General features: G+C 38.8%; 1 long non-coding RNA gene across 1 annotated transcript; it reads right to left on the bottom strand.

Annotated features, from left to right (window-relative positions):
- Positions 1 to 3,494: 3,494 nt before the first annotated feature.
- LOC144026089 (uncharacterized) lies at positions 3,495 to 51,078 on the bottom strand. Its single transcript, XR_013285039.1, has 3 exons — positions 50,879 to 51,078; positions 4,172 to 4,314; positions 3,495 to 4,054 (listed from the first exon to the last, which is right to left on the bottom strand). It is a non-coding gene; the product is annotated as an uncharacterized LOC144026089 (long non-coding RNA).
- Between the last annotated feature and the right edge of the window lie 2,210 nt (positions 51,079 to 53,288).

Below are 53,288 nucleotides of genomic sequence, written 5' to 3' on the forward strand. Positions count from 1 at the left end.
ATCGCTTTGCTTTTGCAATTGGACTCACCAAATCATGACAACAGTGTAATTTCGGTTTAATGACATGGCTGCTAAGCGAATGTCTGCCTTACACGCACACACAAAAAACTCATTAACGTTTTTTCTACGTATGTGTGTCGCTCATTACATTTTTTTTTTTTAGCGCACAAAAGCATGTCCTTATCTGCTGGATGATTAGAAGAGCAACGAGGAGAGAAGTTCCAACATGTGTAAGCCACACAAAGCCCTGCCGGAATATTCTCCAGAGACACCAAAGAAAAGGAGGCACCGTGTCAAGACGGATAGATTCTCATGTTGACAAGGTCACACAAGTGGTACAATTTAGACTGGGAATTAAACGTTGCAAAATATATTATTCCAATCTGTGCAGAATTTCTGTACCAAACCTGTGCTTATTGCAGTACTTTCACAGTTTCCGTTTTTTTTTTTTCTCTGTGGGGAGAAATATAGTTTGGTACAAAAATTAACATTTGAAATGGGGGAAAAAAAGGTTATTTTGGTACGAAAACAATTGACATCTTTTTCCTTTTCACAAAAACGGAAAATTTACATAAAATGTGCAACTTTTCTAACAAAACATACATCTTTCCGTATTAAATGTTTAACTTTTTGAACCAATACATCATATTTTTTGTTACAAAGGCTAAAATTTTCATAGTAAACGTCAGAATTAAAGTACAAAAAGTCACATTTTTTTTCCCGTGTCAAACCCTTTGTACCAAAATGCAAATATTTTCCCCCCAAACTTCGAAATCTTCATGATAAAGTCACACTTTTTGATACAAATGTTGACATTTTCATATCACACGTGACAATTCGTGCCAAATGTCACTTTTTCACAAGTACCAAACATTTCGTACTAAATGTCACATTTTCAAAGTTTAAAGTTCTGGCTGACCAAACTTTTCTGTCGTAGTAAACCTCAGATTTTTAAAACTTAACATCACAATTTTTATACCAAATGTAATATAAATTTAATATCGACATTTTGTATTTTGTATTTATTTATTTATTTTTTACCAAGTGTCACCTTATTTTCAAATATCACAATTTTTATGACATATTGTAACCCTTTTGTACTTAACATTTCTTCATGATTTTTGTATCACTTTTCAAACAAGATGTTATCATTTTAGTACCAAATGACAGATTTCAACGCCAAAAGTTTTGAACTTGTCACATGCTTCATACAGTACCCAACAGTTTTTAGACCAAATACCACCTTTTCTGACCAAACATCAAACTCTTCATATAACATCATCTTTTTCATACTAAAAATGAAGTCTTTTGATACCGAACATCAAAGTACTGGTTTTCATTGAAACCATCATACCAAAGTGTTACACATTTCGTACTATTTGGAGTGTTTTATTGTTCCACATTATCCTATTAGACCACTTGACTGCTTTTGCTCATTCTAATTAAAAAAAAATCTAATTAAATTAATGTCTACACAGTTAATAAATGTTTAGTAGTTTAGACTTTGGAGCAAATGATTACAAATGGTGAAATTGTGTCAGTACTTTGAGTTCTTTCATGTTGATGCCATGCAAGGCGTGTGCATCGGCGTTTGTTTTTCTTTCAGTCAACATAGCGGGGGCCGTGACATGAATGATGAATGTTGCGTACCATCTCATATTGATGTCAGAGGCGAGGCGTCGAGTTGAAATGCGCTTCTGCTTCTTGCTCATTAAGCTTATCTGAGCTCTTCTCGGCGGCCTTTAAGATGCCCGCCTTATCTCGGGCACTACGAGTCCTCCTCGCTGCACCGCTGCCGCCTTTTATCACAGCGTTCACTCGCTAAATCCCATTTTGTCCCTTTTGGATTGCACACAATGTAGCCGTTAAGAATAATAATAAAACACACGCGCCGTGTAATGTGATTTCAAAGTTGACATCTTTTATGTGGCAATGATGCTGTTTAATTGCCACTTTTTGTTATTGAGTTGTGACAAAGAGATCTTGAACTACAAACCCTATTGATTATTTTCTACAAATTTTGAACACAATTGATTTGGAATGAATGACTTAAAAGGCTTTTTCATACTCAACATTAACTTAATTCGTAACAAACCTCAAGCTTTATGGAATAAAATGGCTTCTCATATCCATTATCACATTTTTCCACCAAAGCTTTTGTTTCATCATCGTACCAAACACATTTTCATACAATATATAAAGTTTTTGTAACAAATGTGAGACTTATCATTCCAGATGTCAATCATTAGTCATCATGTCTTATACCCAACTTCTGATAATGTTTTCTTATCAAAATTACCCAAAATATTTCTAACCAAATGTCACTTTTTTGCTATTATACGTGACAGTTTTCGTACCAAATTTCACACATTTTGTAGGATTTTTGTTTGGACACAAATAACAGACTTCATGTCACTATTTTTGTACCAATCACAATTTTCCTGAAAAATACATTTCTGTATACAAAAAAAAAAAAAAAAAAAAAGTACCAGATGTCAAACTTTTTGTACCTATCACACATTTTGTAAGAAATTTCAGATTTTTTTAGAACAAAGTCACACTTTTTTTTTTTATACCAAATGTCACCTTTTTCATACCAAATGTCACCATTATTTTTTTTTCCCTAAATCCCAGTGTCCCAGTCATGCATTCCATTCCCAACTTCAATATTTTTGCACCAAACATTTGCTTTGAAAAGTGATGCAGTACACCACAGCTCTAACTACACTCACAGTTAATAAAAATATTGTGAATACCTCTCTCCGTATTTTGTGGCTCCTTTAGCAAAAGATGTGAGATTGTGTAAGTGTACCAAATGCTGAGCGTGTGGACATACTCAACCTGCATTGCAAAGTGGTACATAGAAATCTCAATGCAAAATTGGGGCAGACGCAGTCGGTCCCCAGAGATGGAATACATTAGCCAGGTAGAGACTACAGCTACACTTTGCAATCCATCATGACGATAGCAATCTCAGCGCGTCCCCTCATACTACAAACACACGCCTGCATTTATGCATCAAGTAATGCAGCTACTGGGAAATATGCAATGACAATTAATTAAAGCAGTGCTTCTCAATTATTTTCTGTCATGCCTCCCTAGTAAGAAGAAAACATCTCCCCCCCACCCACGCGACTATAAATAGTATAATTTGTCTATAAAATTATTAGCACACTCTGCCAATAATGAGAGCGCCACTGCCCCCTAATGTAGTGGAGGTGCAATTGCAATTTATTCTCGGACAGTAAAAAAATAAAAAATAAAAAAAATAAAAAAAATAAAAAAGCATGTTCCCCGAGGTCAAACGCGCCCCCCTTGATGGAGCCTCGCGCCCCCCTGGGGGGGCCCGCCGCACTATTTGAGAAGTACTGATTTAAAGGGAGACGTCATATCTCTATTTCATTACTGCTCTACATGAAAATCTATCAGGAGAAGCTGCACATTGGAGGCCAGGGATGGACTTTGCCAGAGATAAAGTCATTCAATAGGAAAAGTCATGCTCCTAAAAATGGAGAGGAGATGGTTTGGGAACAAATGGACTGCTGTAGGTGTGAGCAAGTGACTTAAAACAAGGACTTCAAGTTTCAAGAAAGTCCCCAGTTACTACAGGAGAAAAAAAAAATCAAGCAAGTCAAGTCTCCATTAAATTTGGAGCAAGTTGAGCCAAGTCATGTCTTGGGTTAAGCAAGTCACAAAACATGTTAATACAGTCTTGCTAAGTCACAACAAAGCGTACAAAACGTTTGGTATTGAACAATGATGTCTGGTATAAGAAATTGTGATGTTGGGTATGTAACTCACCAAGAGGCAAGCAGACAAAAATACCTGTAGGCCAATCGCTGCCTTGCTTGCTAACACATTAAAAATCCATCTTGATTTGCGCAGTCTGAGCGTGAAGTCGGCTGGGGTCAGCGAGGTTAACAAGGCGACTGGCTTTCCTCTCCTCCTTCTCGCCTCCCCCCAGCTTGGTTGTTGTTACACCTGGCATGTGTAGCTGTCTCTTTAAATCTCGTCTTCAGTCTCCAGGGTCACCACTGGAAAGCCGGAGTTCACCCTGAAGCAGAGGGATGAGTGAACGACGCCACCTTTTGTTCACGCTCCTATAGCAGGCGCTGGGAGCGTAGCGGGGGGGGAATGTGTAGGATGAAAAGGAGGCAGGTACATAGATCACCTTCATCTCCCCCAGGCTTGAGCACAGTTAAAAAAGATGGACTTGTCCTCCATAGAAGAAACTGCAGTGTGTTTTGTTTGAGGTAACACACAAGCGAGAAGGTTTTGCTTTGTTTTGTTCTCCCCGGGAGATGTTCAGCCTTGCTGCAAAAACATGAAGAGTCTGTTAGCTTCACTGACCACAAAACAACAACAACATACAAAACACAAATAGATCTTTGAATTGGAATTGTGTTGTTTCAAGTTTCACTCTCAAACCCTAACTTAAATATTCATTTGAAACCCTAAAGCCTTATTTGAAATCTGAACTATGGCTTAAAAGTATAACTTCAAATTCTTACCCTGGTTTGGATTTCTGCTTTCAATCTATAACCAAAACCAAAATTACTTGAAATCCTAACATTGAGTTTGAAACCCTAATTGAAAGTGGGGAGGGTTGGTGTGTACAGAACTTTTTTGAACGGCTCTGCTACAAAACAAACAGCCAATATTTGCGCTGGTGAACAAACAACACATACAATTTTCATCAGGGGGTCATCGCTTGAATATTTTTGCGCTTTATGCCCCCTCCATCAACGGCAGATGCCCCTTCTACAAGACAATGTGGATGCATACGGCGGATGCTGTTAACCCTTCGTTTATTTAGCATTTAGCAATTAGCATGTTCTCATGTGCCCATGTAAATATCCAAAAATACTAATAATTGAACTATTAATTTACTAGAGCTAAATAAAGGTAGCCTAATAACCTGTTCTGGACACACAAAAATTTGAAGGAAAAAAAAAAAAGTTATGATGACATCATGTTGACTGCTAGCTTTGAACGATGCAGCGATGGACAGTCAGCAATTATGTCATGCACATTGAGAGATGAGGAAGGGAGGGAGTTGCGACATTTTCACCAGACATTTACCTCTGTTGTGCGACAATCCTCCAAAAAAATTTATTTATCAACACCACTGAAACTCTAAAGTCACTATGAAATCAGTCTTAGTTGAAACACTGATTGAATGCCACCTCCTATTCCCTCTGCGTGACCTGCTTGCTTTTGAATGATTGATGATGCAGCATCAGCAGTAAACCCAAAAACTATGTTATGGGCTTTCGGGAGGGAGGCGGATGTGGTGGTCTTCGTTTTGTCTGAATAGAAAAGTGGTGCCAGTACGGCAGTCAAGTAATACGGTCACTAGGGGTGTTAAAAAAAATCGATTCGGCGATATATCGCGATACTACATCGCGCGATTCTCGAATCGATTCAATAATAGGCAAAATCGATATATATATATATTTTTTTTTTTTTTTTTTTTTTTTTTTTTTTTTTTTTTTTTTTTAGAATTCACACCTTAAGCATGGAAGAATGTTATATGAACGGAACATTAAGCCTTAATATTTTATTTTAATGCTGTTTAAACATGAAACAGATTACAACCTCTATAAGACTGAAATTTCAGATAAATAAATAATACATTTTCATATAAATCTTACACTCTACAAGCTTACTGATTAGTATTTTCTAAATTTGAATGAAAAAAAATCGCAACAATCGACTTAGAAATTCGTATCGGGATTAATCGGTATCGAATCGAATCGTGACCTGTGAATCGTGATACGAATCGAATCGTCAGGTACGAGGCAATTCACACCCCTAACGGTCACTGTCATTTCACAGCTTATCTCCATGAATGTTGTGGTTTGGTCACGCACACATACAGTAATTCTGACTTTTAAAGCATACATTTTTTTTTCATCAAAATACTGCATTGCCATTTCCAAATTTACAGTGATGACGATATGATTTAAAGAAGAATAGTAACCTAAAAGACACTTTGCCGTAACCCACATTAAAAAAGTTGAAACCTATATATATATATATATATATATATATATATATATATATACATATATATATATATATATATATATATATATATATATATATATATATATATATATATATATACATACATATATATATATATATATATATATATATATATACATATATATATATATATATATATATATATATATATATATATATATACATACATATATATATATATATATACATACATATATATATATATATATATACATATATATATATATATATATATATACATATATATCTATACATATATATATATATATATATATATATATATATATATATATATATATATATATAAAAGGAGACAGCAACATTAGCGTACGTGCGTCATGACTGTCATTTCTTGTGCTGGGTCAATGTCAAACATGATTTTGTGGTTGCTACGGTTACAGTCATCACAAGACAGGAGATGGCCTTCCAGATTTACACTCTGTGTCTGTTGCAAAAAGCAACAGAGCAGACAAGCAAGCATCATGCCGCCGTCATTACCACAAACATGCAAGAAAGTCTTCACAACGGCCATGTTAACTCTTTGACTGCCAAAAACGTTTAATAATTATTAGTAAAATCACAATGTATGCTGCCATAAACGTGAAATTACGTCATCTATGTTTTTTTGTTTTTTTGTTTTTTTCTTAAATGGACGGAACAACGTCTAAGTGCAGCGCTGTCTGGTCAATGGGTTGTGGAATCAAAAACACCACCTAACTATGGCCAGCAGATGGCAGCATTGAGTCTCTTTTCAATGGGCTGCTGGTGCATGGAATTACACTGAAATGTGACGGAATCTGATGAATGCTCGTAATTGGCGAAATGGCACTGTGGAGTTTTTTTGTGTGTTTTTTTTCATAACGTGTGGCAGTAAAAGAGTTAAAAGCATCCATTAAAATCCCTGTAAAGTGCCAATTAAAATATCATCAATTTGGCACACCACAGTGTTGTTATCAAGCCTGCCAAATTTGAAAGAACAGGAAAAAAAAATACATTATCATACAATTTTAAGGAGAAATGCTACAATAGGACATATAGGTCCTTCTTCACAATTTCTTTAAAAGTATCGCTGACTACTCAAGAGTAGTAGTATGAAAAATAAGAAAAATAGGCAGTATTGAACACCCCTAATCTAAACCCTAATTTGAAACCCTTCCCCATGTATGAAATCCAAACCCATGCTTTCAACCCTAATTTGAAACCCAAGCTTGGAATATGATAAAACCTAATGTGAAATCTGAACCATTATTTGAAATCCTAACCCAGGTTTAAAAATCCTAATGTGAAATTCTAGAAATGGTTTGACAAACTGACCATGATTTAAACCATAAATTGAAAGGTTAATCCTGACTTGAAACCCTAATGTGAAACCCTAACTGTCTTTAAACCCTACATTGAGACCACAAAACCCTAACTTGAATCCCTCACCCTGGTGCGAAGCTCTAATTGTTCTTTTCCTCACTACCTGATAGAACATGCCCTCTGATCTTGGGAAAACATTGCTATGCTGAGTCTGCTGTGCTTTTCGGTGGTGTCAACCACTTTTTGACTCATAGAACAATCTGTAGGAGTATTGTGCTTTAATGACGCCGGCGTTGGCTTCATTTCCCCTGTCACACGTACCTGAAAGCGAGAGAACCACAGGTGCCCTTTCATGTAATCCATTTCCTTCTATTTGCATACATGCATAATGCATGACATCATGGCGTTCCCCTGGCCCGGCGTCCGGCGAGACACCGGCGCTATTATTAGTATGCTGGACGCCGCCGGCACTGCCGGTCCGTTCATCTCGGCTTAAATTACACAAGACTGAAGGGCCGAGGTGTCCTCTCCGCTCACTCTGCGCCCGCATCCGTCTGTTTTATTCCTGACGGGCTCGCGGCGGGCGGTGGGCTAATCCCAGTTGATTTGGTGGGCAAAGAAAGTGAGATAGAGCACTGGGATTGACTGTCAATCATGGGCGTGCCAACATTTAGGTCACTCAACGTGACATGCAGTCTTTGGTAAACACTGAAAGCATGGCTGTGTTTTTGCTATTAATGTAACAAAAACACTAAGGAAATGCTTATATCAACTTGACATTTTTAGTTAGTTAAACACACATTGATAACGGAGTTTTCAGCCAAAAAAGAACAGTAGTTGTCAGTAAAAGTGGCAACGTAAGATGGCTGCCCTCTGGCTTCAGCCCAATGGGGCTTATGAAATGCATTTTCAGCGCCTGAATGTACATTTCATTATAGCAAAATCGTCAAAATGAACAAGTGCACAACAAAATTCTTGGTAGAATCATCTTCAGGATGCTAAATTAAACTAAATACACCAATAAATTTGAATCCACAATGTTTGGTTTAAGTTTGAGAGCCAATATGACCTTTTATGGCCTTAACATGCCATTCATATACAAGTACACAAGTCTAAGTTTGCGAATGTCACATGGCCAAACCTAGGAAACTGTTGAGCCGGTTATCTGAGTTCTTAAACTTTATAATGCCATTTTCAGTTGACAGGAAGTGGCAACATGGCCGGCCCCAAGATGGATTAAAAACAGGTGCTCAGTTCATATTCCACAAACGCAATATTAATCAGAATGCCATGTTTAGACTAGTGAGGACGCATACAACATATTGTAAGGAATTTCATTTCTTTTTTTTTTTTTTTACTTCGCCTTTAAATTTAGATCTCTGATTTTAAGCCATATTTAGGTTAATCAGGGTTACACTATCAATTTAGGGCTTCGATTCAAAGTATACTTTAAAGCCAAAGTTACAAAATCAGTGTTTCAAGCTAAGGGTTATGGTTTAAGGATTTCAAGACAGGGTTAGGGGTTCAGAGTAGGGTTTCTTGGACAGGGTTAAGTTTTCAACTCTAGGTTAAGGTTTCAAATTAGCCTACAAAATAAAGCTGGGATTTGTTCCAAGGTTAGGCTTTCAAACATAGGTTAGGATTTCAAATTACAGTCAAACGGGGGTAAAGAAGCCAGAGTTAGGGTTTCAAATTGAAGTTTGAAGCTATGGTTATGTCTGAGGGCCAGGCTCCACATTAAACTACACAAAGGTCCTCCTTTTCCCCTTCACTTCAAGCCTCCCTCTGAAAATAACATGACAAGACAAAGCATAGAACACTTTCTTGAAAGAAAAGCAATTACAATATTGTTTAAGAAATTAAATACAGGAAAGGGAAACATGGTTACGGTTAGGTTAACTATTAGAGTATGTAAAGGTAGGGATAGGTGTTAGATATGTTTGGGTTTGGATAATGTTAACATTCAACTCACTAGTCACTGCAGTGAAAAAGAACTGGCATACCGGGGGAAAAAAAACTATGAAAAGCCCCTAACACCCCACCCTTTTCACTGCACATACTTAAAACAACAGTCCTGCATTGCAGGTGTTGTGGACATGAAAGCATGCAACCATCTGACACACCGCCGGCAGCACATCAGAGTGGGGGAGTGTGCGCAGCTATCTTTAAACACACCGTTGTTGCGAATGTGCAGTGTCCACGCGAGGGTACACGTAGGCCGTGGCGGTATAGCTATTATCCGGATGCCCGGCCCGCGCGGGCTTGCGGGTCAGAGTTCTGATCTAATCTGGAGGATTCGTGTGCCGCGCTGCCGTAAACGGCGTGGCCGGTGGGAAGGATGACGGCGGCGGCCGTACAGGCGGCCATTAGCCACGCAGATAATTGTAAACATCGCCCCCACTCTGCACATACAGCTGGCTGAGTGACGTCTGCTATTGCTAAGGAGGACAGCTAATCATTACCTCGAAAGGGAATTGGAGCTTCTGCCGATGGGCAAGCAAGCACAATTGGGCAGAAAAATGGTTCATCATACAGGCCCGCACCACCAATTCAGACACCTAGCGTCCCACTTGTTTGTGTCTGTTATCCGTTAGTCCATATTGAAACAAAATACATAACGTTGCCTTACCCAAGCTTAATGCTAACATATAATACAAAATGCCATAGACAGGCTAAGGATTCTAGCATGTGCCATAATGTACTGTAACTTATCACCCCTTGAGTTAGTTGTGAAACTTCTTATACAGCCCACAAGTGGCCAAGATGCACACACCAGAAGGAGCAGTACAATGTCCACTAAAATTAAGCAAAAACATGTTTTAAGAAAAACACAACAAATCACAATACTGTTTTAGTTTTCTTACTTACACATTAAAGCATTGTTGTTTTACATTTTTAGCAGCTGGAAGGGATTCATGGCATTTCTATTTATTTCAGTGGGGAAATGTGATTTGAGATGCAAGTGCTTTGAGTTATGTGGATGGTCATGGAACAAATTAAACTTGTATCTCGCATAATAAGCTAAATCACCCCTGTGACTTTTGTGTTCATGTTTCCTTCTTGAAAAGAGTTTTTTGTTGTTGTTGTTGTTGTTGTTTTTTAATTTAATGTCAGTAAGTTATAGATCACAAAATTGGTGGACTTTTGTAAATGATTAATTTTGTTCTATTATTGTTCCCCATATCACAAAAACCTGGCATTTAAACGTGTGCAGACTTTTTTATATCCACTATATATTGCTTTCTAATTCCATTAGTACCGGCAATTTATAAACATCCACGGTTTAAGTATGAACCTTTTGCTACACAGAATAGTGTTTTGGATCCGGAACTCAAAATAAAATATGTACATTCTAATGCAAAATGTATTTGAGGTCACTCTATTTTTCCTTCCTCTGGATTTAATATTAATATAATTAAGACAGTGCATGAAAAAAACAACAGTGAACTAGTCTTGCAAAAGTAAATTGTGTTTTATAATTTTGTCTGTCTGTCTGTCCGTCTGCTGCAGCAGTCTGTCTCTCCCGCTCGCTCTTCATTAAACATGACAATTTAATGTCAGTAAACAACTAGACGCGGCTTCGAAATCACAGATTATTAGTCACAGATCATTAGTACAGAACCTTGTGGGCTCAGCCTTATGCTAGCAAGCGCTTTTAGTGAGTGTCGCCTAAATCGACAGAACCCACCACCCCCATTATTTGTGTTTAGGAAATATTTGGCCAGTAGAGATTTAATATTTTCAGTGACATTATAATGGAAGATACTGTGGTTAATGTTCCACCAAACATGATCAGTGAATGCACAAACATTGCTAGTTGTCTGTTTTGAGAACCAAGAGGAGGAAGAGGGGGAGATGGGCTATGAGCTACATTTTGTCTACATTTTAGAAGACATTTTGTTTCACTTTACTCTAGGTTTAGAGTGTGTATACTTTTGCAACCTCTGCTATTTATGCATTTTCACTCACTGATATGAGAGAGGGTTGTTGCCGACTACAGAGGCAGACCGCTGTGCATTGTGGGGGCAGGCCAGCCTGCTAATTGTTGGTCTTTGGCGACTAACTCTAACCGTGGGCTGTCTCAGCGTGGCAGGGAGGGAATTGACTGGAATAAATACGCCACATAAGCAGGCTGCGGTATCAAAGTTTGCAGGCTGTTTCATCACACTGCGCTTGCTTGTTTGGATGGTTTGCAGACAAGAGAAAATACTTTTGTTTTCACATAGATTAAGTGGCGGAAAGTTTAGTGGCAATTTTTGTTTGTTTGCTGTTGTTGTTTTGTGGATTCCTGCTGGCAAATACTATACTTGAAATTGGTGATGTCAAAACCTTCTACTTTGGTGAAGGAGAAGAAAAGTTTAAGGCAGGGGTTTCCAAACTTTTTCCTCTGAGGGCCACATCCAGAAAAATAGAAAGCTGCAAGGGCCACTTTGATTTTTTTATTTATTTATTATTTATTTGTTATTTATTAACACATTCATTGCCAGACCAGCAAAAAATGCATATTTTTCCGTCAATGGCAGTGAATGAGTTAAACATGGTAAAAATCAATGAAGCAATTATAAATTGTTGATATAATGTGCAGTTACTTATTAAAAACTGATAACAGTCACAAGGCAAATAGTGACCCCTGTGTGCCACTGTAATAGATATGCCTCTCCACTGAGCAGCAGCTGATCCCAACTTGACATTCTGAACCACAACAAGAACAATCGGTCGTCAACTGACCACACTTAAGAACCATTAATCTAATGTGATGTTAACTAAGCAACAAGTGGATGAAACTATTTTTATTTCTGAGACTGAATTATTAGCTGAAAATTTGTGTCTTTGCATAGCTAGAAATGTTTAATCCACCCTTTTTTTTTTTTTTTTAAACAGCATTGAAAAATTATTTTTAGTATTTGCCGCGGGCCGCCAAAAAATGTGTGGCGGGCCACAAATGGCCCCCGGGCCGTAGTTTGGACACCGATGGTTTAAGGGTTTTAAAATCGGGTCATGTTAGTGTTTGGATTATATTTAAGAAAAAGATAGTGTTAGTTTAATGGTAAGATAATGATTGGGTTTGGAGATAGAGTGAGTGTAATGTTAGGGTTGGAGTTAAAATAAATGTACTCATACTTGTATTAACAATATCCTTTCTTTAAGCTTTGACCGCAGAGAAGCAAGCTTGTACTGTCTCGATGTTCTATTAAATTCCTTCAAGCTTTTGTGAGTCCAAACACAGAATAGCAGTATCTTATCAGGGGACTCAGCTCTCCTCATCTCAACTCGGCTTCAGCTGGACGGGCAGTTTCTTTATCTCTAGGCAGGAGTGGACCAGAGGACACTTTCTCCTCCCACTCTAATCGCAGCCTCTGTAGCCTCAGGTCATTGTCGGCCATTTGCTGCTTCTGTCCGTTGCATCCTACAAAAGCAACGTTTACTGAAGTCCAACACAATCAGTCCCGGGAAGCTTACTGGCCTTCCATTTTTTTTAGGGTTTTAGAAACACAATGGCGCTTTCACTTATGAGTTTAATTCATTCTGTACTCAAACTCATAACTCAAAACAACTCAAAACTTCTGTTCCCACTGAGAGGAATGCAAAACCATCAATTTGTTCCAGCCCCCAATCAAACACCAGCATTTTTTGTTGTTTAAAATTGAACGTATAGAATTAAACACTTTTTGCATCATGATTAATTAATTGTCTTCCTCCGCCTTAGTCACAAGGGGGCAGTAAAATGTATTCATACAGTTATAAACAAAGGTCGCGACATCTCCGTATGCTGCAGTGATTTTCTCAGAAGATAAAGAATATATGTTGAATTCAATATAGCAATAATCAGATTAATATTCAATCTAAAAATAATCAGAACCATAATAAAACCATAATACAGTTTGTGGTCACATAATTCATAACATCACTGTTTAACTCGGAATTTTGCATTGCACGTTAACATTAAGCCAACACACTTTTGTATAATGCAAAGTAAAGTTTAGGTAATTGGTTAGTAAGAATTGAGGTAGAGTTTAGTCCATAGTCGACAGTCTCGATACTCAAGGAACCACAAACAATACATCAAATGTGCCAAGATATGTGAACTACTCATTTCTGGAAGCTTGTTTGTTGTTTCCAAGTCCTGGTTATATCCGAGTTCTCGTTAAAGTCTTTGGGTGTGCCCTGAACACCCCACCTCTGACACCAACCGGTCAAGGCAATTCTAAGGCTCCGGGCCCATGTTAATAAACAAAGCAATCAGCCAGCGAGGCACTGCAGCAGACCAAGACCGCGGCGGCCCCCCTGCTGCTGGAGGGGAACTGGAGGCGAAGAAGACATAGTAGTGGATTATCAAAGAGCGGCGAGGCCTGTGTATCTAAAGGCAAAACGGCAGCACATCAAACAGCAACAAGACAAGGTGCAGCAGGGGGGCAGGAGGGTGCGAAGGTGCTGGTAGGTGGTAGGTTGACCGTATGAGGGGTCACCGGGGGGAAGAAGGACTCCGAGCAAGGAAGCAAGATGAAGAGAGGAATTGCATTACGGAATTTCTGAGAATGAAGCGGCGGAAGATCTTATTCGATGTGTGAAAAATGTGGAAAGTCTTTGCATTTGCTTTTGGGTGCAGAGGGTATTCAGTTTCAAATTACGGTTTTAAATTGATTGATGTGTGGGTGAAGGTTGCAAGTCTATATTTTAAATTACGGTTTCCAGCAGTGGTCATGATCTCTACTACGTAAAAATGCATGTTTCAAGCAATAAATTATGGTTGCTTGCTAGAATCTGTTCCAAAATGGTTAGCATTTTCAATGAAGGTTTCAAGCCATAATTAAGGTTTCAAATTGGGTTAGAGTTTCAAGTAAAGGATTGAGGTCAGGGTTCGAACCTTACTACCTGGGTTAGAATTTTAATTAGGTTTTCAAGTTAGACTTTCAAATTATGGTTTTAAGATTGTATTAGGGTTTAAAATTAGGTTTTGTAGCCAAAGTTTGGATTCAAATGTTAAGGCTTATAGTTTGGGTTTCAATCAAAGATTTGCGTCTTAAGCAAAAGTATCCATCCATTTTCTTGACCGCTTATTCTTCACAAGGATCACGGGGAGTGCTGGAGCCTATCTCAGCTGGCTTTTGGGCAGTACACCCTGAAATGGTTGCCAGCCAATCGCAGTTAAGCAAAAGTAAGATTTACAAATCAGTGTTTCAAAGCAGGGTTACAGTTTCAAACGAATGCCAGATGCTGAGATGAGAAATTACATTATGGATAAGCGACTCCACTGACAGCTCTTATTTAGTGGAAAGAAAGTTGGTGATGTTTGGGGGGGGATTGCTGGTGTGTGTGGGGTGCACCCAGCGTGCCAAGGAGTGCATGCGTGTTTGTGCATGAGCACAGCAGGACTGCACGTAAGCCAACTTTCTCCCGGGGGGCTGTTGTTTGTTTCCTTGCTGTCACATCCAATATGAGCAAATACTCCAAAGGGATGCAGACAGACACCTCGTTGATGACGCTCAACTTCCGAGGTCACACAGCCTCCGCGGGGGATGTAGAAAGGAAACAAAAACAATGTTTAGATGTTATGCTAAGTAGCTGATTATTCATATTTGGTTTTCTATGTCCACGGCGTTCCGTGCATGGTGATTGATTAAAACGGTGGTGAAATATGGAGGTGAAAAATGGATATCCATCCATTCGCATGTGAGGTGACAGACGCCAACACGGTCCTCCGGTTGCTGTTTTGGGAATCTCTCCGGGAGACGTTGCGCATGCAAATGAGGACGTTGGGCTAATAGCGTTTTATGACCTGCTACGTTTGCAGAATGACAATCAGCTCCGCTGTTGACTGTGAATGAGGAAGGTTTATTAATGAAAGTAACTAAACATGTCGCTGGGCAGCTAAGGAAAGTTTCAAGCCATGCTTAGGGTTTTAAAATATGACGCCAAGGCAGGCTTTGGGGTTTCAAGCTGGCGTTAGGATTAGGGCTAACCCCTCAAGCAAACAAGTTTTAAAGTACCTACTAACCTGACTAAGACAATTCAATAAATCAGCATCCTAAAGTAAGTACTAAAATATCAAAAGTGGACCCTGGACTTATTTTTTGGTGTTTTACATGAAACAAAATGTACAGCATGTAAAACACATGCACAGATGTGAATGTGACTGTGAATGAATGTCTGTATCTACATGTTCCCTGCATCTAACTGACAAACATTCACTACTACAACATTCACTACTTAAACATTCACTACAGAAGTTAGCTGTGATATGCTCCAATGAATCCCTGAACAGGATAAAAGATACAGAATCCTCTTTTCTCCAGTCAACCCTCTCTATAGCTTTATTAACACACTACACAGCAGCTAGCTTCTGTCATTCCATTTCAAATAGAGGACAGAGGTCCTATCTCTGACCAATGTTTCCTACCTATGAAAAATGTCATCTAATTCTATCTAATAACATAAACAGTGAGCTATGATAAAATACAGCAACACTGAGGAATTATGACCGGGAATCCCGTTTTTTTCCCCCCATGTGTATGTCAATCACACAGTTATAGTGATTCATTTGCATCTACTTGTACATTTAATCTGTAGTAGGTGTGTTTTCGTCATACGAGAACTATAACTACTTTCTGCTTTCGTGTCTAAGAATCATGGGAAAGGAATTCCTACTATCCCAATACTGCAGTCGTCGGTGTTGGACTAAACACAAGCTGAGCTTTCGAGTGACAACCTTTGTTACAATGTGTAACTGGCGCAAGGTAAACGGCACAGCCAGCTTTCAGTAGCTGCCAGGACTGAGCAAAAAAAGGTTAGATAATGGTGAGTCCATCGTCTTGTTGAACTGTCAACCAAGATAGCATTTTAGCATTTAGGGATTCAAGGTAGAATTTTAAACCAGGGTTACAATTTAAAGTTATAGGGTTTCAAGCCAGTATTAGGGTTAAGCAACTGGTTATTCATTTGAGTTGTTCCATGTCATTTGCTTTCCAAATGCTGTGTTTGATTAATATGGCGGTGAAACATGGAGGTGAAAAATGGACTTCCATCCATTTGCAGGTGAAGTGGCAGATGCCCACGCAGTCCTCGCGATGCTGTTTCAGGAATCTCTCCGGGAGACGTTTCGGAATACAAATGAGGACGTTGGGCTAATAGCGATTTATGACCCGTTACGTTCACAGAATAACAATCAGTGACGAAGTTAGTTTTATGAAAGCAACACAGTGACGTTTGTCCGAGACAGATGTGTTTACAGGGACATAATGTCGGATTAAGGGTACTAATGCTTAATGCTACTAATGTTGTAGAGGTTCTTAGTTACACCTTCAAAATGTTTGTCACAGGTTTTACAAGACTTTTAAACACATTTTTATCCATTTATCAGTGGAATTTAAGACCATATCACAACATTAAAACAACAACAACAAAAATATATCTTACAAGGGTTTTAAATTAGGCTTTGAAGTCAGGATTAGGGTTTATGTGTTTCCTTGCAACAGCTTTTTGTTTCTTCTCAGGATGGAGTAGCTGAGGTCTCAGTGAGATTACACAACAATACATTATACAAGACAATAAAACAGGATGCTACATTGCATTACAATTTCATAGGCCTACCATAGAATACAATAGGACGCAATCCAGTGTGTTCAAATGCATTCACACCTTGAAATCTTCTTTCTGTTCTACTGTTCAAAGCGACTTCAAGTCAACAGTAAAGTTAAGTGGGGGCTGCCTGCCTTCATTTTCTACTCTCTTTTCAATTTACTCTTTACCCTTTTAGCATCTTTGTTGTTTTGAGAGATCCGTCCGGCTCACCTTGGGAAATGAAAGGATGTCTCACTCTGAGCACTGACAGGACTACACGAGGTAAACGGTGACAAATCTACTTCCTGTCTTTGGGCCCGGCGATGCAGCATGAGAGCAGCTGATTTATTTATTATCTATCCTCCCTCTCGGCTTCGAATCACATCTGAAGATGAATGAGATGTGCTCGTGCTGTCGACTGGACACATCTAAATAGCAGATGAGTCCAGTGCTTGGAGGAGACAGATGTCTCCTCCTTGCTATCGCTTGCACATCTACACACATGTGCTTATATCATTGCCAATGCATGTAAATGTGATAATTCGCCCTTCCACCCCCCAACAAATAAATCATGAACGTCATCACCAGCAGAGCAGTTCAGGTTGTTTGTAGGACATGATGCAACTTGCTTAGCAAGACCTCAATTAAAGCCAAACAAATTTGGATCATCACATCGTATATACTTTTATACTTTGCTGTTGGCAGATAGCAGTTTGTTTTACTCTACTGTCGACAGACATTATAATGGGAATCTGTTCTCTATTGCCTTGCATGGATAAAGGAAGTTTAAATAACGAAATAAATACCGTACTGTATACGGTCATCAAGATTCAAGCATTACTTACTGTCATTATTGATTGCACCCAACTGTCAACACCAAGTAACAACTGATGACCAACCCATAGACAAAGAAACTAACTACTGGTAATCAACTGGCTGACAAACCAACAATCTTATTACCTAATTGACCAAACAACTGACCTACTGAGTAACTAATATATTAACTATCAGAATGACTCATGGATCATATCAGATCGAGTGACGGCTAAGCGACCAACTAAATGAATGACTAACTCAACTGACACGAACTGACAAACTATTGACTGACCGTTGACCACCTAACAGACTAACTGACTGGCTGACCAACAACCTAACTGATAAACAAACAATCAAACTGACCAGCCGTCAGAACAAACTAATTATCAAACTCATTTTTGTTGTGGGGTCACATTGGAGGTCTGATTTCAGAGGGCCATCATGACTGTACTGAAAACCATGTAAATCATGATCACTTCATTTTATGTCAGACAGTATGCACAACAAATCAGAAGTCAAGGATAATAGTTAGTTCAACTATTCTTCACGTGACTGTAAAAAGGGGGCTTGTACAAAAAAAATGCTTACAATGTCTCAATGTTACTTATGAATACATAAAACAATGGAAATTTTGCTTTTGTGGGTCATATAAAATTATGTGGCCCACGAACCTTGCGTTGAGCACCTGTTAAGTACAGTAACTACTGTAAATAACCAACCAACTGGCAAACAAACAAACTGACTGACTGAGAGACTGTTTAACTAATTGACAAACCAATTATCTGACAAACAAGCTAAGCAAATAAACTAATAGACTAACAGGCTGACAAACTAACTGAACAAAAACAATAACTAGGCAAAAACTGACCAACAGTTATTAACTTGCCAACCGTATGACAAACAAACTAACAGACTGACGGGCTGACTGAGCGACTGACCAACTAAGGAACTAACTTGACTGACTGACCAAATAACTGACCGAATAAGAGACCAGCCAACTATCTGGATAGCTTAACTGGCTGGCTGACTGAATTACCAGCACACATGCAGGCACACGTACAACAAACCGGAGTCAATTTCCACTGTCAGCATGTAGTGTCCATCTGCAGGACGGCTCCACTCCCTCCTGTGAAGCCTCCTCCTTGCATACACCTTGTTAGCCAGGAAGGTGGCACGTTGTGCAAACCCCGCGACGACCTGTCAACCACATCTCCACCGCCCCAGAGTTACCGACACATCACCTCGAGCACCTACTGTCGTCTACTCGCTTACCCAATCCAGATGCTGACAAATTCCAGGAGCTGTGTGTGGCATATTTCCTCTGGAGACCTGCAGAGGGCACTGCTGCATTTTTCCCTAAAGAGGCACACACAGGAAGAGTGCATGCCCTCGTTATTTGGTTGCAGGCAGCCAAGCAGACTGCTGAGGAGGACTTAGGTCGAAGGTTTTTGGACACAATGTTGTGATCACACACTTGCCAAAGTCCTTAGGGGAAAAAAAATGAGTCAGCACAGGAGCCTTGGCAGAAAGAAAGTGAGGAGAAGGAAGGAAGGGAGAAAGAAGAAGATCCTCGAATTGAAATACCAAAAACTTGTCGAGGCTGAGCTGAGCTTTTAAACAATACACTCCTCAGCCCATTGTGAAAACAGTAACATAACAGTAGTAGTAGAAATGGTGGTGATAATAATAGTAGTGGTAGGTGGCAGTTTTTCAAACAATTGAATAGGCAATCGAATACAGTACAAAGAAAAGATATTTAATCATACAACTGATGAACGTTATTTTGAACTTCACTATACAGTCCTAGTTTTAGTGGTCATGGTAGTAGTAATGAGTAGTATTCTTCACTGGTATTACTATCTTATATTCACTATTGTATCCATTTGTTTCACATTTATTCAATACTCTTGCTTTTCCAACCTGAAGGTTCACCTTTTATACAGACACAATCCAAATTGGAGTCTCATAGGGTCGCTCACTGAAGTACCCTGAAGGACTATTTGATCTATTCATGGCTATTGCATAAACTGCACATATATAATGGAGCCTTGGCACTGTATAGACAAATTGAATGTGTATAGAAACTTGGTTCTGAGAAAACACAACTTATCTCACTTTTTTATTTTTTTTTATACTTTTTTTCTTGAATAACGGCCACCGAGAGTTATGATGTCAATATGGTACATGAGAGGTGCACATCTTAAACTTGAAGGCACCATACGTACTCTAGTGCACACAATTGAATCTGATCTCAATATACCACATTAGCATTAGCCCTTGCCGTTCTTGCAGGGGACAAACTTGGTAGTATCAACCTTCCCTGACAGCATCCAATAAAAGTCCGCTTCCTCTTTAATTGCCGTCTTTTGCGATTATGTAGATTGTCAACAAAGAGTCTCCCCGAAGAGCCGTCTTCTCCCATCTTCTGACACATTGATGTTGAACATCCCGCGGAGGTCGAGGCGTCACCTTTGTCAGCCACAATCAATGCCTTTCACCGGAGAAGACCGCAATTACCCCAACATTTAACCCTCGGTCGGCACTCTAATGGCCATTTTTTAGACATCTCATGGTTTGGATTGTGACACGCACTTGAGTAGAGCACAATAGACTGGCACCGTGGCACCATAATAGACCTGACTACTTGTCAGTACTCCTCACTCCTTCATTCTCTTTCTATGCCGACTGAGCACAAGTATAATTCACGGTGGTGCTGTCACTCCGCCGCTAGGAAAACATGAATGCCGACTGACGCACACCGCCGCCCTTGAACTCGGCACAAAAACCTGCTAGCGGGGTTGGAGCACGACGTCTCGACTCTTCTCGCTGTGAGAAGCGTGCTAAATACCGAGGCCTGCCTGAGAGAGAACGCAGGGAGAGTTGAGCAGGCCTGAAAACGCTGACATAATGACATTATATATAATGTTCAACGCATCTCTACTGTAGCATATTTACATCATGGTGTACAAAACTTTATTCTACCATATTTACATATTTAATTTATGTACCTCTAATGTACCATATTTAGCTCAAATTAAATGTATATAACTAACACAGCATAGTTACATCATACAACATATTTAATGGTCTAAACACGAAACGTGCCCTATTTAAGTCATATTAAATAGATATGTTACTAATGTACCATATTTACAGTATATATTATCAGCTGCCTCTGGCGTCTCACAGGCCAAAAAGGCCCGTTAGGACACCTTCTTCAGTTTGACTGAATCCCCTCGCTGCTGATGTCCAATAACATGCAGGGAGTTCGCCACTACAGCCACAGCTCTGGTCGTCTGCCTTCGCAATATGGAGGCATGGACATGGTCCACACTGACTGGGGCCTCCTCATAGTGGGACGTGCCCTCCCTAATATTTTTACATCCTTATTCATTAGCATGTATAGGCTAAAATGACGAGTCCACGCAGGCTCTGTTGTTGGCGTGGGTGACTTTTCTCATCTACAAAAAAACACTATTGATGTATTGGATGGATGAAACAGTGAGGAATGAGTTTGCTTGTCAAAAAGAATTCACACTCCTTAAACTTCTTTTGAAAGTTAAGTCATTTGAATGTGTCACAATTGCTAACCTGTTTGTCGCTCTCTCAACTCTTGGATTGTGACATTCAGTGAGGCGAATTTGTTGCAGGCTTATTTAGAAGTGTCTTTTGGCTTGCCCTGAGGGTTTTCACATCATTTGTGTTTTGTTGTTCCAAATGATGGTGAAAGAGGTTTTTTCTTCCTCCAAACATATGTTTGTAGTAGAGCAAAGACAGTTCTTGTTCATGGGTGTGTAGGTGTGCGAGGCTCTGTTACTGTCATTCTACCTGCACTGCCAGTGTAATATAAAATTAATCTATTACTATTGTGTAAGTTCTTTATAGCTTTGAATTATTTTGCCACATTATGACCTTTAAATGTCAGAAAATGAATAAAACCAATCTTTGCGCCCTGATACCGTTCAAGTGAAAATCACGTGACCAGCCGCAGTTTCTGATCACGTGGTCAGATCAGGACATCCCTACTAAACACTCTAAACTCGTGACTCATCGCTTTTTTTTCCTCAGATATGCCACCGTCATATGTAGTTTGCCCTTTTCTGGACTAGGAGCCACCCACCCATATTGATAACCTATACCTAAGCTACAATGGGACAGTCATACTTAAATTTGTGGTACTTATGTCCATTTCAAACAATGACAATATTAGAATGCAAAACAAACGATGGTCCACGTAAATTTTGGTGAAAAGCCATTGTTTCTTAAATGTTATGAGACCGCAGCACTTCCAAACGAAAGATGTATCGTTTGACCGCACATATCCAGTGACCCCGGTGGTTAAGAACTTGAAAGATACGTGAACTGCAACGTAAAGCAGCATTCATCGCCCGACAATCTCAAGTAGCACAGCCCTGGCATGACCCCTATTGAAATCTATCCAACTAACCTCCGTCGTGACTCCATCTTGAGCTTAGCAACCCATTTGTTTTCCTTTTAAAGCTACAGTAGCAAGAAGCACACAAAGGGCAGCACACCTTCTTTTTCGTCCCACGATGCCGTTGCCTGCAGGAAAAATATGTTTTGGAGGGTTTGGCATTTAAAGCCAACAGGAGGCTGCAGGGGGTCCTGTGGGATGATTATTGTTTCAAGAAGTTGGGGGTTGTGGGGGGGAAGGAAGGTGGGGGGCTGACTTGTTGACTGAAGCATTCCCAGAGGAACTGGTGTTAAGAAAACACTTTTGCTGCCAATCCTTTCCACCAGCACAGCATCTTGCTAAGAATCAATAGCGAGCAAAAACAAAAAATAAAATAAAAATATCTTTGGCACCAGATTTCTTCTTCCTGCCGAGGGAAATGTCTCATTCCTGTGCTCTCGTCCCCACAGGTGAAGCCACAAGATGGAGTATGCACGAGCAGATAAGCGACGTTGCACTTTTGACTGTTTTCTGCTAGGGTTCCAAGCTACTGAACCGATAAATCCACATTGTTACAATTCCAGTCTCAATAACTTACAAGTCATTTTAATATAGTTGCCCACCAGATGGTGCAACTTCCCCCCCATCCAAAGTATGCATAATTGCATATAACTTTGTTTTTTCAAGAACGCCCTGCTACTGAAATGCTCTCTCCATTCAATGTCCATAACTTGGCACTAAGTTCCCTGCATTCAAAGCATGCAGCAAAGTGTCTTTTACAAACAAATTTCACACAAAGGCACCTTGCCATTGAAATGATAAAAGCACAATGTATGGATGAAGAACTATGGCATTGTTTTTTTTTAATATATATCAGTGTCATTGTTGTACTTTGTTAATGTAATTGAATATTGTGCCCAGCAGGTACGTTTTCATCTTGGGCACTGTGGGGGGAAAAATGACTCAGTTCATAGTGTTGAGCTGCGGAGGCACACGGCTCTCTTACGGTGTCTTACTGCCTGTTTATGTTTACAGCAGTTTTTTTTTTTTTTTTTTTTTTTTTTTTAAAGCATGGATAGACACAAGTGGACTACTAACGTCCTGGATAAATTGTGGTCGATGCGTGTAAGCTATGACTCACAGCAAACTGCACTAACATTAGTAAGAGAACCCTCTCCTGACCAACACTTGAAAATAAACTTTCTTCTGATCAACTCATCGGAATTGAAACATGTTTGGGGCCCAGAAGTCGGAGTACAAGAAAAAAAGACTTGAACCAACATTTCAAGAGGCACTGCAGTGTTTTGTTGTGGAGCTAACAATGGCTAAAAAGTGGGAAAGCTTTCATCTGTCATCAAAAATAGTGAAATGTAAAATCAACAAGGGAAGTGTATGTTGGAACACAAATGAAAAATGGATTTAAGGAAAGATAATGGACCCCCCCCCCAAAAAAATATACTTAAAAAAATCCATTCAAAGCATGCAGCTCCTACAGTTTTGTTTAGTTTTCTGCAACTCAACCAAATGCAAATACTGAAATGATAACTTCTTTAAAGACCACAAAGTCAGTTTTGGAAAACAAAGTTAACAATAAAGTGGTGAAACATTATTTTGCTCTTTCAAAGTATGTAAGATAATTTACTGACAATTCTACATTGTTATTGTAAGAATGTTCAGGCCCCCCAATACATATTTTTTTCATCCAATCAAACTTTTTTTCTAATTATTTTCAGGTTGGTGCCTGACATAATAACCAAAATGAAATGAAAGCTGTGGATCAATACAAAGCTTGCAGTGGGACCAGTCACCCTGTAAGGATCATAAATCACGTTTTTCCTCATTAGGATATTATTGAAATCTGTTGCTCAAACTAACAAATGCATTTTTAATGTACGAGGTAATTAAAAAGTAAAATTATGTTGGCATAAGATGGAAGAAACAACTTCAACTGTGTACATGACAGAATCCATCCATCCATCAATCTAATACATCAGTCTATCATCCATTTAAGTTCTACACATCAACTGAATTCATCACACATCCATCAGTCGACAGTCTGCAAATGTGTTTGCGTGTGGACGTCACATGACAGTCACGTGACCTCTCATCCAGCTCAGCTCTCCACTGCGCTCATGCACACCCGAGTGCGTGTGCACAGAGAAAAGAAAAGAGTATTTTTGATGGCTGTCAGCTCAGGCGGGCGTGCTGTCATCAAAGATGAAGGGTCATTTTTCTCCATCTCACTCGCCTTTGAGACGGCGCCCCTCCAAAAATAAAATGCACGGGGACGCCCCGCCAATCTTTCTGCCTGCCTCGCTTCCCTCTCATATACATCACTTTTCTGTTGTATTTTTTTTTTTTTTTGACAGTCAGTGCACACTTTATACTTTCTTCATATATGCATGTGAGCCAGCGTGTCATCAAATGACAAAAAGAGTTTCACCCTGACCATCTCCAAAACGTCTTTGATGGAACCTGAATAGGGCAATCGCACTTCAGCTTTGGAGAAAAACATGACATTTGCTACAAGAAGTTTTAACTCTATGAGAATAAAAACAACTTGCACTATTATGTGGAAAAATGTTGCTGTTTTAAAAGAAAAAAAAAAAGTCTTGATTTTATGAGAAATGTTTTCTAGTCTTACTTTATGGGGGGATGATTGCATAATAATTGTAACAAATACTGAAAAAATGTGAAATGACGAGAAGAAAAATGTACGAAAATGTTACAATTACGATGTTTCTGAAAAAAGTTGCACTACAACAACAACAAAAAAGTCACCACCTTTAAATAAGGAAGTCTTAAAGGGATACTTTACTTATTTAGCCATTTTTGGCAGCCAAACATGAATATTTTGCCTATAATAAATTTTATATTTTTATTATTTTTCATGTACAATTAGTAACTTTAAAAACACATTTTGCAACTTTCTGTCGACTGAAAATTACAACACAAGAGCTCAGGTAACCAATCAGCTCAGCTTGTGAATGTCACATGACCAAACTTAGAAAACAAGTGAGCTGTGATTGGTTACCTGAGCCCTTGTGATGTCATTTTCTGTCGACAGCAAGTTGCAAAATGTGTTTTGAAAGGTACTAATTGTACATGAAAAATAATGAAAGTATCAAATTAATTATAGACAAAATATTAACTTTTTATTGCTATAATGGGCTAAATAAGTGAAGTATCCCTTAAATATTAGGAGAATTGTTGTGCAGTGTTTTGCTTAAAAGTATAACTGTAAAAATAAAATACTGTGCAAAAATTACAATGCATTGTGAACAGAGAGAGATGTGTAGACTATAGTACCAAAAAATTGTATTCAAGTAAAAGTACTGCTACTTCAGAATAATGGGGCTCATGTACAAGTAAAAAGTAGTTCTACTGAAGAAAAAGTACTCAAGTAGTGAGTGACAGGAGAGTAGCGTCGTTACTTTCTTCCTCATTTTTATGAGAGCTTTATTGCTTAATGAAAAAATTTCTCAAACAAAAAAGTAAAGAAAAAGTACTGTACTGAATAAAACGTGTAATTTAATCTTTCAAGATTGTAATTTTTCTTAACTACAGCATTCTTTTCCTTTAAGCTTGTCTGGTTAGAGGTCGCCACGCACCAACTGCTCTCTTCATATATTTTCTCTCACCCAGCATCACCCATCAACCTTGTGTTAGGTCTTCCTCTTGCTCTCTTACCTGGCAGCTCCACACTCAGCTTCCTTTTGCCAATATATTCACAATCTCTCTTCTGGATGTGTCCAAACCATGCAAGTCTGCGCTTTCTAACTTGGCTGTCCCTCTGATGACCTCAAATCCTATCCACCCTGGTCACTCCAAAAAGAAAACCTCAAAATCGTCATTCCTGCCGCCTGCAGCTCCTCTGCTTCCTGTTGTCTCTGAAGTGCCACTGTCTGTATTCTGTACTGTCTTAAAAAAAAAAAAAAACAGTTACCCTCTGTCCTACCAGAGAGCCTTCTATCACACAGCACTCTTAAAAAGTGGTCTCTAGACCAGGGGTGGGCAATCTCGGTCCTCGAGTGCCGGAGTACTTCAGATTTTGCAGGTTTCCATGTTCCAACACAAGCCCTTTCCAATCAATGGGATCGTTATCAGTCTAAAGAAGAGCTTGTTGATGAGCGGATCATAGATCAGCTGTGTTGGAGAAGGGCAACATCCAAAACCTGCAGGACTGCGGCCTTCAAGGACCAAGATTGCCATCCCTGCTCAAGACCAAGACCAGTGTTAGAAACGTTACTTTATAAAAGTAATTAGTTATAGTTACTCATTACTTGCTTAAAATAGTAAGTGGGTTAGTAATTGGTATTACTTCATAGTAAAAGTAAACAGGCAAAGTAATTATTTTCACTACATTAAAAAAAATGTTTTATATCAAATATTTTGCACTTTTTTATTTCTACATTATTATTTTGTAGTTTATATCCATCCATCCATCCATCTCCCGAACCGCTGGTTCCTATAGTTATATTATTATATTATTAAATGTTTATGTTTTTATATAAGAAATTCAAATTATGTCCAGGCTATATAGTGTTTTCTTTGTTTTTTGTGAATATTTATGTTACACAAATGTCTCCCTATATCATATGTATTCTACCACTGACAATTACTACAGCAATCTGAATAATAAAGTTTCAAAAAATATATACTTGGTAGTATATGGTGATTTGTGGCAGATAAACTCGTCCATGTCCTGTACTGTTCTAAGATGCTATAAATACAGAACAACCGTTTCTCTGTGTGGCTTAAGTAGTCATAGTTGCTCAAAGACTTTTTCTAGACCTCCAAAGACACAATGCAGCTGCTTGTGACGTCCTTTGGAACCTCCATCAACAACATCGAGGCAAATAATGCATCCGTGGTCCTCTTCCTAACCATGCAACCATACTGTTGCTTACAAATACTCACTTCTGTTCTGAGTCTAGCCTCCATTACTCTTTCCAATAACTTCACTGTGTGGCTCATTGACTTTATTCATCTGTGGTTCCCACAACACTGCACATCACACTTATTCTTAAAAAATAAGCACCAGCAAAATTTTCTTCAATATGTCAGGCATTATCTCACCCTCTAGAATTCCAGTGAACAAAACTCCACAACCACATTTTCGAGATGCTTCTATACTTGTGTTGGTACTACTGCCGACTTCCTTCTCATTTTTCATCCTCTTTAGAGTCTTTATAACTTCCCCCCTGACTAATCACTGCTACCTCCAGCTCTACCAAAATTGCTACCCCGTCTGTCCAGCACCAAACTGGCACCATTTAACACGATGTTACCACTATCCTTTGCTGCCGTAACCGGTTGCACATCTTTGTCAACTATGTCTCTCTGTCTGGCGAACCTGGGATCAAAATCACCCTCTTTACTGTCCAACCTTGCATACATTCATCATATACTCAACAAAAATATAAACGCAACACTTTTGAATTTGCTCCCATTTTTTAGGAGATGAACACAAAGATCTAAAACGTCTTCCACATACATAATATCACCATTTCTCTTAAATATTGTTATAAATATTATATACGTAAATATTGCCGAGATAATCCCTCCCACCTCACAGGTGTGCCATATCAAGATGTTTATTAGACATTATGATTAGTGCACAGGTGTGCCTTAGATCACTCTGAAAGGTGCAGTTTTGTTTTGTTTTCTGGGGACTCAGAACACCAACCAGTACTGACTGTTTTTCTGAGCGCCCAGACTCTGTATTGTTTATCTGGTAAAAGTTTTAGATCTGTGAATTCAACTCATAAAAAATTGGAGCAAAAACAAAAGTGCTGCGTTTATATTTTTGTTGAGTATATGTTCCTTGTTTGGTCTTTGCCTCCTCTACCTTTTCCTAACATCACATCTTGTATTCTTGTTTCCTCTCTGCAGTCTTTTCAGTGTCCCACTTCCTTTCTGAGCTAACTCTCTTTTTTTTCCTCTCCACTTTAATGTATCTTTTTGTTAGCTTTCTTATCTAACCTCTCTCTTCTTCCCTCCACTTTAATTTCTTTTTTGTTAGCTATTTAAAAAAAAAAAAAAAAGTTTATGAGAAAAAGTAAGGTTATAAGAAAAAAAAAATGCTGATTTTTATTGGGGGGGAAAATGTAGCATTAAATTTATACAGTATTGCCATTAGTTCCTATGGGAAAACCTGCCTCCAAATCCAACAAATCTGAAGTGGGCCAATGTGTTTTCCACTGTATCCTAGCACAACCACTACAATAAGAAGACACAAGGGACTCCTTGTCCTGCCCGCTGAACATCATCCGACATCACGGACTCCGCAAACAATATTACAGCGACTTCCTCCACCCCCAGCGGCTGCCATTCATCATCTGTGGCCCGAGGCCTCCCTAAATGTCTCTCTCCTGAGGGTGACGGATTGATGGTGACCTCATCTCACTTTAGCGAGCATCCGCGTCCAAGTCGTCTTTGGGGCCTGGCAGCCCTGCCAGAACCGTCGCAATACGAAGAGGTGTCAGCTCGTCATAAGGCGCTGACAGATGGCGGGTGACGGAGGGGCCGCTGTCCGACAAACTCTGCTGACCCGCTTTGTCTCGACATTGCAAATCCAAAGTCACCACGTTCCTCTGTCTGAGCACTGTACGCGCTCAATAATACAAATAGTGTACAAAAAAAAAACAGCAACAAATATGACTGCTGAACTCCATTTAAGGACATTATTGCATTATTGTGTTTTTTTTAGACTAAAAGTCACACTTTTTTTCATAGTTTGGCTGGTCCTGTGATTCAGATAGGCTAATCAGATGCGACTTGTATAAAATCAGAGATCGTATTCGCACCGAAATCCACGTTCCCTAATCATGTTGGCTAATGGATTCAAAACTTCTGCTTCTACCTGCAGAAAAGTTATTTTTCTTTTTAGTTTAAAATGGCTGACCTTAACTAGAATCCCACATCACATTGTGGCCCAAGGCCACTATTCCATTATCGCACCAAATGCACCAAAAGTATTTGCCAACTGCCAAAACAAACTAGAAGATAAAATGGAAGAAGAAAAACAAGAATAAATCAAAGAAGGATTAGTCATGGCAACTAGTGTGTGACGTACTTCTTTAGTTTGCTGCCGTGTCTCAAAGCTACAAACGACCTTGTTAGTTTTGTCTGTGGTATATATCTGCCATTGCAACGATTTACTATTTCCTGCACCAAAAAGCGCAATAACCGGTCAAGATTCTACCTTTGCCCACAATGTGACGTGGGATTGTTGCTAAGGTAAGCCATTTTAAACTAGAAAGAAAAACGTCAGGAAAAACAGTTGCTGTGCTTTGAAAAAAAAAAAAAAAAAAAAAAGTTGCAAAGTTTAAAAAAAAAAAGTTACGACGTAGCCCATATCAAGGAAAATCAAAGCATCATCAAATTGCGTATACGATCACAATCATCAACTTGGAGATTTTTCTGCCTTTGTGGACGTTGCAACAGCAGCGCAACCGCCGCCACTATCAGACATCACAACAGCATTTGACATTAATTGTGCTCGGAATGAAAATATTTCCTCTTTCCGCGGTACAAGTGTCGTCATCCGCTCAAAAAAAAAAAAAAAAAAAAGGGATTGCATGGCCTATTTTTTTTGCATGTGATAGCATCGAGTTGCCTCGAGCGACTTTTAATGAGGCGCACAACAAAAATAAGCATATTGATGCGGATTGATGTATTAAGTTTTGCTTCCCCGCTAACATTTTCACAAGAGCGGCGACCATGTCGTGTCTGTCGGGCAATTTACACCTCCTGATTGGACGTGTGAGACGACGGCCGACTGGTGGCTGCCACAAAGGTTTCCGTCAAGAGATCCGATCATGTTGTAGGTGTCACATTGTCACGTTGTGTTACCATGACGACGACAGAGTGTCAATGTGGCTGCCGGAGACAAGACCAAGAACAAGAGACGCAGCGGAATGCTTACTTGCATTGGAGCTGTTCAATTAAATGCTGCATTTTCACTGTTCACTAATTACAGGAAGATAAATGTGTCCAACATCTTTTATGAAGGTCAGAATCTGTATGTCTGACTGGGATCCAACTTCTGACACCAAAATGTAGTCATTTTAATCAATAATGGCCGACATTTTATTGATGTTGTAAATCTAATTGACAGAAACGGTATAAATGATCATTTGCATGTGGCTCACTAAGCTCGCTGCCTCCCACTTCACCCCAAAAGACTTTGGAAATCATTTTGAGATATTTTTGGGAGGGACACTTTGTGAGTTGCGATTTTAGCAGTCACATTGATTACCACGATTAGATAAGAGGTGTTAAAACATAGCCACTAGGCTTCTGTCTATCACACAGTAGTATTGAAATCATTTATTTTACATTCCAGAACTTAACCGGTGCAGCGATACACATCATTGACTTCATTTTTTTTGTTTTTTGTTTATTTATTTATTTATTTATTCAGACAGAATTGAGATGTCTTCTGTTGTGTCATGTCCACGCAAAATTACAATCCATCCAGACCACACAAAGAATGAGCAAAGAGTAAAATAAATACTTGTCCAATGAATGAAAAACAACACATTAATTTCAATTAAAAGCATCACAGGACTGCAACACCCAACTGGGATGCAACTTCTGATACCAAAATGTACTGTCCGTCCTTATTATTATTTTTTTCTTCAAGCACCAAATAATCATCATATCCCTTTGAACTATGTGAACAACTCACAATCAAAGCCCTGCGTTGCCCAAATTAACGGGAATCCAACTTCTGACACTAAAATGTAGGATTTATCCATTTTACTTTTGAACAACTTTTTTCAAGCACAAGCTCTTTTTTTCCCATAACTTGACCAGACATTTATTAACTAACTCGAACACTAAAATTGTCACTTTTGGAAATTGTTGGATCTACTCGCATCAAAGTGACTCCTAATTTTCCAATTTCCAATACCAAAATGTATGTTTTGTCTTTTTTTTTTTCTTTTGAAAGTGCCACAACTTTGAGCATTATCACTTTTGAAAATTCATTGAATGACAAATTATTGTTAAACCTGACTGAAATCCTACTTCTGGCACTAAAATAAATGATTTTCCCTTTTAACTTATTCAAAACTTTGATCAGACAACTGTAACACCAACATTATTGTCACTTTTGGAAATTTGCCCAAACAACATCAAAGCACGGTGACAACCAACTGGGATCCAGCTTCTGAAGCCATTATGTAAAATGCCACAACTTGATCAGGCATCAAGCCAAACACCGACCAACACCATCATTTTTGGAACTTCTTTCAACGACTCACATCAAAGCCTTGTGACACCTGACTGGCATCCAACTTCTTGTCTCAAAATGTAGGATGTGTCCATATTTGTCCATTTTGCGTTTATCAGACTCCCCCCCATTACGTATAATTACGTTGTCGCATTTGGACATTATTTTAATGAATCTCTCTGACTGGGATCCAACATCTGACACTAAAATGTAACTATTTTGTTACTGTTTTTAGAGTGCGACAACTTGACCAAACATCAACTCGAACGTCAACATCCTCGTCACTTTTGGCCTTCTTTGAATGACTCAAATCAAAGCACTGCAATGCCTGAATAGGATCTAGCTTCTGACAATAAGACGCGGCATTATTTTGCCGTTTCGCCACTGTAGTCACTTTTGAACTCCCTTTGAACGGTGACACAAGAGTCGCATCAGCCAGTGCGCCTGAGAAGAAAACAAAAGCGTTTTCAGAAAACAGCAGCCTTGGGATGTGAGTGGCGCACATCGAAGGCGTCGACTTCATGAGCCTCCCACGCACTCGTACGTTATCAAAGCGAACGACATAATAGGCCGTCATTACGCAGGCAAGGTTCTCTCTGTTCTACAGAAAAATCTGACTGCTCAAGACACAACTCAAATGTGTGTGCTTTCCTAGTAAGATGTATTTACATGCCTTTGCAAATTGCCACGGCAACAACTCTCATTTAAACTACTATTCTTTTGTGCTCTTTCAATGATGTTTACTTGTGCAACAAACTGACATTAGGCTGAAAAGATGAACGTGCACCACAGTTAGAAATGCAATAAAAACAGCAGTAAAGGAATAATGGAGAGCATTAGGCATTATATTCACACATTGAGGGTGATTGTTTGGCTCGTGTGCGTGCGTCATCCAACCCACCAGGATAATTAGCACCCAACAAAAAATGAGTAACTTTAAAACTATCTACTGTATAGAGAGCAATTAACTCAAATGAACCTTTCGATTGTGTGCATCTGTTCGTGGACTGGTTAGCATTCAGCATTATTGAGTTAGCGCTTGATAGCAGTTAGCAATTTTGGACAATCTCCCGTATATGAAAATGACGCTTTAGTGAGAGAGACTAAAGTGTGTTAACTGGCAGGCTGATTAGCATTTAGCATCATGAATTAGTATCTGATGGTCAACAAAAATATGCGTGAACAATCGGTGGTAGAATCGAGTAGATGATTCGGCCCGCAATCATATTTCATTCGCCAGCAGTTATCATCATCAACCAGCAGGCTAATTAGCATTTAGCATCATATGATTTTCAATTGATAGCCAACCAAACATATCCTTTTTTCGACAATCTATGGTTTAGAAAAAGATTTTTATCGACAGTGATAATACAGCCATAAAGTCTCGGGCTGGGGTTAAAGAATCGAATAATAAATAATAACAGATAGATTCCTTTTTGAGCCTGATATTGACTCATAAAACCATGAGTTGATTATTTTCACCTCTTTTTCCTATAAAATCAAGACAATATAATTTCAAAGGGCATTTTTTGCATCTTACTGCTTTCTTGAATTTTACTGTTCACATGAATTCAAAAGTATTTTCTTAAATTTATAAAATACCTGATTTTTAAGACAATTCACAATCGTAATTTATGTTTACAAATTACAATTATTGAATTATAATTCTGAAAATATTTTCATTTCATCCTTTTGTGTAACACGTTATTATAACGCGTTACTTTTATTAATAAACTAAATAATTTAAACCTGCAAAATTTAATTTGGAATTTAATGTTTGTGGAGTTTTATCATGTCCCTGATGTTTAAGAAGAATTGATGTTCCATAATTAATCAATATCGGATTGAACTGAAATCAATTGAAGCGGTAAAAAAAAAAAAAAACAACAACAATAAAAATTCAATCGAATGGAACTCTTGTAAATCGAAATTGAATAGAAGATTCTAATCGATACCCAGCCCTACTAAAGTCTGTCAACTAGCAGGTTAATTAACATTTAACATTTATTGAGATTGATACTATTGATACATTGGACAAAAATCATCCACACTTGTGCGCAACGGACTTTTGATTGTTGATTATTTCGACTGGTTATTAGATGGCATCTATCCCTAATATCTTGCAAGGAATGAAGACTATAATTGTATGGCACATCTTCACGAAGCGTGCTGAGGTGGATTTTTTTTCTTTTCTTTCATTTTGGATGCTCTATGTTCATTTCTATTGTGCATAGTGGCCTATGTGTGATAGTGAAGCATGTTAGTTCACCTTGTAAATCAAAGTTGGGTAATTTAAATTGCTATATAAATAGTAATTGTCAAATACAGAGAGCATATGCTCATGATTCCGTCCATCATGTCATCTCACGTGCTTGAAGTGCTTTTTCGACCCGGCCCTTAACAGCAGAGTGGCCTGGAATCCCAAGGGAACAATCATCAACTACCTACACAACTGCGACAATTACACTCAAGCTCGGCGTAAACTAGCTATTTGTCAGCCATTATCTCGCCGACGCACACAGGCCACAAAAAGCTCAGCGGGAAAACAGCGGTGAAACGAAAAAGAAACTCCAATTGTTCCATCAAAAGGGACGCCATTGTGTTGCTGTCGATAAGCGTGCGACGCGGAATGCGAATGTATCTTTAGTGATGTTTGTGGCCAGGAAGAGTTTCTTTTCAAAGGGGGGATTGTGGTTGCCTGGCAACAAGCGGCAGAACCGATTGAGGACTAAAGTGAGAATGAAGAGAAAAAAAACAAAAGGGCCTCACTCTTCTGTCAATCGCGCAGTCAGTCGGCATGTGTAAATCGATGCTTGAACAGTCGACCTAAACACAAATTATCCGTAATGTTTAAAAAAAAAAAAAAAAAAAGTCAGACACGCACACCTGGCCATGCACACGCACTTACAACCAATGTACATGTACAATTACTGTCAGATTATCATCTCTTACCAATTATTAATAATAGCTGACACCTTGTATAATAGAAATTAGGGGTGTGAATTGCCTAGTACCTGACGATTCGATTCGTATCACGATTCACAGGTCACGATTCGATTCGATACCGATTAATCCCGATACGAATGGTCACGATTCGATACCGATTAATCCCGATACGAATTTATAAGCCGATTGTTGCGATTTTTTTCCATTCAAATTTAGAAAATACTATCAGTAAATTTGTACATGTATACTGTAAGATTTGTATGAATATATTTATCTAAAACTTGAGGCTTATAACCGTGAGCCACTGTACACAAACAGTTTGCAATCTGTTTCACATTTGAACAGCATTAAAATAAAAATATTAAGGCTTAATGTGCCGTTCATATAACATTCTTCCATGCTCAAGGTGTGAATCCTAAAAAAAAAAAAAAAAAAAAAAAAAAAAAAAAAAAAAAAAAAAAAAAAAAAATCGATTCTGCCGATTATTGAATCGATTCGAGAATCGCGCGATGTAGTATCGCGATATATCGCCGAATCGATTTTTTTTAACACCCCTAATAGAAATGAATGAAATTGCTAGAAATGATTATTTATAGTCATTCACAAAAAAAAATTCAGTTGTTTGAAACCTTAACAAGTTTGCAACTCCAATTTAAAATGCTAATCCACGCTTGAAACCCCAATTTTTGCTTGAAACCCTAACCTTGTCTAGAAATCATACTCTGAAACCCAAACATTTTCTTGAAACCTTAATTTGAAACGTTGACCCAGATTTACTAAGGTGTAACATAAAACCTTAAATCTTCTTAAACCCAAATTGAAGGTTGAAAACCCAATTTCCAACCTTAACACTGGCTTGAAAAATCCCAACTTGAAATACTATTTCTTGTTTCAAACCCTAACAGATGCTTAAAACCCCAATGTGAAACCCTAGTCCTTCCTTGAAACCCTGAACTATTCTTAAAAGCCCAGTTGGATTTTTTTTTTATTTTATTTAGTAAATTTAATAAAAAAAAAAAAAAAAAAAAAAAAAAAAAAAGCCCAGTTGGAAAACCCTAAATGTGAAACCAACTCACAAATAATATGGCTAAACCAATGATAAACCAATTAATTGACAAATTAATAAAAAAATTGACAAACTAACAACTAAATCAAGTAATTGACTTGATAAATTAAATATTGATGAAAAAACAATATAAAACAATAATAATAAACAAATGGGACTCTGCCATATCTGCGGGCTTTGAGTGTGTTGCCGAGGACCAGTTTACTACAAAATAAGTGCATTGGAAGGATGACTTAGTAGCAGCAGTATTCTTTGCACTCATTTTTTTTTTTTTTTTTTCCCACGGCCGAGATCTGATCAATCTGCCTGGTCATATGGCCTACGGGAGGCTTCTAATGGAGTCATTAAAGGGCGGCCATTGCACAGAGCGGTAAAAAGTCTTGTGTGGTTTCAGTCGGAATGAGCAGACTTGGCAGGTATGAGACATGTTTGATTAGTAACAGCGGAGTGGAAAAACAACGTGAAAAGATTTCCTTTTAAGCAACAGTACCACACACGTCTCATATACAATTAAAGACACCACTTACATTTTATGGATTCATTTTTACCATGTAACGACAGTATACACCTCTAATGCACCGTAGGCTTAGATCAGACTTCTGCCATTTTGAAGGCAAGGCAGATTTATTTATATACAGTAGCACATTTCATAATCAATGCGTGGTTGTTTTGAATACACATTTTTCAGTTCTTCCTGAGTTGAGTTCATGCCTCCATACAGGGCTCATAAATGTTTGTTCTCAAGTAAAAACAAAACGAAAAATCGTTTGAAAGATGATTATATATTTTTTTAATTATAAGGTGGGTCACTCATATCTGAAGGCATCATTGTAAAGCATTTTTACATGATATTTGACACTGTGTGGAACACTTATTGAAGATATGATTTGCATACACATACGAGGACGAGAAGCTGGAAGCCATTCCAAGCTTTCTTTGCCATGACGCACAATCTCAAGGAAAAAAAAAATAAAAAAATTGGAAATTGAAGCCAAAGTGATATGAGTCACTTATCTCTATTCAGAGCTCATTGGGTCATGCTGATATTGACGTCATTCCCAGAAAAGAGATTTTCAAAATGTGTTTTTGTCTCACGAGAATTAAAGTTGCCCTGGTAAATGTATGCCTTTTGTTATAGGAAGGAACGTCACCATCAAAAGACTTGGTATATATATATATATATATATATATATATATATATATATATATATATATATATATATATATATATATATATATATATATATATATATATATATATACATATATATATATATATATATATATATATATAAAGTGGGAAATACGTTCTGGATGCACTGTAATTTGGATTTAGATGTTGAATCCAACATTAGCAAGCAGTTCATTCATAAGCTGACTTTTACTGAAGAGGAAGCAGATGGTTGGAGTTGCAAGTTTCCGACACCCCGAGGATCCGGACCATCGATTACGTCTGCCGACGCCTTTTAGGAGCTCGGATGCTCGCTCGTTTTCAATCAATGACATTCGAACGCAATTAAAAGGGTACAGGTATTAAAAACCAAATCACTCTTTAACAAGCATATTTGTGCGCACGTCTGCATAATTCCTTGCCGTGTGTTTTAAAAGCGTGGTAAAGTCCCCAGATGGCTGGAGTTTACTGCAGCCAAGTGATTCATATTGTCTACCAAGTTTTACTTTATAACCGAATGTTGATGAGTCGACCAAAATGCAATGGCCAAAAGTTAATATGACTAAGAATCCAGACGCTCCGTGCCGGATGTAGCAAAGCAGCCCCAGACTTGGACAAAGCTTTCTCACAATGTCTCGAGATTTCACTTTTACCCGGCAAAGACAAGTGCAACAAACAAGGGCTGATCATTCACATGAGGGTTTCAAAGGTGAGTCAGGGTGTTAAGATTGCATAAGGGTATTAAAAAAGAATTTAAGGTTCAAAGTAGGGTTTCAAGCTTGCTTAAGTTTCAAATAGGAGTTCCAATTCTGGGTCAGAGTGTCAAACTTATATATAAATTTTAAACAAGGGTTTGATATTCAAGATAAGGTTTTAAGCCTAGGTTAGGGTTTGAAACCTATGGAAGAGCTTCAAATTGGGCCCGGGTCAGGGTTTCACGACGAGGTTTTAATTCTTAATTGGCGTTCCAAGCAGATATAAGCATTTTAAAGCAGGGTTTGTCGTTCAAGTTAAGGCTTCAAGGCACTCATAGGGTTCAAAAGTAGGATTCTAAGCCTGGGTCAGGGTTTCAAAATGAGGTTAGCATTTTTAATCAGGGTTCCAAGAATTGTTAATCATTTTAAAAACAGGAGTTTGGGGTTCAAGTCAGTGTAAGGATTTAAAAGCAGGGTTTCGAGTGTTGGTTATAGTTTCAGATTGGGGTTAAGGTAACAAGAGTTTGGAGTTACAGTAATGTAAAAGGTTTCAAGACAGAGTAAAGATTTTAAGGTAGGGTTTCAAGTCAGGATGAAAGTAGGTCTTCAAGATCTGCAAACAAACACAGTTTGAACTTGGGGTTTTACTACAAAGGTTTCAAGTCCGGATTAGAGTTTGAAAGTATGGTTTCAAGTATTGGTTAGGCTTCGACCCTGCACAGATTCGCAGAGTGGGGCGTTAAATGTCAAAACACTGCGTCCCAGCTGGGAGACATATTGAGTGTTCCCGGGAGCAGATGTCAACCAAATCTAATTGGAGACTCATCTTGCCTGCAGGATGGAAAACAGCCTCACGCTACAGCTGCGAGCCGTCGATGAGGAAGCGCCAACTGATTCCCGGCCATAGCCAGAAGCGGCAAATATGGCGCGAACATTCAATCACACACCACCGTGCATCAAATGTCAACACAAAACCTCTTCTTGCTTTGCATTCCTACAGGAGAACGTTTTTGCTCATAGAAGAGATGTAAAGCTGACACTGCTTTGAAGGAAAAAGTGCTCAAGTGAGCATTTCAACCCCAACCCATGATTGAAACCCCTAACTCGAGCTCAAAAGCCCATTTTGAAACCCTAACTTTGGCTTGAAACCCTGAGTTGAACCCTTAAGCCTTGTTTGAAAGACTAACCCAGCTTTGAAATCTTAAGGATGGCTTGAAAAGTTAATATAAAACCCTAACCCTTAATTGAAACTCCACTTTGAGACATTAATCCTATTTTTTTTTATTATAAAATTGTTCATTATTTAACTTATTTTTCAAGGTGAATCAGCTCAGTAGTACGGGGCGCCATGTTACCCTCTATTGACGAGCCCCTGCCGGTCCTTTCCAAAAGTATTGGAATGGCAAATAAGTTTAAATCTTACCGTTCTATTTATGTCACTACATTTTTACAAGTACAATATTACAGACTCCTATATGTATTATGTATCATATTTAATTTTTAAAGTTGTATACAACACTTACGTATCGCAATTCGCAAAGCGCCTCTGTTTTGGCCTCTAATGGATTCAGCCTTTTTACTATATTCATCCCCTGTGACTCGCTATTAAAAATTAGTTTGGTGACTCATGGGGTCGAATTTGGTCCTTTTTAATGAATTGACATGTTATTTATTGAACACATTAATGGCATGTTTAAGCAGATGCTGCCCTCATGCATACGCTAAAGACAAGAGGTTGTATGTAAATGAGCATGGGTTATTCATGGAGAAGTTTGCAGGGGGATAGAGTCCATTTGAGAAAAAAAAAATCAAATGAATACAATTGTCAGTTTGTGAATCATTCATGGGAGACCTTGTGAGCTGCAGGTTGAAAGCAGAGCACCTGGTGAATGTCAACAGAAGCCTGGGTTACGGTCAGGCACGCTTACGTGCTCAATTGCTCACTTTCAAGTGCAACAGCAGGAAGAGTGAGTCGGACAAACGCAAAACTCAACGTCTCATATTTCACAATTAAGGTTTCAAGTCCTGACATAAAACCTTACTTCGAAACGCTAACACTGTCTAGAAACTCTGTTCACATAAAACTGACTTGAGAATTGTAATTGAAATTGTGAACCCCGTCTTGAAATCCGACTTTTAAAATCACCCCCAAAAACCATTACACTGCCCTCCCAAAAATATATTTTGAAAAATCAACCCTGTTCTGAAACCTTGTTCTTGCCGTTGAAACCCTAACCTGACACCCTAACACTGTCTCAAAATAGTACTTTGAAACCCCAAACCTGGGTTAAAGCCACATGCCCGACTTTAAGACCTACTTTTGAAACCATAACCCTGTCTTAAAACTTAAACCCTTAAAATTACTTTGAAACAACTTTGGAACCTTTTATCCAGTTTTAAAGCGCTAATTTTTCTTGAATGTCTCACCGTGACCTGAAATACAAAATTGAAACATTAACTTTGTCTCAAAAGCCTTTTTTGAACCTGGCTTGAAACCCTAACCCTAGTTTGAAACTCTCACACAGTACTAAAACACTATTAAACGGGTCTCGAAACAACTTTTTGAAACCCTATTGATGTCATATATTACCTTAAAACCTAAACCTATATTCAAAACCTCTCTTTACAACTGTACACCTGACTTGAAACCCTAATCAGAAACCCTCATCCTGACTTGAAACTGTGACCCTGAAACTGGCTTCAAAACATAACACTGACTTTGAATCTTGAACCCGTAACCCTGTCTTGAGAACCCAAACCCTGTCTCAAAATATTACGTCTAAATACTTCCTCTGTTTTAAAACCCTAACCCTGTCTTGAAGCCATCTGTTACCCAGACGCTGGTTTCCATGGTGCGCTTCTTAAGCTGTCTCATTCAGCATCCCGACTGAAGTTGACTCTCCTCCCTGAGTTGGCTCGTCCTCGTCCGACCCGCTAATCTTGCACCCAACCCTCGGCTCCCGGGTGAATCAGACGAGGTGCTGACATTATCGCCCATGACACATCGCGCGCCCCACGGGAGACCGATCGGCTCGTTTAATCAATGGCAGGGTGTTGATCGTTCACCTTGGAGTTACTTTGCCAACTGGCTGAGCTAATTGACTTGCTCACAGGGGCAAAAAGGTGTGTGCGGAAACAACAAGGAGAAGCCACAAAGCCTTCAATCTCATCTCCATGCCATAATTATGAAGCGCTTGCAATTATTGTGGGCATCAAGATGTTTTTATGTCACAGTTTTGAGGTCGGTGTTCCCGTGTGGTAATTTGCATGTGCTCTTTCTTCCCGTTGTGTGTACTGTGTTTAAAACCCCACTTTTGAAATCCTAGCCCTGTCCTGAAACCCTATTTCAAATCCCCATCATAAAAGCGAAACCCTTGCCCTGGTGCCCTCACTTTGAACCCTAATTCAATACATTAACTCCGTCGTAAAAAAACTACTTTCCTACTTTCAAACCTTAATGCTCACTTGAAACCCAACTTTACCCATGTCTTCAAATCTCAACTTTCAAGACATATCCCTGGTTGTGAACCCTAATTCAAAGCCATAATACTATTTGAAAACCTGAAACTTGTCTTGAAATCCGAACGGGAAACCGTGACTGTGGTGCCCTTCGGGAGGCTGCTTGTGCCTGTGAGGCCAGTCTCAGCACATGAAAACTAAACCGATCTGACTTTCCCTACCTATATTCGGTTTCCGTATCATATTTGTCCATAGACATTATTTTGTGTAGAGTTTGCATGCAGATCAATCACCACTTCATCTTCATACACGAAATGCATACCATGTGTTTCTATTCAGCGGTTCCTCTTTCCTGAAACTGGGAGTGCCTGGCAGAGGCAAATTGTCTATTTCCTGAGTGTGTATGTGTGTGTGTGTGTGTGTGTGGGGGGGAGGGGGGGGGGGGGGGGATTAAAAGGAAACATGTGCCCCAGGGAACACACTTGTATCTCCTCATGCCAGCCAGCTTGTCAGCGCAAAGGCTGCACATCCTTCAGCGTATTCAATTACAAGACGTTCCCATCAGGGATACGCCAGTTTACAGCTGCAGACATGAATTAGTGTATGATTCAATATGCCGAATTAAAGGTACATATATTTAATGCAGTCCTTCTCAATTAGAGCGGTGGGCCACCCTGGGGTGTAAGCGTGCACTGCCATGGGAGAATCAAGCAACCTCAGGGAACGTTTTTGTTTTGTTTTTTGTCATACTAGAATAAAATGTCAGAATACGCAAGGAGTATTAGCTCCTCTGCAGTGGTCTACTTACATTTTTTTTTAGACAAATTAGAATATTTCTAGTTACGGCGGAGAGAGTGGTGGGAGGAAGCAACATATTTTTTTCTTCATTTCAGGTGTGAGGTGTTGAGAAGCACTGATATATGGTAATATGGTACATTAGTGCACAATGGACTAGTGCTGTCACTATGGAATAGTTGTAGAAATGATTCATCTATCGATTAATCAACTAATCCGATTCATTTTAATTTTGCATTAAAATGTATTAAAAAAATGAACATGGTACATTTGAGGTATAGATGTTAATTAATGAAGCAAAACCCGCATTTAAAACTCATTCACTGCCTTTGACAAGTATACTTGTCAATTGTATTTTTTAGAGCGGTGCTAAATGGGGGCGAATCTGAGCATGCTCCACTGTAAATATCAAACTTGGAAACAACTTTACTGATGCCCAACCACCGGTAGATGACATCATTGCCCCATTTTATAGGAAATAAACACAGTTTCAGAGTCCATGGGAGAAATGGCTGTATTTTGGCAAACCTACATTTTTCTGCTGTCAATTATAAAAGAACGGGACGGGACAAAACGTAGAGAGTCTATTCTGTTATTTGGTAGATTCGGTTTATATATAATTATTGAATGTAATATCACGTGAGTATTGGAAATGTAAACATTTTCTATAATGACTGGCAGTGAATGAGTTAATCAGAATAAAACATAGAGACCAAAGTCTCTTTTATAAGGGTGAGCAGGGTGAAAGGCAAATTGTAGAATTATGTTATAATATGGGTTATACGTGACTACGTTATATGATGTTAATATAGTACATTTGGTTAATAAAAATATAAATATGATACCTTATAGGTATATATAGAGCAAATACGGTACAATTATGGTGCATTTGGTGAGCAAAAGGGCTTTAGTGTTACCAGATCAGCCGATATCAGTTAACAGCCACCGTTGCTAATACCAGTACCCGCCCACCACTATACATTTAGGCAACACTTAAAACATACTGTATGTGATGTAAATATGATACATTAGAGGCACAGGAGTGAACACCTCTCGAGTAAATGCAGCTGAAGTGCCTGGAAGCCACAATGTTAGCCATTAGCAAAAGTGCGCCAGTGGCCAGAATTCGTTTCCGGCATTTCACTGTCAGCCCTGAGGCACGGAGATTTTGGCATTCATTGTGATGGGAAAAGGCTGGCAAGATGCGATGGCTTGGCTGCACCAGTATCCCTGTCTAATAAGACCTGCCAGAGTTCTCTGCAGCAGCACTCCGGCCAAACCTCACTCTCGCTTCCCTTGCAGAGGCAATAAAACGGCAGGGCGAGGCCCAGCATGTAAACGTCCACTCACTCTCCCGCTGCGCGTGAAAAGACACTTGACTGGCAAATAAACACTGTGGGAGGTCTACTTCAATTTTTGCATCTTTTTGCCCAAAGGCAGGATTTGGCATCAACCATTTTTAACGGCTCTTTCCTGCATTGCTGGACTGCGCGAAAGGAACCGATGCAAAAGGGACTGAGATGAAGGCGGCCAGCAAATTTTGAGACTTCAGAGGTGGGAACCAGGACAGGAATGTCTGAAGTTAGCTTCCCCATGTCATTGAACTGTGTGAAAGGGACCAACAATTAAACCTGTCACTGTGGAGGTCTTGGGTACAGGGATGATAGAGGCAGTCTTTAGGCAGGTTGGGACATTCTCAGTACGCATAAGTACTTTGGGGTGTTGTTGCTCGGGTGCTTAAAACTTTTGAAGAACTGGTTGAGGGCATCTGGCGAACATCCTTGGTGTTGTAGTTTGTGATGCACTTAATGCCTATCTAGTTGCTGTGTATAACCCAAGTATGTTGGTGTAAACACAGTCCGGTGTGTTATCTTCCCACATTGATCTGGCGACACACCGGTGAATGATAACTTGGGAGCGTGTCTTTGAATTTTATGTGGTTAAAAACCGCTGCGATCATGTATATAATACCGCTGGATGCTTTGATTGTAGGAAGCTAATGGTGTTGTGAAGCTCCCGTAACAGCCAGCTAATGTTAACGTTAGCATTAGCAGTTGGAGTAATGACATCAGCGATGACATAAGCAACCGTAGCCACAGATAGCGTGACCGGCATATCGCATTTAAATTTCCTCGGAGCAATGGCCCCGATAGGTACACTCTTTGTGTACCAACTTTTGTGAACATTAATACAGTTTCTTCCCCTAACATAAGTCAAAGTCAGCTCAAAACAGTTGCAGTCCATTGATCCTGAAGGCTGAGTCAGTCATCTTGTTGTTTCGCAGCATTCCCGTCAAACAAAGCACGTAACAATTCCTCATCTCACTGGAAACACCCAAACTCAGGTGAACTAAGTCTACTTTATTGTCCAGAGAGCTAACGTTGGCCAGGAAGAGTTATGGCGTTATTAGCGCTGAGACGGTAGTAAAATAGGCTTCAAAGTTTTCAAACGGGCTTAATCCTGGGAGCATGAGCAGCCGCTGCACCGCGGGGCACCGCCATCTTGTCAAACAATAAAGTATTTTATAAAGTGTAATTACGGTACATAGTGTAGTATTTGTGTGCTGGATGTGTGTCTTTTAGAGGCTTGGCCTAATGCCTAAGAGCCATTGTCCAACTTGGTCTTTACTGGTGGTCTCATTTTGTATGTGTGTGTTCAACTGTTTGGCCCGAACACCATTTGAAAGTGCATTGGTGACTCTGGCTCTCCTTACCCACATGTGAGGGCATTACAATAACTAATTGCTCCACATCTCTTCCGATTAACTTAACGTGGTGGTTCTGAAGGTCCCTCATACCTCCAATTTTGCTCACAGCACATATTTTTTAAAAACTTGAAAAACATGTTTACAAGTTTAGACACTTGTTAAATCAAGCCACTGCATTAATTAGTGTTCCTAAATTATTCTGACATTTACTGTAGTGACCCATCATCAAGTCGGGTGTGCATATACAACATGTCCTCTGTGCCTTATGTGCTGTATGCTGAAATGAGAAGCTGTTCCACGTATAGTTTCGCTCTCGGGAGGTTTTGAAGGCTGTGACAGCAACCATCCGAGGCATCAAAATGCAATCAGAAGCGTGTCAGGATGTGTCAGCCGTGTTAAGGTTGAGAGCATCTGTGCACTTGACGACGCATGCCGGATCAATTTTTTTTTTTTACACTGAAGGCAGTAGAAATATAAATATATATATAAAGTATAAAATATATAAATAAAATAAGTATATAATTTTATTAACATATAAAGAAATAAATTGAAATATGTAGAAAATAATGGAACAAAATAATGAGATTCTTTGTGTCGAGATAAGTTTTCTCTCCGCCAAGGTTGGAAAAGTTGAATAATAATCTCACATGGAAATCTAAGACTGGGTAACTGAGGGTGTACTTCTTGCACTTGGCCTTTCAAAACGTGTTTTACCCACTTGATGCCTAAAATAGGTTTACGTTTCCGCATATTTATGGACAAAAAATCTGATGTAAATATGGTACATTCTAACTGCATAGGAATTAAAAATAATGTAAAGTTGCATTGAACATTAAATATGAAGTCCATACTGAATAGTTGTGGAGCTACAGCATTAAAGTGTTTTGCAACATTTCAGTTTTGCTGATTTTTTTTTTTTTTGGCCTTGGACAAAACATCACCCGGTGACACACAAGCATGAGTCACAGATCCTTCACAGTAGAAGAACTGAGCGCCTTTGTTGGCATCGGTCAGTGGCTATCCGACGCAATTTAATTAGTTATTTCGACCACTACAGACGCGCAGTCAGCTAGTTAACTATGCATATGCGATGCCTATGGAGGTGGCGACTACATTGGTCTGTGATCTTCCAGGCCAACTTGACATATGCCCTTGCAGGTTTGATTACAGTTACTTTTCAATGTACCATACTTCTTCCTTGACCTCTTACCATTTCAAGGAGTGCACCTCTCGTGCACATATTATAAAGGGAATGGTAGAAGAAGCTGTGATCTGTAGTGAATCAAGTTGTCTGTGTTCACACCCACAACGGTGCAAAATTATCAAGTGGAACTGGGCCAGACTGCGTGCTTCTGCGAAATTGCCAAAACTCAGTCGAGCTGGTAAAGGCATTTGTGGCAAATTGTAATTTTTCATTAAATTTATTGAAAAAAATGTTATACATCCAGAAATCTAATTAACATCTTTACTAAACATGTTGCAAATCATTAACTATCATAATATCATTCAGGACACAACGGTAAATAAATTTTGTTATTAAAAGTGAGGGGAAAAAAATCACTTTAGAACAATTTTCCCCTTACAAACAATTACTACCTTTTGAATGAGAACTGTTAATTTACACCGCCATATCAGTAAAATTATTGGATTTTTAATAAATTCAGTGTGGCATGTCGTTATTATTATTGATCATATTATATGAAAATACCCCATATATTTATTTTTTATAGTTCTTATATTTTAACTAATAAAAAAATTGAAGACGTACATTTTAGTTAACCAAATTAAGTGGTAAAAACATAAATTATTTAGTAGAGAAGGGCGACCAATTTGATATGTGTGTCTTAAACGACCTTAAAATGCAGTATTTGTTTTTAACAATTAATATGTTGAGACACTGATTGTGTTAATGATTTCCAACAATAATTATGAGCAATCATTTCACAAAATAGAAAACAGATGATGATCAACATACATTTCTATGAATCTCTCGGTTTACATTTTCAAATTTCTACAACATTTCCAGGAAATCAAACAATGTCACATCACTGTTGCGCTATCTTGAGATCAGTTATGCGGGGTCCACGTGTGGTCCTCGGGGGCAGCAGGTTGATGACTCCTGCTCTAGCTGACTCCAATCAAGAAAAAGCTCACATTAAGGCGGTGTTTCTTCCATCGGGTGTATGTGTTTGTGTGTGTCTCTGTGTGTCTCTGTGTGTGTCTGGCGCATGTTCATGTGTGTGAGCGACTAAGCAGCCTGGCCAGCGACTAGCCATGATGGTGATGAGAACTTGGGCCGGTGAAGGGAAGAACACCCGAGTGGATGTACTTAATGGGCCAGAAAGCAACCTTATCACGAATCGGAGACTGCGGCGGTGTTGGCGCTCGCCATCGATTTCGCTTCCAAATGACGTCCAATGTCTTCAAGAAACAGTTACGATAGTAAAACGTGAAAAACAAGATAGAAGCTGAGCTCAGGGGTGGGCAAATTTTTGGCCTCAAGTGCCGCATTGATTTTTTTTAAACGGACACGTAGGTCACAATGTGTGACATTTTTTTTTATATGAGTAATGATTCTAAGTACAGTCCTCTCCAAACGTATTGCAACGGCAACATCACTTCTTTTGTTTTTGTTGAATGCCTATAATGAAGATGTGGGTTTCAGATCAAACGATGAATATGACCCAAAAGTTGAGAATTCCTGCTTTTATGTCATTTCTATTTACATCTATCATTGTTTGAAGCTGGCTGCTTTTCAAGTGAGCAAATATGATGGAATATGTGACTGATATATATGTTTCTAGTTGCTCAGCTGTTGCCTTTTTTATATTGATTGCCTAAATATTAGCTAGAGCGTGTTTTTGGCTTTAGATTTCACTTGTGAAAACTGCACTTGCTGCTAAGCAAATATAATGACCAAGGATATGTCTTTGGGAGAAAAGCAAATCATTTTAGAGCTCTGACAAGAGAGAAAATTGATCATAACTTGTGCACAAACATTGGGCATATAGCCAATACAACAATTTGGAATGTCCTGAGAAAGAAAGAAACTGCTGGCGTGTTGAGCAACAGAAACGGATCAGATTGGCCAACATTACCAACAGCAGTTGATGACAAAAACATGAAATACATACAGTATGCCATACTACAAGATACAAACTACTCAGCCACTCATCAGCAAGAAGAATCGGAAGCCCGGATGTAAAGAATTACAGAGACAGTTTTGGAAAAAAGTTTCATGGACTGATGAGACCAAGATTAACTTCTACCAAAGTGATGGAAAGGCCAATGGATGGAAGAAAGGATCTGCCTATGGTCCAAAAGTGAAGTGTACAAAACCATTTTTTTCTGGCAATTTACAGAAAAATGCATACAAACTATTCGGGAGAGAGTTCATCATGAAACAAAACAATGACCCTAACCACATTGCCAAACACAACAAAGGACTTCATCGGGGGGAAAAATTGGAAGGTCTTGGACCGGTCAAGTCAATCATGTGACCTTATCCCAATAGAGCTTGCATTGTACCTCTTCTCTGAAGGGAGAAACCCCCAGCAACAAACAAGAACTGAAAGAGGCTACAGTAAAGGCCTGGAAAAGCATTTCTAATGAAGGATGCAACAGTCTGGAAAAGTTAATCAGTCGCAGGGTGGATGCATTTAATGCCAGTAAGGATTATGCCACCAAGTACTCCGTGTTATTCACTTTAAGTTAATTTAATAACATCTGCTCGAAGACTTTTGGAAAAAAAAAAATGAGTGGGTTCAAATAAAAGCTGTGCTTGAAAAAACTGTATTTGCCTCAAAAATATATTCTTTCACCTCTAAATAAAAAAAAACAAAAAACAAAAACAATTCCAGTCATCAGTCCGGGCTCATAAGAAAATATACAACTTTTGTTCGTCCCCCACAAACAACATAATTTTTTGAAAATATCCACCAATGTTTGCTCCTACTATATGACTGCTTTCTGGGTTTTCTCACTAGATTCCAACATTAATCTAAAAGTCAGAGAAGAAAACAATTGAGTGTTTCTCGAAAGCAAGTATGTCGTCGTGGCACCTTTTCCATTTTTAATGAGTACAAACACCTGAGTCGCTGTACTACTTTGTGGCACAAGCGCTCATTAGTTGCGGGAGAATCAATAAAGGCAAACGTGAGCGTCCAGCCCCTCCGGTTTCCGATGCTTATCGCGCAACCTCTGAAGAATCTGGCTCAGCTGATTACTCTGAAAAGCTATTACCGCGCCAAAGTGAAGGTATCAAGCTCAAATTACGGATTCGGTCTGCTCATTTTAACGTGGTAAAGTAGCAGCGGTTTTTGGGAACAAGGAGTTCCTCCCACAGCCGGACCCTGGGGGATCCTCGTGGTCATTAAATGTGCTCCATTTTTTTTTTTTTTTTTTTTTGGTCCTAATTGAATGTCCCGATGACTAATGACGGCTGTCATCGGAGCGATTCACCCAACTCATATGCACACTATTCTGCCTTAGGGATCGTCCTCTCAAGTTTGCACAATGACAAAGCACAAAAAAAAAACAGAAATGCAAATGTTCCTCGAATATACTGTATATGTTTTTTTACTCACACATACAGTTGTGCTTGAAAGTTTACATACCATTGGCATATGTAAAGTTATGAGCACAACTGTAAATATACAAAATCTAAACGTGGCTTAATGTCACGAAAATGCTACGACTCGTCACCAAAATTTGAAAATGTTACAGTTGCAGGGTGGAAATTGGTACTAAAAGTAACTGCTTTTTGAGTAACTTAGTTACTTTGACAATAAAGAAATCAGTAAAGTAACTAGATTACTTTTTTGAGGCGTAATCACATTACTTTTTCAAGTAATCTGTAACAACACTGCTTTCAAGCAAAACTGTATATGAATTTTGAAGTGAACACTTACATCAAAAACTACAACTGCTTTTTTTTTAAGTTATACTTAAAGAAAAAAAAACAATATATACATATTTTTACTAACAATAGTTTCAAATTCTCAAAGGTATAACCCTTAAACTGGGTTCAGTCTAACCCCAGTGGTTGGGTGGAGGTCCAGAAACACATCCTCATATGATGACTTATATGATTTGTGATGATACGCTCCGCTTGGCCGTCATTGGCTGCAGGTGATCATGCTTCATTGCTTGGACTGTCTGTGCTGCAGGGAATTTTGTGTGCTCAGTAGTCAACTTGTGACTGTTGTGATGGTACGTCGTGTGAATTCTTTATTATTGTAATTCCTTCATACTAGCTTTATTGAGAAAAAAAAACGTGCAATACGAATTCACGTCTAACGGAACATATGGTGTTCCACATGGTTCAATTCTAGGGCCTGAAGAGTTATTTTCCGTTAAGATACTTGAACCTTTACTCAAGTATATCGCTATCAAGTACTTTATACAAGAGCTAAAGAGTTGGAGTCCAAAAAGGAAATAAAGGCATCCAGGCCTCAATTTTAATTTGGCCTTTGCAGTAGAAGAAAACTAGGAAGTTGAAAATAATTTAAGCAGCTGCCTTGGGCCTGCAGAAGATGAGAAATAATGAGCAAATAGCAACAATAAAAGTGGAATAACAGCAGGATTAGCGATGGCCTCACAGGCCGCTGCCCGGCGCGCGTTATTATTTACAAGGCCTAGAGCAGACGCCACTGCAGATATTAATAATATTGTGCGAGCAATAAGAATAAGCAGAAAAAAACTGGAGGCACCGCCCGCGTGGCTCGCTCTTCCCAGGTGGAATGTGTGCGGGAAGCAGAGCAGCATCATGGGTAGTCATTAGTGAGCCGCAGGGTCTTGTTGTTTACGGCTGCTTTATCAAGTTTGTGTGTGCGGGAACCACTAAGCCCGGTGTCGGGGCCTTGGATGGAGGAAGATGATGTGGATTTACAAAAAGAAAGATTCTTACAGGAATGACGCAGTGGGATGACCAACTGTGAGCTCCTGGTGTCTCAGGTCTTACTATATGTAGTCTCAGGTATTCTAATGTGCTTTCAGGCGGTCTTAGAGGGTCTCAGGTGGTTTAGTGTGGTCTTAGTTGGGTGAGGTGGTCTTAGGCAGTCTTGTGTATTCTTTGGTGTTCTCACGTGGTTTCAAATGTTCTCATGTGCTTTCACTTGTATTCTCATGTGGTCCCAAGTAGTCACATGTAGACGTATTTCTCTCATGCAGTCTTAGCTGGTTTTGTGTGGTTTCATTCATGTTACCTGTAGTGGTGCAGGCTCACAAAAGCCACAGTTCGGATTGGATCACGGATTTGAGTCACAGATCGGATCATTTTTCGGCTAAAAAAGATAAATAGTACTTTGTCTTCATTTATTTTGTAAAACGCTTTATCAACTCAAAATGTCTAATATAGCCGTTTAGGATTTAGGAATTTAAGTGTAATATGAGGCAGAAAAGTTTTTAATTTTACATGGTCCATGTGTAAAATAACAAGGTATTAATGGCTTAAAGTTGTCTTTTAATCGGCAAATGTGTTTAAAATAAAATAAATGAAGACAAATTTCTATTTATCTTTATTTTTCATATTGAAAAGACCTCAAAGCAGTTTAAGCCACTTCCCTTCCTTTAAACATGGAGAGTGAATTACAAAGTAGCCTTGGTACAGAATATTGAAAAAGAATTTACGTAAGCAAGGTACTTAGCTGTACTTACCAGAGCCAGCCGGCAGCCACTCGTTCTTCTTCCTAACAGGTAGCCTGTAAGGAAGCATCTTATGTCGGGGGACTTCTGCCGTAGCCTATCATACAATGACGGCATAATTAATTAGTGGTTTCTTGGCGTCCTAAATTAGCGATTGAACATGAGTTCGGGATAGCGTTGTGTTGACGTTGTTCGCAACTGCAGTGTCAATCAACGACGATGAAGAAATGCTCAATGTCTAAAAGGGAAGTCAAGCTAGCCATCACGCCACGACGCGGGCCAACTTCAAAGTAAAAGACTAATAAGGCTATTTGCTTTGCCGTCAATGAATTACTCTATTTGGTAAACTTCATTTTGAAGCTAAGCTTAGCATGTTAAATTGAGTATGTTTCAGCTTCCTTGATATGTCAGAATGGACTGTGAATGCGCACTTTTTTTTAATGCATTTAATTAAATAAATAAATAAATAAATAAATAGTAGAACATGTCTCGTAAGATGTATGCTGCACTTACATTTTTTGGACAATCATGTGAAAGATACAAAAAAAAAAAAAGTTGGTCCTCCAGTGGCTTGAAAAGAAAGTCTTGGGATTGAAGTGTTTGCTATTGATCTGCTCTCCCTTAAGAAGCTTTCAGCTCTGCGGCATCTTCAGCCTCAATGAGACTCCGAATGCAGCATTTAGTCATGGGTGCACCTCCATTTGTTTTTAACCCCGCATGTTAGAGTCAGGAGTTCAGTGGCTGGAGGGCCGCCCAGGGGTCACCTATGCCTTGTTGGTGGCAGCAGGGCTAATGGAGGATGGGGGTGGGTTTGAAGTGTGAGTCACAGCAGTGGTAACAAGCGTCTTTTCTTTCAGCTGTGAGGCACGACAGTGAATCCATAAAATATTTGGAAGGCTTCACTTTTTCTACATTTTCGTATTTTATAGCCTATGCCGGTTGACATGTGATTTCTGAAAAGTACAAGTTTGTTATTAAATGACTTTTTATGTCATGTCTTTTTCAAGCATGGTTTTGTTGTGGCTCTACTCATAATAAGATATGACAAACAAAAATCATGTTGGTAAGTTACACAGGCTCTGCGGCCTGAATATTCAAAAATAGTTCAGTAATTTTATTTTTTATTTTTTTATTTTTTTTGCAAATTATTTTTGCCTCAGAACAGAAGACTTTTGTCGGAAAGGCAAATAGTGATATTAATCACAATACAAAAGTGTTCTAATCTTGACCCAACAGCAACAGCAATCCAGACAAAACACAGTCATTAGCTAAACACTTTGCAGTGACTCATTTGTTTGACATTTGCGACATTGACTATTTTCATTTGTGTATCGCATCGCAATGCTAAATGTGTAATTTTCACTCTGTGACAACAACAGAAGATGGGAATGTTAGCTGTTGTATAAAACAGGCTTAAAAATGAGTCTTTAGATGCTCTATACTGTACGTTCTATAAAATTTAATAATATAATAAAAGAGAATGTAAATAATGCAATAATTTGTGCATCATGATTTAATGATGCAATCCAATTCACTGTGCTACTCCTTCTGGTATGCCTGCCACCAGTAAGCAGTACTTTATAATACAGTCAGGCAAACACAAACACAGACTTATTCAATAATGTTTGCCAAACTGTTGCTTATTGTGAAGTTGAGTTGAATTTACTGCCACTACACAGCGCTCATACCTCAAGTTTGCACTCATAAAATCAAAGCAAAGAATTGGTCAAATGATTATTAATACCCAGAAAATTGTATCTCAAAGCACCACTGTATACTGTTTTCTAAAAGATGAGGGCTAGTAAAAACAAGTAATTTGTTTTCTTACTTTTTGGAACAAACAAATGATAAAATATATTTTCAGTGGTAAGTATAAAATAAGGACAGTAGAATAATCATAAAATGTTTGCAACTTAACAAAAACAAAGGACAAAATGAGCCTTAATGGGCCTTTCAAACCAAAATGAAAAAATAAATGAATGAAATGAAATGAAAAAAAAATATGATGTGTCTGCCTACTAAATGACATGTTGCTAAGGGAAATAAATAGCTGGATTTTTAGAGGTCAATTTGACCCGCCACGTATTCGGAGGGTTATTAAATTAAATAACTGAGTGCATGCCTGGTGACAGAGCGATAAACACGCAGATAGTTATCACAGCCTCCCATCACCTTGAGAACTGATACAATTTTCCCAAACTCTTCCTTTTACATGTAAGGAAATGTTGTCGGCTGTTTTTTGGGTTTTTTTTGTGGGGTTTTTTTGCTATAATTTCTTTATTTTCCATGCATGCGTTTCACAATTCTCTGACAACGTTCGACATGGAGGTGGAGTGGATGGTTCCCCGGGGAGCCTCAAGGAGCCGCTTAGGCTTCCACGGGAGGCGCAAAGGGAACGAAGATGCGGTAACAAACAAGCGTC

This window comes from Festucalex cinctus, chromosome 9 (genome assembly GCF_051991245.1).
Source record: "Festucalex cinctus isolate MCC-2025b chromosome 9, RoL_Fcin_1.0, whole genome shotgun sequence".
Taxonomy (NCBI): domain Eukaryota; kingdom Metazoa; phylum Chordata; class Actinopteri; order Syngnathiformes; family Syngnathidae; genus Festucalex; species Festucalex cinctus.